The sequence below is a fragment of the Impatiens glandulifera genome, chromosome 2 (assembly GCF_907164915.1).
Source record: "Impatiens glandulifera chromosome 2, dImpGla2.1, whole genome shotgun sequence".
NCBI classification, from domain to species: Eukaryota; Viridiplantae; Streptophyta; class Magnoliopsida; order Ericales; family Balsaminaceae; genus Impatiens; species Impatiens glandulifera.
In genome coordinates, this window is record NC_061863.1 from 66,323,543 (window position 1) to 66,390,067 (window position 66,525).

General features: G+C 31.1%; 9 protein-coding genes, 1 non-coding gene and 1 pseudogene across 10 annotated transcripts; 3 read left to right on the forward strand and 8 right to left on the reverse strand.

Annotated features, from left to right (window-relative positions):
- Positions 1-372: 372 nt before the first annotated feature.
- Positions 373-3,054, reverse strand: LOC124923606 (protein NRT1/ PTR FAMILY 3.1-like). Its single transcript, XM_047463571.1, has 4 exons — positions 2,809-3,054; positions 2,140-2,357; positions 1,495-2,054; positions 373-1,411 (listed from the first exon to the last, which is right to left on the reverse strand). The coding sequence occupies exons 1-4, from the start codon at positions 2,936-2,938 to the stop codon at positions 493-495; spliced, it is 1,827 nt and encodes a 608-aa protein (XP_047319527.1). The 5' UTR covers positions 2,939-3,054; the 3' UTR covers positions 373-492.
- Positions 3,055-5,013: 1,959 nt separating this feature from the next.
- On the reverse strand, positions 5,014-8,023 carry LOC124926736 (exocyst complex component SEC15A-like). The gene is made up of 2 exons (XM_047467019.1): positions 7,725-8,023; positions 5,014-7,436 (listed from the first exon to the last, which is right to left on the reverse strand). The coding sequence occupies exon 2, from the start codon at positions 7,420-7,422 to the stop codon at positions 5,056-5,058; it is 2,367 nt and encodes a 788-aa protein (XP_047322975.1). The 5' UTR covers positions 7,423-7,436; positions 7,725-8,023; the 3' UTR covers positions 5,014-5,055.
- A 3,711-nt stretch (positions 8,024-11,734) lies between these two features.
- LOC124927459 (psbP domain-containing protein 6, chloroplastic) lies at positions 11,735-12,822 on the forward strand. Its single transcript, XM_047467869.1, has 2 exons — positions 11,735-12,423; positions 12,518-12,822. Exons 1-2 carry the CDS (start codon positions 11,785-11,787, stop codon positions 12,689-12,691), a joined length of 813 nt encoding a protein of 270 aa, XP_047323825.1. The 5' UTR covers positions 11,735-11,784; the 3' UTR covers positions 12,692-12,822.
- A 72-nt stretch (positions 12,823-12,894) lies between these two features.
- On the reverse strand, positions 12,895-14,753 carry LOC124925258 (annotated as a pseudogene).
- Positions 14,754-19,983: 5,230 nt separating this feature from the next.
- Positions 19,984-22,055, forward strand: LOC124924075 (R3H domain-containing protein 1). Its single transcript, XM_047464124.1, has 4 exons — positions 19,984-20,342; positions 20,625-21,216; positions 21,452-21,722; positions 21,809-22,055. Exons 1-4 carry the CDS (start codon positions 20,213-20,215, stop codon positions 21,863-21,865), a joined length of 1,050 nt encoding a protein of 349 aa, XP_047320080.1. The 5' UTR covers positions 19,984-20,212; the 3' UTR covers positions 21,866-22,055.
- Positions 22,056-22,227: 172 nt separating this feature from the next.
- On the reverse strand, positions 22,228-23,940 carry LOC124924076 (transcription factor MYBC1-like). The gene has a single exon (XM_047464125.1). The coding sequence runs from the start codon at positions 23,464-23,466 to the stop codon at positions 22,576-22,578; it is 891 nt and encodes a 296-aa protein (XP_047320081.1). The 5' UTR covers positions 23,467-23,940; the 3' UTR covers positions 22,228-22,575.
- A 5,278-nt stretch (positions 23,941-29,218) lies between these two features.
- Positions 29,219-30,033, forward strand: LOC124927873 (glutathione transferase GST 23-like). Its single transcript, XM_047468364.1, has 2 exons — positions 29,219-29,619; positions 29,687-30,033. The coding sequence occupies exons 1-2, from the start codon at positions 29,305-29,307 to the stop codon at positions 30,026-30,028; spliced, it is 657 nt and encodes a 218-aa protein (XP_047324320.1). The 5' UTR covers positions 29,219-29,304; the 3' UTR covers positions 30,029-30,033.
- A 3,352-nt stretch (positions 30,034-33,385) lies between these two features.
- Positions 33,386-35,454, reverse strand: LOC124926781 (G2/mitotic-specific cyclin S13-7-like). Its single transcript, XM_047467076.1, has 5 exons — positions 35,311-35,454; positions 35,068-35,206; positions 34,927-34,990; positions 34,435-34,845; positions 33,386-34,319 (listed from the first exon to the last, which is right to left on the reverse strand). The coding sequence occupies exons 1-5, from the start codon at positions 35,345-35,347 to the stop codon at positions 33,573-33,575; spliced, it is 1,398 nt and encodes a 465-aa protein (XP_047323032.1). The 5' UTR covers positions 35,348-35,454; the 3' UTR covers positions 33,386-33,572.
- A 3,146-nt stretch (positions 35,455-38,600) lies between these two features.
- LOC124924829 (stomatal closure-related actin-binding protein 3-like) lies at positions 38,601-41,698 on the reverse strand. Its single transcript, XM_047464819.1, has 10 exons — positions 41,421-41,698; positions 40,567-41,022; positions 40,249-40,482; positions 40,097-40,165; positions 39,947-40,030; positions 39,573-39,870; positions 39,434-39,492; positions 39,211-39,348; positions 38,978-39,133; positions 38,601-38,901 (listed from the first exon to the last, which is right to left on the reverse strand). Exons 2-10 carry the CDS (start codon positions 40,984-40,986, stop codon positions 38,863-38,865), a joined length of 1,497 nt encoding a protein of 498 aa, XP_047320775.1. The 5' UTR covers positions 40,987-41,022; positions 41,421-41,698; the 3' UTR covers positions 38,601-38,862.
- Positions 41,699-48,252: 6,554 nt separating this feature from the next.
- Positions 48,253-48,324, reverse strand: TRNAD-GUC. The gene has a single exon. It is a non-coding gene; the product is annotated as a tRNA-Asp (tRNA).
- A 5,525-nt stretch (positions 48,325-53,849) lies between these two features.
- Positions 53,850-56,952, reverse strand: LOC124928219 (NADH dehydrogenase [ubiquinone] 1 beta subcomplex subunit 2). Its single transcript, XM_047468752.1, has 4 exons — positions 56,736-56,952; positions 54,772-54,817; positions 54,647-54,694; positions 53,850-54,145 (listed from the first exon to the last, which is right to left on the reverse strand). The coding sequence occupies exons 1-4, from the start codon at positions 56,843-56,845 to the stop codon at positions 54,134-54,136; spliced, it is 216 nt and encodes a 71-aa protein (XP_047324708.1). The 5' UTR covers positions 56,846-56,952; the 3' UTR covers positions 53,850-54,133.
- Positions 56,953-66,525: the final 9,573 nt, after the last annotated feature.

The following is a 66,525-nucleotide window of genomic DNA, read 5'->3' on the forward strand; positions in this document are numbered from 1 at the left end:
TTTCTTATTTGTAAATTAACAAAGTAGACAATAAAATTCTAAAAAAAATATATTTCAATTTGGTCCATGATAGTAATGTATTAACAATTAATAAATTAGGTTCATAAATTATATCTTTTATTATAATTGGGGTTGGCAGACTTGCTAGGAGTGTTCCTAAAATCAATTATAAGATTTAACAATTAGAATATTAATTAAGATTTTTCAATATAACATATCACATAAATAAAAAATAATAAACATTTTTTCTGCAAACGTCCCAAACTTGTAGCGGGGCCTAATCATGACCGTCCAAATTGCAATTAATAATTTTTTTATATCTCATTAAAATAACATAGGCTTTTATTTTATGAGAAATAGATAGAAACATTATTATTGTAAATATTTAACATAAGGACCAAGATTTAATTATTTGGAGTTCTTGAAGAAAAATAAAAACAAAAAGAGATTAATTATTTAATCTCTTTCCCACATACATAGAAATGATTTTAATTAAGCACTTCTCTTTCCATGAATCTCTGGTAGCATTTGGAGTTCAAAATCTCCATGATCGCCATCGCCGTCGTCCTTGACCTCTTCCAACGGCTTATATCTATAAAACCATGCACATATTACATAATAAACAAAATTCACAGCCTGAATTCCCGTCATCAGCCAATAGAAATTATCCAATTTTCCCCTGTTCAGATTCCTGTCGGGCAACCAATTATCATTCCCATTTCTCCCCGTATATTTATGAACCATCGAAACCACAAAAGTACCCAAATAATTCCCCACCGAAGTCGCCATCCAATAAAGCGCCGCCGCCGTACTCCTTATACTCTCCGGCGACTGATCATACAAAAACTCCAAATGTCCAACCGACATAAACACCTCAGCCAACCCATGTAAACAGAATTGAGGAATCAACCAGAAAACGCTTATGGGTATAACCACTGTCGGTCTGTCGAGTAAACCATGTTTTTCAGCCACGTTCTTCCGTTTGATTTCCACCAAAGCCGAGACAATCGTGGCCAAGATGTTTATGATGAGACCGATTCCCATCCTTTGAAGACACGTGACCCCTGTCGGGTTTTTTGTTATGCGGCGGGCTAATGGGACGAATAGACGTTCATAGAGGACAAGACCGATTAAGACGGTGAGGGTGGCGAAGACTGAGAGGCTGGCTGGAGGGATCTCGAATGAGCTTGTTTTAGATAAGTGTCGGTTCATCGTTCGAGCTTGAACGATTGTGAAGCTACCTATGTGGGAATGAGATGTCACGAGCAAGATTCCGACTGCCCATATTGGAAGCATTCGGATAATCGATTTCAGCTCCTCCACTCGATGAACCGTGGTTAGCCTCCATAGATTGGGGTAGGATGGATCTCGGGTGTCATCTTCTGTCACTATGGCAGCCCGATCCAGCCACCTTAAAACCAAATAACAACACATGAAAGAAAGGTAAATTAAGAACTATACCATTAAAACTTAGATTAACTAATTAATACTTACTTAAATTGGTTAGTATGAACAAGCCTTCCATTGAGAGAAATGGGAGCATCAAGCTGCCTATTCTCATACAACAAACAAGGGTCCATTGGAAAGGCGACATTTCGCTTCTTCACGGAGGCGACCACAACTTGAGTCAATCTCACCAACGGGCTGCCTCCGGGCTTCACCTTAACGTAAAGAGGAGATCCCAACACAAACACAATAATCGAAATCGCCATGGCAATGGTGGGAATCCCGAAACCGAGTCCCCATCCCACGTAGTCTTGAATGTAGACAACCCCGGTTAAGGCAGCCAAAGAAGCACCGGCCATGGTGAAATAGTACCAATTGAAGAAGTTCCATTTTCGGGATTCCACTTTTGATTTCGACATGTCTAATTGGTCGGCTGCGAAAGTGACCACGCATGGCCGGATTCCTCCAGAGCCGATGGAGGAAAGGAGGAGGGAAAGGTAGAGGGGGAGGAGTTGGGTGGTAGTGGCTTCTTTGCAATTCTGTTGAGTTGGGCAAGGTGGTGGCCTAAGTTTGGGCAATAATGCTGATATTGTAATGCTCATTAATCCCTATTATCAATAATAATAAAACAATTTGAATATATGTAACAATATGTATTAATTAATAACAAATTATCAAGGTGAAAAACAAGACCAATTCGTAGATGAAGGTTCCAAGGATTAGTGTGGAGAAGCGGCCGGCGAAAGAATCTGCGATGAGAGCTCCGGCGAGAGGGGTGAAGCTGGAGGCGCCGCCAAAGTTGGCGAGGGTATTGGAAGCTTTTACCAACGGCAAGTTCAATTTTTCGGTCAAGTATGATATTAAATTCGCATGGGATCCCGTTGATGCAAATCTCTCGCATATTTCATTTCCTATACATTAAAAAATAATTAACAAAATTTGAATTATGTTATGATTAAAAAATGAAACAAGATCATTGAAATCACATATATATGTGATATCTCTAATAAAAGTACAAACATGGTTCTTATATTTTAATATGTTTAATAATTGTCCACGTGACAGACAGGAAAAGAATTGACGAATAATTAATTACATAAATGATGACAAAACATTATAAAGACATATATGATTAACTAATTATTATTTGTTTTATGTTGTACCCATTTAAAATTTTAAATAGATGCTTAGATAATAGCAAAGCAACTATAACAACAGAGAAAACAAGAACCCTTTCTATTTTTTTTTTAAAAGAAATTAAAACGTTGTGTTTTAGATGCGATGACATTGATATCATCTATGAAGGATCTTGATTTACAGAGAAAATGAATATTTGAATAGAGATGAAGATGAAGAACTGACCAAGGATAAATGGCAATGTTTTGATTCCTCCAAGCTTCCTGATCTTCATCTCTTCCTCCTTTGGCAGCTCGATTGTGCCATTTTCAGTACTAGTCTTCTTCTTCTTCTCCGACTGCATCTCGTTGGCCATGGCAGAAATTGAGATGAGAGCAGAGAACCAGGGACAATATTTATGGGCTAAAATCTAATGAATTATTAACATGATTTAGTGAGAGAAGAGAGAGGATGAATTATCATGATTTGGATACAGAAAAAGACCCTTTGTATATATAATAAAAAAGAGAAGAGGGCCATGTTAGACATGATGAGGTAATTTTGGAGTTTTATTTTAGTTTCAGGATAAGAAAGAAGACTGGCTGTATTGAAGAAAGAAGAAAACTATTAAACTTTTTATTATAAGATGTGTTAGCTAGTTAACTAGTCTTATCCCTATTTATATTGGATTTTTAAGTAAAACTAATTTTATGTTAATATAGTTTTATCAGAGATCTTTAATGATATGTGCTAATCTTTAGTTGGATTATATTTAATGTAGAGAGTATTATATGAAAATTAATTTCCACACGCTTTTGTGTGAGCATAATACATGGACATAGTGTTTAAGGATACAAATATTATGTTAATACTGTCACAACTTTGTTGTTTGAAAAAACACACTAGCTCAAGTGTCGGTACTTAAAAGATCACTCGTCACGAATTCGATTTTCACTTAAAATGTTTTAATTTGAATTAAAAATCATAATTGTTTGGGTTGTGCTATCTTCTTAAATTAAAAAAAAAAAATCCATTAGAATAAACGGTTATGTTGAGTTTCATTTTTCGATGAATGAAGAGATCAAGATTACAAATGTGACGAATATAATACATAATCATGTGCACAGAAAAATAGTATTTAAATGAGTAGTTTTGATATGTGTTTTGAAGTTCCTAGTTTAAATAATATCGTCAACAAGTATTAGAAAATATCTAGTGATTGTGGAAGAGATATATCTATCCATATTTCCAAATTTTCTTTTAGCAATAATTTGTGGACAAGACAACTAGTGTTAAGCCAATAAAGATAACAGTGAGTTTATTAAGATTTCAATATACATAAAACAGATGTTATCAAATTTTTATTAAAACAAATTACACTACTCTTTCATTATATCCAATTCTACCATGTTATCTATTAGTCTGGATATAGCAAATTCCATGATATGTTCTCTAGACCAAGTCTTTCAACATGTTGGCCATTTTCTTTTGTTGTCTTTCCGATTTGCTGCAATATCAGACACATGATAGTTAACTTCAAGATTATTTTCATGTTACATGTTATTGCATGTCAAAAGAAGTGATATCAAACAAGTCCTAACTACATTGGGGGAAGTAATGTGAATATCCTGATGGAGCTTGTTTTTACTTCCATAAATAATTAATTTGTCACTTTATGATATGGCATTGATTGCTTTTGGTGGAATAGGGAATTGAATTTATTTACACTAAATGCTGACCATGTAAATACAAAAAAAAAAATGGATCATAGCCCTCAGCCCCCCACTACGTGTTATCTTTTTTCCATATTATTTTTCTCTATTCAAAATATTTTTCATAACTATATGTCGAAAGAAACTGGATGCAAGTAAGCTTTTAGTTCTACCCTTAATTGAGCATACATACATTAATGCAGAGATTGAATAAAGAATAACAGGATCTTGAGAGATTTTGAATGAAGAACAAATGAAAAAGATAGTGTGAACACTTTGAATGGTATTTGAGAAAATATCAAATCTGGTAAGACAACTGGACCAAGAATTTTCTTCTTGAATTATAATTATATTAGTAAAAGACACTGAAATGGGGGAAAATGGATCAGTGGTGGGTTCATGTGACGCATAGGCTTACGAAATATTAAGAACTAACTTCCAAAAACTACTAGTTTTTTCTATGATTAAATCCATCTCTCATTGTGTACGTGGTGGATTTTGGACTCCCTAATGATTCATTCTATGGTTCAATCATGGATTCCAGATGGAAATATCATTTGAACAAATAAATAAAAGGTGTGCGTGTAATCTGTCTCTTACCTACATTGATCCGACGAACCACAATCCTCAACTGACATGAATGTGTGCACCGGTTTTCTGTCAACAAGGATTAAGAATTGTAATTACTGTCAAAACAATGTTTTCCAAAAACAGTTAGTCAGTATCAAAAGAAAAAAGGGTAAGTAAAAACTTACAATTGTAAAGAGTTATCAAAACATGATTAATTGAAGTCCCTCAATCGTCTCTTCAAGACCTCCATTGATTTAGTACGAGGATTTTGAGCTCCACGAGAAAGACTACCAAAATAACCATCAGGAGAATCCTTAAACTTCTCACAAATCAAAGCCACTTTCTTATGATCCAACGTACTATAATGTCTCTGTCTTATAACAGGATTCATGAAATTCTCAGGCTGACTACTAAGAAGAAGATTAACCAATTGCCTAACTTCAATCAAGTAAGCACGAAAACTCCCTTCAGTATAAATCTCACTCAAACCAGTACTCTGAAACCTCTCATCCGCAAAAGCTTCCAATGCCTTCACGTCGTTGTTAACCCCAATCACCGCATTAGCGTTAAACCTCTTCAAAGAATCACTCTGAAACGCAGCCACAATGGTATACGATATATGTTCAAATGCTCCAACTCCAACTTTATACAACGCCTCCAACGGCAGCAGCTGTTGAGCAGTTGATAAAACAGTGTCCAGATAAATAATCACCTCGTTCATGAATTCATGACTGCCTCCAGGCGTTTCGTCGGGAATCCAGTTCATATTATCCGCTAAAGCCAACGAATCTTCAAGCTTATTGTTAACTAAACTCAACAGAGCGAGGTAGGCTGCATCTCTTGATGTCTTCAGAACGACCTTAGCCGCTAGAGTAGCCTGATGCCTTTCAACTGATCGGATGGGTATCCCGCATTGCTGAGCCGCGTGTTGAAGAAAGAAATCGCAGGCTCTCTCGAGAACAGCTATGTTTCCTGCTATCTGCATTGCCTCAGATACCCCCGTCGAACCGCTTTGAATTGTGTTGAGAATCGATTCGTTTAGTATGTCGATTAAAAGCCTGTCTAAATATTTCTTAACGTAATCGAATACGTTTACGTTGCTACCGTAGGATAAGTAATTGGCAGAGTCCTTTATGAAGGACCGGATTATACGACAGCAATCGGGTACCATGGAGGAGAATGGAGCGACGTAAGGAAAAGCTGGCATTATATCGGAGGATTGTAAATGGAAAACCAGAACGCTCGCTTGATAATCCGCCTCCCTTTTCATCATCATTTGCTCGAACGAGTCACTTGACAGGACATCATTGATTTGTAGGCCGCACTCAGCTAAAAGGAGTTCATGATATTTCTCCCGGCTGCAGTTCAGCGTCTCCATAATCGCACCCGTTTCGTAGCCGTATTGTTTAATCGTCATACCCAGAAGAGTCACGTAATCCTTCACCAATAGAATGTGGCTGGCGGTGTCCATTCTCGAGAATTGAACTTTTAGAATCGCGGTCACTTTAGCAGCGGCGGTTTCCCACATCGTCTCGACTTTAGTTGTTGTCTGGAGATCACCGGCGGTTCTCAACACTCGGTCTTCAACTATGAAATAGCCCGCGATTTGAGCTAGATAGACTTGATGGGATTCGAGGAAAGGTTGGTTCATTGAGATTTGAAGGTCTGAGTTTAGCTGTAATGTTCTGTTTTTGTAGTAATAATCATGAAACTGTTCTCGGAGGCCTAAGCATGTATGGATGTGATAAGCGCGGTAAATTGGAGTAAGATCGAATTTGAGAATTGAATCCTCTTCAATTTCTTCAACGTCCAAAGTACATGTGAAATCTCCTAGGCCTGAACAGCTTTGTTCTTCGGCTTTCCTTTGACGATCCAACGTTTCTTCATCTCTCTGTCGAGTCAAAGCAGCATGAGCAATCGCGGTTTGTCCAATGTCCTTTGCAGTGCTTCTTACATGGACGAGCCATTCGTTTACTTGACTAGTGACCCTTTTCTCGATATGTAATTTGATTGCTGGAATTCTCTTATCAATCATCGTTTTCACTGTTCTAACAGGTGTGGTTTGTAAATATTTCTTTTCAATAAGATCAATGATCTTCAATGCAGGGTAGAATCTTCCTTCTGTAATGTCGATGTTACATTTGACGCAGAGGTCTAGTATTTGAACACAGTTTCTCGACATCTTGATTGCTTCTGTTACGTTTTTCTTGATTGAATACGATTCAAGCATTTCTTCAAGTTTAAGTAGAAGAGCACTACCAACCTCTTGTAATCTGAAATTATCACTTGCAAGTTCACCTTTCAATTCCTCAGCATCAACAAGAACACCACGGAGCTCATCAACAGCTAGAATGAAGTCTTCGTAATGCAACTTACAGAGTTCTTCAATTTCAACTTCTTTCTTCTTTACCACAAACTTAAGTTGCTGGAGTAGGGTTTCAGGTCTTCCCATTTCAAAAGCATGTCTAACCATTGGTCCCAAATCCTCACCATTTCCTATCAATGTAGCAAGTACCAGATCCTCACCAATATCACCGTTCTGATCAGTTACTGTTTTCCTCTTTGGCTTTGAGGCCATGATTAGGTTTAGAACTGAAACACGAGAAATCAAACTATTGCGCAATTCAATTACAGATCAACGATTTTACAACATGCAATGCAATGAAGTCAGAGATTTCGTACACAACAACGATGCAATCTACACAAATTTGGTAATGACATAAATATTGAATTCCCGTGGCTGACTAAGTCGATGTTTGGTGCTATCAACCTAGCTATATATAATAGAGGAATAGAGATGAATCGATCGCGTAGTCCGTCCGGTGGACGATTAGAACAAAATTATATGACGGAAGATAAAAGTGAGGATTCGTAATTGACCTTTGGAAGCAATCTAGGCAAAGAAAAGCGTTGGCAGTAGAGTTCTCCGACGATGGAGGATCTGGTCATGCATCAACGTCGGTCGCCGTAATTAGATCTGTTCGTGCAACAGTCGTGGCCATAAGAATGACGATATATGGAGATCTGTAGCGTGGTAGAAGATGAAGAAGCGGTTGGCAACGAACAATCTTACAGCAAGAAGAAGACGAGAGCTTCTGTGAATACAAAGTTATGGGTGTTCATAACAAGGAAGAAACCTGAAATAAAGGATCTTATTTTTTATATTATTTTTTACCTTTCGCTCATTCAAATTATAATATAAAAATCATTGGGACCCAAAAATCATTCTATACCAACATTATCTGGGCATCGAATTAATCCTGGTTTCCTCTTAAATTAATCCCCTATTAATATGCACAAAATTATGTGCATGTATTGACTAAATTTATACAATTTAAAAAAACGGGAAATTTTGATGAGATGATAAATGTCCTTAATTGCAAAAAATGTCAGCTATTTTTTTGAATGAAATTGTCAATGTCGCGAGAAGTCCATAATCATCCGCCCGGGACGATTTTTTTTAAAAAAGAAATAAAATAAAATTCGTCACGCAAATGCCGGTCTCGCAACGAACATTTTCGTAAAAAAAAAAATAAAAGTATCACTGGTGTTTTTTTAGCGCCGACACTTTTTACAATTAATGGCATTTCATCTCATCAAATTTTCCTCTAAAAATATATATATATATATATATTTTATATATTATATATATATTACATACAGAGAAATTTGACGAAATGGCCTCATTGATAAATTTATTTGAAATTTTGATCGCCACATAAAATTAAATGCGCTGGTGACACTTTTTTTTTGTGACGATTTTGTCCTTGTCGCTAAATGTCCACATTCGTGAGACGCAACCGGCATTCGTGAGACTCAACCGGCAATCGCGAAACGCAACCGGCAATCGCGAGCCGAAAAAAATAATTTTTTTTTTGAATTTTTTTTTCGTCTCGCGATTGCCAGTTGCGAGACGGGAACATTTTCGTCAAAATAAAATAAAGGTGTCACCAGCGCATTTTCAAAAGCTAAAATAGGACCATTTTAGTGCCATTCAGTCAAATTTCCCTAGAATGTATACCTCATTTTCAATCTTTTTAACTAAATAATAATTTTAGTTGTGAGAAAAATAGGAATTTTATTTCTTAAATTTCAAGAATAAAGTAGTTTTATTTCTATCTATATATACTAAAATTGTATAAATGGGGATGACAATGTATACTTAAATATATACTTATTGGGTAGTGAAAATTTTATCCCAAACTTAATTTTTATTTCAATACATGAACTCAATTTTGATGTGTATCTCTATTTTTATCTTCACCTCGAATTCGGTGGGTACCAATATCTGACGATACAACGTTAAATATTTATAAAATTATAAATTAAAAAAATATATTTTTACATATGTTAAAAAGAAATAATATAACATATTAATTATTTATTTAGATAATAAAGAATATATAACAACTATATTATTACTATAGTTGAAAAATATAGTTAAAATGAAGGTTGAAGGAAAAAAGTTAGTAAGAATTAAAGAAAAAGAGTCGAAAGAACTTACCAAGGTAGATCAGTGATAAAAATCGGCTTATGAGATGAAAGAGTCACGAGTGGTTCAGTTCCATCTATAACATCGATAAGCGGTGGAATGTCATACTAGTTCTTCTTTAATTCTAAAAAATAAAATAGAGTGGAAAGAAGAAATAAATACATTTTTTTTTTAATTAAAATAAATTAAGATTAAGAGAGAACAATTAATGAAAAAAAATTAAAGTTAAAAAAAATTAAAAGTTAAAAGTTGTCATATTAACCCTAATACAACAATATTTTTATTTTTAAAACTTTTTTTGTATCCCAATATTATATTATTAGTATTTTATTTGAATATTAATTTAAGTAAAATAATATTTTGAAACATAAATTAATTATAAATACATTTATAAATTTAAATTATTGATATTTAAAATTTATCCATTACTTTTTTTTTATTTTTTTACATTATTTTTTCATATATTTAAAGTTTCAAATATAAAATTTGATTTTTTTAAAAAATAATATTTTAAATTTGATTTGATTTTATAATAAAATAAAATCTTTAAAATTTATTTTTGATAAATAATTATTTTAATACAGAACTAAATATGAAATATTAATTTATAAATAATACAAAATAACGTCTAAAAATTAAAACATCTAAATACAAATATAAATATTAAATAATATGACAAATTTAAAAATATATATATATATATATATATTTAAAAGGAAGAAGATCCAACCATCTTAAAATTAGTTAAGGTGACTCCACATACGTATTTGAAGAAATAAGTACCAAAAATTCTGAGCACTAGTAAAATGGTAAAACTTCAAAAACCTTTTATTATTTGATAAATCGATCATTTATATATATTAAAAAAGATAGAAACCCATACAAATCAATGAATAATATATCTAAAAGAGCATCTAAATGAAATATCAGCTTTATTAAATATAAAATAAATAGTTTTAAATTTGACAAATTCATAAAAAAAAACATTATTAAGACAATTGTGAATATAAACAACAAATCACACATAAAACTTTATAATATAAGAATTCAGGATGAAAAATTCAATTCAACTAAATAAAATAAGAATATAAAAATTCAGGATGAAAAATCCGATCCAACTAAATAAAATAAACAACTTGCCTATTAAAAAAAAAATTCAAATTAAGTTATTTAATCCTTTAATTCACTCAACGTCGATTTTATCTCTCATCCACCATGAAATTTTATTCTAATAAAGAAATAAGAAATTAGCATTCTTTGTATGGATAATGTAAAATATATATAAAGAAATATAAAATATAGATGTGAAAAAACAAATGATGAGGAGGAGGAGGAGAGAGAAGAAACGGGAGGCAGAGCCACGGCCATCATCAACTTCAAGCAACAGTTTTCCAAACTAACCTTGTTTGGCGTTCACTTTCCCAAACTAACCTAGTTTGTTCATTTATTCCCAAACTAACCTAGTTTACTATTCAAACTCAATTTTTTATTTATTTTTTTTTTTTAATTTTTTTTTTACATTTCAAATTTATTATATATATATATATAGATATATATATTTAAATTATTATTTATATAAACTAAATTATTTATATTTTGATATATTTTAAATTATTATTTTTATAAATTTGATTATTTATATTTTGATATATAATTTAAATTATTTTTTTTTATAAATTTAATTATTTATATTTTAATATATATATATTTACATTTCAAATTTATTATATATATATATATTTACATATATTTCAAATTTATTATATATATATATACATATATATGTGGCTGTATGATTTTCATCCCCATAATTTTTTTTTACTATTCAAATTATTATTTATATTTATTGGGTTAACTTTTATTAAAATAATTTTGACAACTTTTCATTCAAATTATTATTTATATTTATTGGGTTAACTTTTATTAAAATAATATTGACAACTTTTCATTCAAATTATTATTTATATTTATTGGGTTGTCTTTTATTAAAATAATTTTTACAACTTTTTATTGTGATATAATTTTATAATAAATGTGTTGTCTTCCTAACTTAAGGGTTGTAAAAAAATATGTCTTAAATTAATGAACCATTAAATATTTATATTAAAATATAAATAATGAAATTTATAAAAAAATAATTTAAATTATATATCAAAATATAAATAATTAAATTTATAAAAATAATAATTTAAAATATATATCAAAATATAAATAATTTAGTTTATATAAATAATAATTTAAATATATATATATTTATATATATATAATAAATTTGAAAAAAATAAATAAATAAATGAGTTTGAATAGTAAACTAGGTTAGTTTGGGAATAAATGAACAAACTAGGTTAGTTTGGGAAAACGAACACCAAACAAGGTTAGTTTGGGAAACTGTTCCAACTTCAAGTCTTCAACCTCCACATATCTCTAACTCTCTCTCCTCTCTCTAAAATGGCAAATTTGACGATGACGACTCCGCCGCCGCTATCCTCGATTTGCTCCTCCACTACCACTACTTCATCAACCCCCAAAACTCAGATCTCTCATCTGTCACCACCAATCACCATTCAAACAAAACCCCAATCCTCCGCAAGAAGAGAAATCCTCAGAGGACTCGCTCTGTTAACCCTAACATCCACCACCCTATGTCGTCGGCCATTGCCATCCGAAGCTAGAGAGATCGATGTAGGATCATTCCTCCCGCCGGCACCTTCCGACCCATCATTCGTTTTCTTCAAAGCCTCTCCCAAGGACACTCCCGCCCTTCGAGCAGGAAACGTAGAGCCCTACCAGTTCATACTTCCTCCTACATGGAAACAAACACGTATAGCCAATATCCTCTCAGGGAATTACTGCCAACCCAAGTGTGCTGAGCCATGGGTCGAGGTTAAGTTTGAAGATGAAAAGCAGGGGAAACTCCAAGTTGTCGCTTCTCCCCTTATACGCTTAACAAACAAACCAGGTGCTACAATTGAAGACATTGGAACCCCAGAAAAGGTTATTGCTTCTCTTGGTCCTTTTGTCACAGGAAATTCATTTGACCCTGATGAACTTCTTGACTCTTCCGTCGAAAAGATTGGAGATCAAACGGTATATTATCCTTACAACAACCCCTAATCTCATCTTTATCAACAATGTGTGTTACTAATTACTACCTTAATTAATTTTCATCATCATGATGCAGTATTACAAATATACCCTGGAGACTCCATATGCTCTGACTGGCTCCCATAATCTGGCTAAAGCAACTGCCAAGGGTAACACTGTCATTCTGTTTGTGGTCAGTGCAAACGATAAGCAGTGGACGCCGGCCAACCAGAAAACACTCAGAACCGTGCTCGATTCTTTCCTAGTCTAGGGTCGGTCAAGGTGTAATATTGATCATCCATCCAAATACCAACTTAACTAATATATATATATAATGAGGATTTTATTTTTCTATTCACAAATAAGCAAAGATAACAAGAAAGCAAGTTTGCATTATTATTACTATTCTGTAAAAGTAGAAGAGAACTCTAGATTTTACTACTAGACTTTGTACTGCAGTAGGAGGAATTAGAGTTACAAATTAACCTTGAAATATGGAAGAATACAGAAATAGGTGATGTGCTTTAACACTGTCCTCCAGCACTACAACAAATATCCGAAATTGGGTCTTGAATCCTTCTGCATTGGCGGACTCCCAAAGGTCGACAAGCACAGACACCACCATTGTCGTGTTTGAATTGAAACCCATGTTTGGTTCTTTCATTATGTTAGTAATGTTGTTGTTAGTCGCTAAGAGGGGAATAGGAACAGTACTACTGAGGAGAATTCTCTTATTATGCAATGTCTCAAGCTGTTTGGAGTTGTTATGGCTGTAGCCTGTGGACGAAGAAGAAGTCTTTACAACAGAGCTAGCAGGATTAACCATGGCACCCGGGACTGGAGCTGCATCATACTGGAAAACTTCTTTGCACATTCCAGAACTCAACAAAGGCCCTGCTACAATTCAACCAGTCAAAAGTTTGCCTTAAGACTATTCATGTCAAGGGAGGGAGGAATCCAGCAAACAAAGCAAAATTAACCCAGAGCCAGTTTATTAAGTGGAACAAGGAAATTTTAGGAATTGAAGCACAAGGATGAATGATAGTACCTGAAAGGCCTTCTTTGAACCACTGTTGCAATTTACCATCGGCGGTTTTTGGCTTCAAATGGCTCTTCTCCCCAGGGCTATGAGCCATTGGTTTTTCACTCGCCATAAAAGAAGGAATTATCAAGTTTCCATCAATCTTTACTACAAGTTTATTCGTTTCTTGGGACATACAAGTAGTCAGAAAGGAGCTCCCGAGATTTGTTGCTTAGCAGCCCAGAATCAGGAGACTTGGATGAGGGCTGTGATTCTTCTTTCGGTTCATTGTTTGACTTTTCCATGTTCTTACAGTTCAAGTTTACTCTTCTAATAAAATCATGCCTACTAACCTTATCCGATGGGGAACCTGAATCATTTAAAGCCAAAAGCATCACAGAATGATCATAAAACTTACTTCCGGGGTAAAAAGTATCATCATTCAGGCCTACCATTGGGTTACCACAAAACAACAAGATGAAACTCAATAGACCTATGAAACTGACACTTGTCAAGCCTAGTTTGTCTTTGGTGCTAATGCAGGTTGTTGGGATTTCAATTGCTGAATAGGAACCAATGGAACTCCAGAACCTAGTGGGTTCACTGCAGCATATGGAGGAAAATAACCCATTGACTGATGATGCGGATACATACCATGAGAATGAGATGGGAAAATTCCCCCCCCTTCACTAATGTGTTGCCTCAATCTGGCATTTTCTGCCATTATATATGACATCTTAGTGTTCATATCTTGAATAGTTTTAAACATACTCTTCACCTTATCCTCGAGCTCTTTTATATACATTTTCTTACGTACCCGAGAAAGATGCGCACTTTCTCGATTCCTCATCAACCTAGCCATCTTCTTCTCTTCATCGTCAATTATTTCACTTGACGGAGCATTAGGTGATGCAATATCATTTAACCTCCTACTAATCCTCAACTCAGAATTCCAATCTTCAGTTTCTCCTTTTCTCTTCAGCAAGCGATTTTGACCATCTTCAAGTTCCACAATTGGTTCGTTGACACGACTAGATGTTGAAGAAGAAGCAGCAGCATAGTTACCTGAAACAGAAGATGGGTAATCCAAAACATGGCCGGTAGGTTGACATGAGGTAACGGGGAATGGATACAGCATTGGAGCATTGAAGCTTTGATCGCCATGAGAATGGGTACTGGCGATCGAAAAAGGTTTTGAATCGGTATCGGAGGTAGAGCGAAGTTCCTTAGAGATGTAGTTATCAAAATCAGATAAGAAATTATAAGGTGGATTAAACTCATTACTTGGAAAAGAGAGCTTTCGGTCTGCCATTGTGGAAAGATATGTACCATCAAACAAAACAAAACAAAAGTCACATGATGGAATATATATACACATATATGAGTAGTACTTCTTTCTTAATGATGAAATATTATAACCTATAATAACGTGAATTATTATTTTTTAAAGCAAAATTTACGTAAACCGTAAGACCAAAATATATTGACGTTTTAAACAAGAAAATAAATTTGAATTTTAAATTGTATTATATGATGTTTGAAATTATCAAAAGTTTAACAAATTTTTTTTTTCAAATGGACAAAACTTGTCTTATTATTTACTATTTCTAATTAATTTGGCAAGTTTATAAATTAAATAATATTTATAGACATTTTTGACGTATTATTTTTATATAAAATAATTTTTGTTGAGATCTATGTATTATAATTTGTTGAAAGTAGTTTGAGTGACTTAAAAAAGAATATATAATCAAATGAAAGATTTAATAAATCCGAACATAGACAAATTTTGTATTTGTTTTTTTATAACACTTATAAAAGACATAATTTCATGTTAGGTTTATTAATTTGAATATATTTGTGTTTTATAGTGATTAGTTTTTAAGATATATGTGTTTCAAACTATTGGTTTGAATGTTTATAAAAATAAAAAACTCACATTGTTAAAATTGTAATAGTTGAAACCTTAGTAAAAACACAATATATTCAAAGTAAGTTTGAACCTTAATTGATAAAAAATCACCAATATTGAAACCTTAAATAACAATTAAGTCATAATAATTATTTCTTTTAACATTAATTGAAAATTTGTTTTTTTAATATAAAACTAGATTTCATTAATTTATTTATTTAAACATATATATTTTTTTTAATTCTTGTTATTGTAATTATAATATATATTTATTTATTTTTGAAAAGTTCAATTACTTCAATAGTGATATTTAAAGTGATTTGATCAACTATAAAATTAATATTAGAAATTTATTTAGAGATTGAATTCAGTTAGATATTATAGTTTAATTTAAATAATATTCCAACGGCTCTCTATTTTTATTATTTAAAAAAAAATAACTTTTTTATTCTCGAATTTATTTTAAAATATATTTTTAAATATTATAAATAAATCAAAATTTAACTTTTGAATTATATATTAACCACGTAATTAAAGGTTTTTATCCCTTCGGTTCAACGAGAAGACGCCATACAACATTGATTATTTTATTTAGAACATTGAGTTAAGTTTCTAGTTTGGAGCGTCACTAATTCCGATAGGTTAAGCATATAATCCACTAATACACTTAACTATTAAACAGACGCAAAACTTTCTGCTGGACCGGAATCAAACTATTTAACCTAATGTTGCCGCTATGCTAGGATATGAGATTTATTGATCTTATCAGAAGAGATAATATCTGATATGGCTTTGCTTTGGGATGAGATGAAAAGATATGGTGGAGTCGTTCATCTTCATCGAGTGGGAGAGCTTAGGCTAGGGTTTTTAGACGAAATGGGCCTCTGTCCTTTTAACCAGGAGGTTAATTGTTTGACCTTTTTTTATAGATATTGGGCCTTCCTGGCGTTGGGTTTGGCCTGGCCCAGCTTATACCATGAGTTTAGCCAATGACTTATGGTTTAAACTTTTGACTTAAATCAAATTAATTTAAAAATCTTGTTTGACTTCTTCTTGTTTTCTTCTCAAAAGTAATCTAGAATTATAATTTAATTAATATTTATTTAGAAAAAAAAATCATATAGACAGATGTATTTTATGATTTAATAAAAATATATTTAAACTATATATTATTAAAAATGGAATCATTTAACCTCTTCTAATAAATAAAATTAAATTTTGTAAATTTATATATTTTTTAATTAAATATTAATTTTTTTCTCTCTTTTTTAATTAATTAATTAATTTCTTTTTTTTATTTATTAAATAATTTTTCTCCTTTTTTTAAATAATACTTTTGTGAAAAAAATTTATTTTATTTTCTTTTATATAAATAAAAATAAATTTAATAATCTTTCTATTTAATTTTTTATTTAGGTTTATAATAATAGTAAACAAAATCATTAAATTATTATTATTATTATTATTATTTTTGTATAATCTTAATTACTACTCTCTTATTGATGTTGAATGGATTAATATTTATTTTTATTCAAATTAAATAAGTTTTTGTTTTTGAAATGATGAGTCATTATAATATCAAAGTATTATTTCTTGAAAAGACCCAATAATTTTAAAATAATCAATATTGATATAAGAAGAATTTTAAATAGTAAAAATAAATAAAATTAAAATATCAAATATTAACATATGAATAGATACAAAGGAAGAAAAGTAGATAAATTGAGAGAAATTAATTAATTAATAAAAAAAATAGGAGAAAAATTGATTAATTAAAGAAAATTAAAAAAAAAACTTTCATAAAAATATTACATAAAAATAAATAAATAATTAATAAAAAATAAATAAAAGAGAAATTGATTAATTAATTAATAAAATAAAAGAGAAAAAAAATATTTTATTAAAAAATATATAAATTTAAAAAAAAAATAACTTGGTTTATTTTCAGAGGTTAAATGAGCTAATTTTTAATAGCACTTGACTTATATAATTATACGTAAGTTGTCTAAATGCGTTTTTTTTAATATTTTTTTTATAGGCATTAGACCTTCTTGGCGTTGGCTACATGTTGAATAGAGTTTGTTCAATTTGATAAGTGACTTAAAAATCCATTATTTTCCTAGTCTAATCCCACGTCTGTTTAAATTTTTGGCTTAAATCAAATTAGTTTAAAAGTCTTGTTTAACTTTTTTTTTTTCTCAAAAGTCTAGAATTATAATTAATTAATTTTTATTTATTTAAAATAGGTAATGTAAAATTTGGTTGTCTAAACAATTCTAACAAAAAGTTAGAATAATATACTTTTTTTTTTTCATGTTTTTTTCTTACTTAAATAAAATGTTCAAATGAGATCCTCAGTTACTTACGGATTCCACCGTTCCTTCCACAGGGAAGAAGGGCAAATCAATAATTAATATATATATATATATATAAATAATCCCTCTGCCCTCTCCACAGGGAAGGGCAAATCAATAATATATATATATATAAATAATACTAACTATGAGGGAATATGTGAGATTTGTAACGGAGGATCTTATGTGCAAAAGGTTAGGTTAACATGTATCATTTAAAAAAATGAATTATTTTATTTTTGAGAAAAATGATAAATAAAATAAATTATTTTAGATGATTGAATACATATAATCAACACAAACTAGATTCTAGATAGATTAAATGTTTATTTCTTAGTTATAGTTCTTTTCAAAAAAATACAAATGTTTACATATTTCAATATGTCAAAATTTTAACATCTCTATATGTCATTTTCAATGAAATGATCTTCGTCAACATCAACATAGCATGCTTCTAATACATCAACAATGATTTCAAACTTAATTGAGATAAAATTGACCCTTTGTACTCAAATCCTGAAACATTCATTATCTATTTCCTGTAAAAAAGTTAATCTCATAACCACTCCTCATGTTAAACCCATTGAACATATAAATACTCAGTTTGAGTCTATGGAAGATATTGTCAAAACCTCGTCATCACAAAAAGCGCTTCAATGTTTAACTAATCATATCATAACATAACTCGTGCTTGTACTCGATCTCGACTTAATGTTCTCAATATTAAGTGTGATACTATTATTTCCGCTTTAAAACCAACGTGTTATATTATTGCCCACAAAGATCCGAAATGACGTTCTACTATGACTTTTGAATTTAATGCACTTATCCATAATCAAACCTGATCTCTTGTTTTTCGTTTGTCACAACAAAATATGCAAATGAGTTTTCAAAATCAAACACAAAGCTAACGGTTCCATTGAACGACACAAAACATGACTTGTTACTAAAGGAATTCATCACTCGTTGGTGGTCGCCTTATCAGTTATTTGTGAGTAATGCATTTTTACATGGTACACATGATGAAGAGATTTACATGGCACAACCTTCGGGCTTTATCAATCAAAAATATTATGATAATGTATTTCGTCTTCACAAAACTATTTATGGAGTCAAACAAGCCCATCAGACTTTGTATGTTACATTTTGAGCTACATTGTTTTCTTGTTTTCTCAAGGATTTATTAAAGTCAAGTCATATATGTCTTAATTTCTATTTCACTCTAGTGATATTATTTATACATTCTCGTCTATGTCAATAATATTGTCTTCACATTTAACTTACGACACATATCTCTACAATAATTAAACGTCTATGTGAAGCATTTAATAAAAGATCTTGGTCAAATATAATACTTTTTAAGGATGGAAACAACACACTCCCTTGGGATTATTTCTATCTCAAACAAAGTAATTAATGATATTATTACACGTGATGATATGCTTAATTCCAAGCCACTCTACACCCCTATGGTTTCAGGTTCATCTCTTTCTATATACGATGGTGACCCACTTTCTGATCCTATAATTTGCATAAGTATTGTTGGAGCTCTTCAGTATTTGATGCTTACTCGTCCTGATGTAACTTTTGTTGTTTATATAGAATGTTAGTTTATGCAAACTTTCATCCTATCTCACTAGATAGTTGGTAAATGAATAATGCGATAATTAAAACATACTCCCAATAACGAATTATACATAACGATGCACATTAAATTTGAACTTGACACCTTATTCTGATTCATATTGGGTCGAATGTTTAGATGATAAAAGATCGACAACTAATTATTGCATTTTCTTAGAGATAATTTTTTTTCTTAGAATTCAAAGAAACGTTGCGGGCCTTGTGGCTCTATCTAGTACTAAGCTTGAGTATCGTGCACTTGTCCTTACAACGACGAAATTATGTTCGCTTCAATCATTATTTAGTGAATTTATCAATTTTCCTTCTCTATGATTTGAGAGTATCAGTGTTGTATTTTTATCTACTAATTAAGTGTTCATGCTAGAAAAAAACAATATTCTTATTAATTTATTTTTATATATAATAAATTATTTTTAGTAAATAAATAAATTTGAGAATCTTATTAATTATCAAAATTATAACATGTTATTTTAGGTATTCTAAATTTTAATTAAAAAATAATAATTAAATAAGTATATAATCAAATAATATTTTTTTACCTTTTTTATTTTTATTTTATTTTACATATTTATAAGAAAAGAAAAGGATAATAAAAAATCTTATATTATAGGGATTTGGGAATCCAAAAATCTTCTCTCTTTCTCTTTTTCTCTCCTAGTCGGGTTAACCGGGTAGGAAGATTAGAGGCGGAAGCTTGACGACAGCCTTTCTTCTTCCATTGAAGATGCAACCTTCTTCTTCTTCTTCTTAACCTTCCTTCCCCTACGGGGTGAGAGAGAAGAAGAAGAAGCAGATTCTTCATCCTCTCCAGGAAAAAGGAACCGATCGATACCCGTGTCTGATTACGGAGATAGGGTTCTCATGGATTCACTTCCATCAACTACCAAAGATGAAGGCTCCGCCCTTCTCCAAGACACGGATGCTTGTGCCGCTCCCTTAGTCGATCCTTTCCTGGTCGAGGCTCTCCAAAACCCTCGTCATCGTCTCACCAGTAAGTTCTCAATTGGCTTGATTTTTGATCTAATTCGCTTATTCATTAGTCCCGTTATCAAAATTGGCTTCATGGGTATCAATTATTCATGGATCTTTGATGGCGTTCCAGATTGGTTTGCTGTATTTTTGCAGTTATAGGGAGTTTTCATTGAATTGCAGTTAGGGTTAGGGTATTTTTTTCTAATAGATTTGATAGATCTGAATTGATAGTTAATAATGCAAGCTTGAAAGAACTGTTGGTATATATGTCAATTTCAGTCATTATATTTGTGTGTTTCAGTTCTGAGGATGGAACTCGATATCCAAAAGTTCCTGCAAAACTCAGATGTGGAACAGTTTGAGTTCCAGCAATTCCCTACTTCATACCTTCGACTTGCAGCTCATCGCGTTGCTCAACACTATGGCCTGCAAACAATGGTTCAGGATAGTGCATTAGATGGTCAAGGGACAAAAATTGTGGTGAGGAAAACGACGGAGAGTAGATGTTCCGCTATGCATTTATCCGATATACCTATTAGACAGTTAGGTACTGAGAAGCATGATAATGTTAAAATTTTCTTGAGGCCAAAACCTTTTAATGCATCGAATGAGGCTAGTGAACTGGGAATGAAACGTAGTACTGTGAGGACTGTTGAAGAAAGGAAGGAGGATTATGATAGGGCACGAGCTCGAATTTTTAGCAGTCCCACTAACTCAGAGTTGGAAGATACAATTTCTCAGGCGCCGATAGAAGGGAAGGTTTTGTGTATGACTACTGAGCCTGAAAGATCTATCAGTGTTAGAGATGTGGGCATGCCTTCTCTAGTGGCCACTTTCAAAGATAGGGACAAAGATCTTACTGATCCAGATTATGACCGAAGAAGTTACAAAAGGTATGCATGCCTATTTGAGTTGTATTCTTTCCTGTTTCCTGAAAGAGATCATTTTTGTTCGTTGCTATATGAACACTTTATGTTCATTTAGATCTAGATCCAGATGGAGAAACTGTTTTAAATTTTTGAATATTTTTTTTGGGAATTTTTTTTTGAATATTTGTATGCAGCATGTTGTCACCATTTTTAACTATGAATTGCTGGATATCTGATGTTGTTTATGAATAATCTGTAGGTATGTTCAAACAATGCCAACTGCTCAAAATATAAATTTGATGCCTTTGAGCATGCATAATTTCCGCGGTCCATTTGTGCCTTATGGTGTTTTTCCTCAGATGGCCCACCATCACCAGCCTTCTGTAACATTCGGTGCACCTATCATGAATCCGTTTTGTGCAAATGGATTAGATCATCAAAAACCCATAGACGTTGTTCATATGCAATGGCCGACATCTACAATGATGTATGCTCAGTCTTACGATCAATTTCGACACGCCTTCTTCCAGGTTAGCATCTTCAATTCATTCAATTGCTGTTTTTCTTGTATATAATACAAGATTCATTAACCAAGCCATATTTGATTCGGATGCAGGCACCCTGCAGCCAGCAGCAGCAGCCTCTGAGCTTCGGTTACTCCCAAAACTATTGATTGAATATGTCTATCTGTATTACATTTCAAACCGGGATAGCGAATTCATTATTTCAATATTTGGACAAATAGTTTAATTTTTTTTTTTATCTTTTTGAGCCCCTCTAGATGGCAAGACTTTGAACTCGGAAACTAGTAGTCTCTTTCTGGTTGTCATTTTTGTTCTCTATTATGACTTATTTCTTCTGCACATGGGTTTCTCAAAATACAAGCAATTAATATAAGGGTACTTCAGATTATTGCATTAAACTAATCCTATTATAAACAAACAGTAGTTAACGTCAACCCCATTTGTTTTTAATATTATTAAAGAAGGGAAGAGTGAAGTAGATGAGGGAAATAAGAAAACAAGACAGATAAGATGAGATCAGATCTGCTGGAATAATTTGAAACATAAATGTAGCGAGGAAATGGAGAGATTCTTCTGCTTTGCTGTCTTGTACGATTTAAAAATTGGGTTTTTGCTGTCTGGTTGGTTCATATGAATCTGTTCTTAGCCATATGTTTGTGGAGCAGCAAGTTCAATGACACTTAAGGACATGTTTGTTTACTTAGTTAATAATATGACAACAAGTTTCATCTAAATAGAAATCTGCATATAAATTAACAAAGAACTGGAAAACATAATAATCTTAAAATTAAAAGTCATTGGTGAAGAAGAAGAAATAAACAGAGTGATCACTGATTTCCTGTTGTTACCCAAATTTGTTCTAATCATCACCAGTTGGAAACAGGGTAAGTACTTTTCTTCCATTGTCATCTATATATGATGATGTTGATGATGATACAGAATTATGGATTGGACCCCCCACCATTCTAACTGCTTGTGATGATGGCCTATTAATGAATGAATGCTCAAATTGTCCGTTCGTAGTCGGCGGCGAACCAAATTGACTCATTTGCCTATAATGCGGCTGCAACTGATGATGGTGTCCTGCCACGGCCACCGCCGCCATTTGTTGTTGGTGATGATGTTGCTGTAACGTTGCCACAGGCATAAACGGCATGAAATTATCCGAATTTGGTCTACCCGTTGGATGTAGGAAATGAGCAGGCACAGGGGAGCTAGCAAATAGATGATCCGTGGCTGGATCTCCCGTCGCCGGAAACCCACCAGCGGCACCACCGGAGTTCGAAAGACCTTGCATCCTCTTCAAGTAGAGACGATATTTCTGTAGGTGACTCGCTACGTTCTCTCGAGTCAACCCGTCCACACTCATCAACTGCATTATAGTCTTGGGGACTGCGTTCTTGATACCCAAATGAGCCACGGCGTCGACGAATCTCTTGTGCAGCTGCGGTGTCCAAACTAGCCTCGGACGTTTCAGGGTCCTCGCTGGTTCGTCGCCGCCTGCGCCGGAACCCAATTCTGCGGAGTCAAATTCGGAGGAATTGGGGAGTGAAGAAGTTGTGGCCTGAAGCAGAGGCGGTGGAGGAGGAGGAGGAGGATGGTATTGGTGATGGGAAACGATGGGATTACGGATGTCGAATGCTATGGCTAAATCAGGAGTGATTAGGGTTTGAGACAGGGGCATGAGTTCATCCGGAGTAGGAAGTTGTTCCTCCCACTTAGCAAACCAATTGGAATCATCTTCTCTCATGATTTTGTGATTTGTGAAAGCAAACCCAAATCAGGGAATCGAATTTGAAGTGGTGGGTCTGGAATGATCCTCACTCAATCACTGTAGAAGAAGAAGGTGTTGTTGGATTTCTGGGTCCATTAGGAATGGAGAACAATCAAAGGGACAATCTTGACAGAGAGTATCAACCAACTTAAATATTATTATTAACCAAGTTCCACTGAAAGAGGAGACAGAGAGAGAGTAAGACTGCAGCAGCAGAAGCAGAAAAAAGAAAAAAGAAAATCCATTAACAGACTTTTCCTTCTCTCTCTCTCTTTCTATCTCAAAGAATATCAAATTCAGAGATGATGATGATGAAGAAGAAAGAAGAAGAAGAGGATGGGATGATAAGAGAGAGAGAGAAAGAGAGAGAGGAGGAGGGATGTTCGAGGTGGATCTTGTTTTTCTTGATTTTATTAAGGTTACTGTTGCCAATTATGTTTTTTTCTTTTCTTTTTTTTGAAAATTGGGTGCGATGTGTCTAAATTCTCGGGAATTTGGGACTCTTTTTACATCTTTAAAAGTAGGAGTGGTAGAAAATAACAATAACTTTATCAATTTTTACAAAAACAAATTATTGTGCGTGTCAAATACGCGCAATTTATTTACTACTAATTTTTACTTATTATTATAACAATGGCCAATTTAGAAACTAAAATTTATTAATATTAACCATATACAAAACTAAATAAAAATGACCGTTATTTAGTCTATTGAAGCTGAATTTAAAATTGAACCACAAAGAAAAAAAATATTATTATAAAATAATTACTCTCACAATTGTAATTATTTATTATAAAAATATGTATGTTCTTTGGTTAGTGGGTATGTCCTAGTAAGATGAAGACAATAGTGACAAATAAAAAGAATAGTTCCAGCTCATTAATTATTTATTTTTATTTCTATTTTATAACAATGTGACTGGATCGACCTGTATATTCTAATTCATTCTTGAAGAGGTTAATTGTAATTAATTCTTCTCATAATGACATGAATTAATATACAAACAATTATTTTTTATTAAATAATGCATTAAAATTTAGAATAATTGCAATTATAACTTCCATTAATTCAATACATTAATTCGAAAAGTTGACAGTGTAATACTAATTATGTCTTCATATTAAAAAAAACATATTTACCCAGTTTAATTTTAATTTTGTAAGACTTCTATTTATTTATAAAAAAATCCATAATTTGAAATAGGTTAATATTTAGCTACGTTGAAAATAATGGCAGTCTAAAAATCAATAGCTCGTTGACAAAGGGTCAAGAAGCGGCTAAAAAGTCTTCTAAATAAGTAATATATATGTTACACAATTAATATTATAAATTATGTTTTTTTTTTAAAAAAAAAAATTACAATTCTTATGAATAAATAATAAGTGGATACTAACCTTAGTTCTTGGTTAAATTGTTAAATGCGTTTGCGAGTTACCTATATAATCAGTTATCCGAGTTATATATATATATATATATATATATATATATATATATATATATATATTATTAATTATGTCTCTTAAAAACACAAATAAAATTTATTTCTTAACAAAATAATTAACATAATTTATTTATAATTAAGATGGATGTTTAATATAGAATATACACAATTTACAATCATTAAATTATTTATAATTTTTTTATTATATATATAGTTTTATGTATAATATATATATATATATATATATTATAAATAATGTTTTGATCATCATTTATATTCACATATAGATTAAAATCAATAAAAGTAGAGGACAATGGCCTCCTAATAAGTAATAACCATATAACAACTATTAATTTATATATCGTTTAACCTAAAATTTCAAATATCCTAATTAATTCTTTATATGGTTTTTGTTTGAATTGTAAATTATTAATATTCATAAAATTTATAACTTATTTTAACAATTAAATTTCAAATAATTTAAGTGTAATCATTTTAAAGTTAATTATTATATATTTAAATACTATAGTAATTAATATATCACAATTTGAGAGTTATTTGTACAAATTATAATTACATAGCGTGCATAAATATTTAGTTTATTATAATTAGATATACTAAACTTTTAAATTACTTTATATCTTTTTTTCTAATTTTTAATTAGTTATAAATTTTATAAGATACTGTATATTTAGTTATGTATTTAAAAAGAATATCAATTGATAAATTTAATAATTATTTTTCTTGGAAATCAAAGTAAAAGCTTTTTAGCATAATCTATTTAAAATTTCAATATGGTTTTCTTAATTTGTGCAATATTCTATTGATATTCCTTTGCACAGAAATCCAAAGACTTAATTCCAAACAAATATTGCAATTAAAAAAAGACAGGAAAGAAATAAGAAAATTCCATTTTAAAAAGTACTACTATAATTATGATTTTGTATTAAAATCGTGTGCATAAAGAGCAAAGATAAGATAGACTAAAACTTATGTGATTGGGATCAGAAAGTGACTTAAAAAATTAAGGATAATAATGAAAATTTCTTAAAATATTCAAAATTGTACTTTATCTATCATGTTTAAATATCGAAATTCATTTATAACATTAAAATAAGTAAATATTATACATATTTTAATAATAGAATACGAAGTCAACAATGTAAAAATTGTCGCGATTAGATACAAACAAATTGTAAAGTTTTAAAGTATTTTAAAATAAAAATAAAACACTATTAATTTAAATGTATAATGGTAATATAACAAATTTCAAAATTAATATTATAAATTACTATAATAATACACTTGCTTTAAAAAATTAAAATACGTCGATAAGAAGTTAACATACGAAAGTAGTCGCAGTTAGACATCAAATGTTTGTCGTTTACAATATTATAAAATAAAAGATATTGTAAATTTTCTTAAATAAGTCACTCAAACACATTTATTTATTATTTAATCATCAAATATAACTCCAATCTAAAATTTGCATTAATTGAGGTTCAAACTATAGTTTGTAATATGAAATATAAACAATAGACACCTTTGTAATTATTGAATTAGATTTATAATTGTATATATTAATAAAAAATTTAAGTAAAATTTGACCAACAACCAGCCAATTCTGGTGACTCGTCATTAACCTTAATATATCTAATAAATATAAATAAAATTAGAATAGTTTTAAATAAATAAATAAACACACCAGTACCAACATTTATTAAAAAATGTATATAAAAAATAAATATTCTCCTACTAAAATTTTATCTAATACAAAATAAATTTATAAAAATCTTTCTCATATAAATATTTATAATCTTTTAAATAATTCACTCTCAAAATTGGTAGCAGTTCATATATATATATATATTCGATCACTAATATTAAATGTGGAAAATTAAGGATGAATTAGTATATTAATCAATGAGTTATTTATTTAATAATTAAGTGATTTGATAATTATAATGATAATATATATAATAATATATATGATTTATAATTTTTTTATAATTTTTAAAAATAAAAATAAAACCGATTAAACCAAACATGCTCCAGTCAAAACTTCAAATTTATTAAAATCATGGCTTTTAAATAACATTTGTTTGGGAGGTTATTATGATTGAGTTTAATGTTTTCTTCCTTCAAATTACTTTAAAGAATGGAGCTTTTCTTTCTATTGTACTCAGATTAAAAAAAAGTTATAAAATAAGAAATTCTTAATCTTAATAACTAACAGTATTATTCAAATAAACTTGAAGATTATAAACATATAAGTTATTTATTTATATAAAAAAACTTAGATATATTAATATACATTTAATAATAATAATATTTTTAAAAATAAAAAGTATTTTAATAATTAAATTGATATAATTATAAGAAAATGATAAACTATTTAAATTATTCAATTAACCAGACTTTATTCAATTTGAGTTAAGAGACTTGTATCATTGAACTTATATTATCAAACTTTTAAAATTGATTGTTGTGTTATTTAAGCATATCATTAATAAGCTAATTCAAAAACCTTATCATTAAAAATATGTGTTGCAATTTTAATATGCCACAAAGCAAAATTAATTTAAACATATATTAGGTTATTTATAATATACAATATTTTAATTTAAATAAATTTTAATATAGCCACAAATATTATTTGTAATATTTTTGTTATGAAACGAAATATATGCAGGAATTGCACTAACAAATAAAAGAGTATATATATATTTTAATTTAAAATACAAAGTTTATTAGCTTAATTTGTTAAAGGAATGTATATATTGATAGATTAGAAGTATATTATTACAATATTTTTATGAACATTTTGCAGTGAAACTAAATACAATAACAGTACATGTAACAAAAAAAAAAAAACAATAATGGTACTAAGATAAAATAAACATATAAAATGGATGCAAACGGCTCCATTGTGACAATGAAATACAAACTAATTAGGGACTATCATCAGAATAAATGTCTTATCCAAGATCTAAAATCCTTTAACTAATTAAAATTGAAGATTAAATAATATATATAATATTTTTGTTAAATATATATACACCCACCACAATCCATAAGATTATTTTCTTTTTGAAATTAAGTAACCTCCACAAGACTATAAGCTAGTGCATAACTGTCCAGTATTTACCTAATTAATTATTCACCATTCTCTTCTCAAAATAAACCATCTCCAAAAGTTAACTTTTATCAATTAATAATGTTATTTTTTTAACCAGCATGTAGCTAATATCTCAATTTCACTGTTATAAGTTTTCAGTTCAATCTAATTCTTTATTTTGAAGAATCCAACTTATTATACATGAATGAGACTAAATACAATAATCAAAATTTATAGTTTATTTAAAATCTTTAATCACTTTAAAACTGTTAAATCAAGAGTTTACTTCTAATTTTAAAAAAATATTACATATATATATAAACAAATCTAAAATTAAATTAAAAAAATACACTAAAAAAAATTAATAGATACAAAATCAATTACATAAGTTCCTTTATTTGAACAAATAATAACTTATTTTTAAAATTGTATAATATTATATAAAATTATAAAACTAAATAATTTATGAACTCGTAAAATTTTAAAATAGTAAAAAGTTTAACTAGTTAGATTTTTTTTATAAATAATATAAGGTTTTAAAATATCAAAATTTTAACTATTTAAAGTTATATGTCTTAATTTAATAAATTTTAAGACTAAATTAGCCAAGTTAGTGAATGAGTAAAAAAGTACGTACGTACCCTAATTAAGACTTTTTTAAATCTAAACTATACCAAGTGAGTGATAAATAATGTTAATTTATTTTGTAGTTTATATTTACTTTTAAATCTCAAACATAAAAGTTTGAAAAATAAATAACCCAATACTGAGACAACCAAAGTACTCACAAAAAAGAAAATGCCAGTCTTAAATAATAGAGTAATATGACATTTTAAGAATAAAATTACCCATTCTTGTCAAGAAAACATGTGATGTGGTGTCATAAATAATGGAGTAATAAATGGCAATATTTAAGAGCAAATAAAATTACCCTTTCTTGTAAAAGAAAAATACATGTGATGTGATGGGACCCAAATTGTTTAGAGGTCCACAAATTTAGACTGGTTGGACAAAATTGATCAAATCAAATAATTGGCCAATTGTTGTTGGATCAAAGGTATAATAATATATTTAATTGTTTAGGTTTGATGTTGACAAAGGATGGTGATGATACACATTTGATCATTATTAATTGTCCCATATGTTGTTTGTATTACTTCATAGTTTATTTTGTTTGTATTCAACATCATCATCATCATTATAACATTAGTCTGTGACATTTGATGAAGACTACTCAACCTTCAACTTCAATCAAATGGCTGAAAGAGATTTGAAGCTTTTGGGGACAAAACTTAGCCCTTTCAGCCACAGGATAGAGTGGGCATTGAAGCTGAAAGGGATTGAGTATGACTTTGTGGCTGAGGATCTCAAGAACAAATCATCTCTACTTCTCCATCTCAATCCTGTCTACAAGAAAGTCCCGACTCTCCTTCATCGAGGAAAGCCCGTGTCTGAATCGCGAATCATTCTCGAGTACATCGAAGATATATGGCCTCATAATCCCATTTTCCCCCAAGATCCTCTTCAAAAGGCCTATATGAGGTTTTGGGCAAAATATGTTGATGACAAGGTATTTAATTTAATATTTAGAGTCTATTTGTAAACGGGTATTTTATCAAATGTTTTTATTTGGGCAGTTATTTGATGCATTGAGGATGGCATGTTACAAATCAGGAGATGATCAAACAAATGGAGTGTGTTTAGTTGTTGAGGTTTTGCAGATTTTAGAAAAGGAGAAGGAAAGAACAAAAGGGAATAAATTCTTTGGTGGGGAAGCTATAGGATATCTTGATATTGTCTTCGGTTGGATAGGTTATTGGTTAAGATATGCAACCGAAGCGGCTCAACTTGACCTATTGAACTCTGATCAATATCCGGAGCTCGTGTTATGGATCAACGAGTTTCTACAAGTTCCCATCGTACAAGAGGTTATTCCAACCCCTTCTGAGATGCGTCGCATTTGCAATAACAATAATTAAATAAAAACGACATTGTTATAATAATAATATTGTTTGAAAGGTTAATGTTTCTTGAAAATTGATATTAAAGTTATTATGCAAAAATTATTATAATAATATTATTATTGTTTGAAAGGTTAATGTTTTGTTGAAAATTGATATTAAATTTATTATGCAAAATTTATGGTGTTGTCATTTTGAAATGTTATTTTTTATTAATAGTGTTGTAATTTTTTTTTTATAAAATAAAATTAGCAATATTTGACTTATTCTAGACTTTCTAGTCTAAAATATTTTATAAATAATTACATGTAAAATAATTATCAAAATAAAAAATTTACTCGAAACTTGTAACTCTTAAATTAAAATAAGTTATAAACTTGTAATATTAGTTATATTATTATATATTTTTAAATATGTAAAAAATATTTGATAATTTATGTATGTAAACAAAATTTATACCTGAAATCAAAATCTGTTATAAAACCCGAATAATTTAACCTCCCTTTCTTCCTCCTTAAATCTTCAATTAACATCTTTTTCACCTCTATTTATCCCTTTCGTTCTCTATTTTTTTTTTACCTCTTTTAAATATAGAAGAAGGAGAGAATAATCTAAAAGGTAAATATTTATGTTATGTTCTTACTTCTTACCTAGTTTAACGAGTCTATTTAACTTATTTTTAATCTAAAATGTTATTATTGTTTAATAATATTATTGTTTGAAAGATTAATATTTTTTAAAATTGATATTAAATTTATTATGCAAAATTTATTATAATAATATTATTATTGTTTGAAATGTTAATATTTGTTGAAAATTGATATTAAAGTTATTATGCAAAATTTATGTTGGTGTCATTTTGAAATGTTAAGTTTATTAATAGTGTTTAATTTTTTATAAAATAAAATTAGCAATATTTGACTTAACTTAAATTAGTTATTCTAGTCTTTTTAATCAAAATATCTTATAAATAATTAAATTATCAAAATAATTTTTTTTATAACTCTTAAATTAAAATCAGTTATAAACTCCAAATATTAGTTATATATTATATTTTTTTAAAATATATAAAAAGTATTTAATATTTAATAATATATACATTACAAAAAATGTGGAGCAACAGGAGGAGAAAAATTGGGAGTAAATAATTGACAGGACGAGGAAATTAGATGAATGAATGACATCACATTATTGAAGTAAAAAGAAAAATGTAAGAGAGATAATTTATTTTATTTTTTCAACCAATTAGATTGAATCATTATTTTCATTATTTTTCAACAATAAAAAATTATATCTGAAATCTATTATAAAACCCTAATCTATAACACCCTCCTTTCTTTCTCCATAAATCTTCAATTAGTATCTTTTTCACCTCTTTTTGACAAGCCGTCTCAATCTTTTTTCTCTCATTATGAAGGAACGAAGAATGAGAAGAAGAGATATAAAAGGTAAATATTTATTCTATGTTCTTATCTATTTATCGATTTCACCTATTTAACTTACTTTTTAGATAATTGATTGATTTAATTGATAGCATTGAAGTTATATTATTCCATGTTAAGTCCCACTAACACTTAGAAAAAAATAATATATAATGGAGGTCAAATCTATCTTGTGATTGAAAAAGATGATTCAATCACAAAAACAAACAAGCAATTAAGAACAAATCCTTGAAAAGATAACTCTATTTAGCACAAAAACAAGCAATTAAGAAGATATGATTTCATTGATAATGAAAAGATTGAAACTTTCTTAGGTTTGTTTAACAAGCAATTAAGAACACATCCTTGAAAATATAACTCTATTTAGCACAAAAACAAGCAATTTAGAAGATATGATTTCATTGATAATGAAAAGATTGAAACTTTCTTAGGTTTGTTGTTCATATAATATGAATATCATCAGGAATCATCAAAAGACTATCTTGTGATTGAAAAAGATGATTCAATCACAAAAACAAACAAGCAATTCAGAACAAATCCTTGAAAAGATATCTATTTAGACAAAAACAAGCTATTAAGAGGATATGATTTAATTGATAATGAAAAGATTGAAACTTTCTTAGGTTTATTATTCAAATAATATGAATTGATCATCAGGAATCATCAAAAGAATCTTAGATATCTATCTTGTGATTGAAAAAGATGATTCAATCACAAAAACAAACAAGCAATTAAGAACAAATCTTTGAAAAGATAACTCTATTTAGCACAAAAACAAGCAATTAAGAAGATATTATTTCATTGATAATGAAAAGATTGAAACTTTCTTAGGTTTGTTGTTCATATAATATGAATTGATTGATCATAGGAATCATCAAAAGAATCTCTAAATCTATTTTGTGATTGAAAAAGATGATTCAATCACAAAAACAAAACAAGAAAATTAAGAACAAATCCTTGAAAAGATAACTCTTTTTTGAACAAAAACAAGCTTATTATTATATAGATATGATTTCATTGATAATGAAAAGATTGAAACTTGTGATTGAAAAAGATGATTCAATCACAAAAACATACAAGCAATTAAGAACAAATCCTTGAAAAGATAATTCTACTTAACACAAAAACAAACAATTAAGAAGATATGATTTCAATGATAATGAAAAGATTGAAACTTTCTTAGGTTTGTTGTTCATATAACAAGAATTGATCATCAGGAATCGTCAAAAGAAATCTCAATATCTATCTTGTGATTGAAAAAAAAATGATTCAATCACAAAAACAAACAAGCAATTAAGAACAAATCCTTGAAAAGATAATTCTGTTTAGCACAAAAACAAACAATTAAGAAGATATGATTTCATTGAATGAAACTTGTGATTGAAAAAGATGAACAAACAAGCAATTAAGAACAAATCCTTGAAAAGATAATTCTATTTAGCACAAAAACAAACAATTAAGAAGATATGATTTCATTGATAATGAAGATTGAAACTTTCTTAGGTTTGTTATTCATATAATATGTATGAATTGATCATCCATCAGGAATCATCAAAAGAATCTTTATATCTATCTTGTGATTGAAAAAGATGATTCAATCACAAAAACAAACAAGCAATTAAGAACAAATCTTTGAAAAGATAACTCTATTTAGCACAAAAACAAGCTATTTAAGAAGATATGATTTCATTGATAATGAAAAGATTGAAACTTTCATAGGTTTGTTGTTCATATAATCTGAATTGATGATCATTAGGAATCATCAAATGTTACTTAGTACTAGAAAAAAACCCACCACCATACCATCATCAAATCATCAAAAAAGTAATATATAATGGAGGTCGAATCAAAAGACTCTCTATATCTATCTTGTGATTGAAAACACAAAAAGATGATTCAATCACAAAAATAATCAAGCAATTAACTCTATTTGGCACAAAAACAAGCAAATATTAAGAAGATAATATTCATTTCATTGATAATGAAAAGATTGAAACTTTCTTAAGTTTGTTGTTGTTCAGATCATTTAGAATATAATATGAATTGATGATAATCAGGAATCATCAAATGTCACTCTTAAGTACTAGAAAAAACCCATCACCACCACCACTATCATCAAATCATCCAAGCAGAAACTTAGCCGGTGGAATGAGAGCCACGACACCCTTATTGGTGCTGGAATACTTTTTAAAACAAGACTTGAGCTTATTCTCAGCAGCCATGGAATGAAATTTCACAAGCAATTTAGCACAATCCATCAATTGAAGCTCTGAACTATACCCTGTATGCAACTTCAGCGTCTCATTCCAGTAAGGTTTCTTACCCAGAGTACAACGGGCAACAAAGACTGCCGAGGCGGCAATCATTGAAGGACAATGAATCACACCTGTGTAATTCACCATTCCCATCTCAGCAAGAAAGTAACTCATATTCTCCATATCCTTATCAGGCACCGGTCCAGAAGAAGAAGAGGACGAAGCCTTGATGAACCTTACCAGAAACATGAAAGGTGTGGGCACCGTTAGGTTCCATTCCAGCTGTTCGAGAATCCTCTTCTCCATTATCAGAATTTGCTGATGGCTGTATGCTCTATCTGAGATGCAGACCAAATCATTCACTTCTGGTGCCCATATTTCTTCATACTTGGACGCCATTAGCATTGCACCCACTCCAACCAGCTGCAATTCCTTCCTCTGTGTCAACTTTGAAGCTAGGTAACGATCGACTATGTTGATTGTCAGGTATAGAGTTTCCATTGTTAGTTCGAATTTATGGTGAACTTCAATAAGCCAGTCAATCAGAATGGCTCTCATCTTCTCATTGATCTCCGGCTGTGAATCGATGTAATCGTGTGCCCTGCTTTCGTTCTGTTTCAAGAATTAAGAAGAAAGAAATCAGATCAAGAATCGAACAAAATTATTGATTTTTTTCCGACATACCAGATCAAGAATCGAACAAAATTATTGATTTTTTACGACATACCTCAACCAACTTGTAGAACTTGTAAATGTCCTCGATGTATTCAACCACGGCCAACTCGTTTTGGATATCTCCGGCGTCCACGTCGATGATCTCCTTTTTCTTGTCATTCATACCACAAGCAGTTTTGCTTCTAGCGGAGAGAAGCGAGGTCAGAGTTTGGACGGTCTTGGTCTTCCTTCTTGATGACGACCCTTCTTTCTTCGCCGGCACCGGCGGTTTCACTTTCTTGGCCTTTTCTTCTACATTATCGGGGATGATCTCAACCACGGCTTGCACTTTCGGCTTTGCTATTGCTTTCTTCTGGGCAGGATTAGGAGGCACGGGTAAAGCCTTAGGCTTTAGCCCCGGTGCCTGTTTGGCCGCTGGCGCAGGTTTGGCCGCCACTCTCCCATCGGCGACTGCCGTTACTTTCTATATTTTGGAAACCCATAAAGAATCAAAAGACGGATCGATAATAGACATTAAAGAAAAGGGGATCTTGAAGGGAAATACCTTGTTTCCAGCGGCTGCGACTTGAGCAGCTTGAGCATTGGCAAGTAATTGGGCACCAAAACTCCTGGATTGATAAAGAAATCGAATCAACCCCCTTTTGATTTGAAGGTAAGATAAAGAAAATAAAAGAAAAGAACAGACCTTGTAACAGGGCGAGTGATTTTCTTTGGATCGATTCCTCGAACGGTCGCGACGTTTCCAATGTCACCCAAGGCACGGCGGTTCTTTGCATCGGCCGCCATGTTCTTGGTCTTTACCGGGACCGGAGCTGCTTCTCCTCCTACAGGGATTAAATGATAATACATTTCAGATCTGAAAAACATACACTTTCAAGAAAGAATGAAATGAAATCGATGAAGTATGAAAGAATAGATGGATTTATGCCTCTGGTTTGCTGTTGAACAACAACTCTTGAAGCCATTAATCTTACTTACTCTCTCTCTCTCTCTCACACACACACTCTCTCTAACAAAGCTCAAATGAAAACACGATGTATGAACAGAAGGAAGAGACCCTTTTTTAAACTTTGAAGAGACGTCTTTCAACGGTCATATTCTTGGAGATAATCTTACAGCCAGTCAGATTTAAGATATATGTAATTTAATGAAAGCCTGTCATATACTAGCCGTTGAGAAGACTATTCAAAAGTTACCGTTAACCTGTGGATATACAAAAGTTGCCATTAGCCTCGGGATATAAAAAGTTGCCGTTAATCTGACGGAATACAATGTTACCGTTAGCTTGTAACGATGACAGACAAGTCACCCGATATACGCGTCATTCGTTCATTGCTTAATAATATGATTTATCATAATAATTATTTTTGTTAAAAAATTAATTATCTTTATCGATTCCAAATTTTATCCCTTATATGTACATCTCACTTTTGAATATTATTTAATGGAGTATACTATGAAGAAAATAATATATTCATATAAACAATTACTTTCAAGTCAAAGATATAATAAAAATTATGGTTTTGGAAAATCAAATTAATTAATTTCCTTTTTCTATTGCAAGAATGAATTATTTACAACAAATATATTTGGTCAATTTATTATGGATCGTGATTCAAAATTATCTATATTTATTATGATTTGTAAATGAAATATATGTGGATGTCACTTTGTAAAATATTATTTTAATGGGTAGTGTGTTAATTATCCTTCCACCACTATTACTTTATTATAAAAGATTTGTTACTTTTTAAAACATTAGCTATGTGTATTGATTTTATTAAGTAAAATGAGCAAATAAAATGAAAGTGATTAGAGACAATTAATTTTAATTAATTAAAAAGTCATAAAATTATTTCATCCAAATACACATAATTTTGACAAGCTTTAGCTCTGAATCTTTCGGTAATGGATATAGAATTTCATACAAATACACACAATTTATTTCTTATTCACAATGGTGATATTTTCTATGCTTTCTTAAAAAAAATGGAATTTTTTTAATTTGGTGATAATCTTTTCAAAATTTTGATTCAATATACATACCTAGAATAATGTTAACAAAAATAAAAATAAAAATAAATATGTTAATCTTAAAGATTCAACTTACATTTATATCATTTTTATAAGGAATCATTAATTTTATAAAGAAGATAACCAACTAAGTTAAATTATTTTAATTGTTAAAACAATATATATTTTCATACATTTTAAAAAGTGTTAAAAGAAAATATTGTTAAAGGGATGGATCCCAACAAGAGGGTAATACTATGTACACATTGCATGATCACGTTAAGACTATCTCCAACCGAAAAAACCATTTTCAAACTCATAGTAATTCTACTCTAATCGAAAAACTCATTTTAAACCCAAAAGAATATTCTTATAATATTCTTCCTTACATTAACTTTTATAACTTTTAATATCACCTTATATATTTTACAATATTATAAATTACACCATAATATTTTAATATTACCTCATTATTTTAAATTTGAATATAAATTAATTATAAAAATTCATTAAAAATTACAATGCACAAACTAAATTAAAAGTTATTCTTACAAATAAAAAGGAGATAAATTTTTAAAGGTTATATTATAATTTTTGAACATTATTATAATTTTTTTAAAACATTATTATAAATTTATGTTATATAAAAATATTATATAAATGAATTAACTTATATAGATAAATTAAAATAATAAATTATATAATTAAGTTTAATGTATAAAATGAACATAGATTAAGTCTAGGGGCCAAATTTAAAAAATAAATAAAATTTTGAGTTTCATGAACAATGCAAACGCATATACAGAAAAGAGAAAATGGGGAAAATCCATTTTGAGTTTGAGTATTGGTATCGTTTGGATGGAAAAAAGGGTTTTGGGTTTATGGTTGGAGATGGTCTAAGTTTGTCAAAAAAAAAAAAATAATAAACCATTCTAACACCCAAATACTAATAATAAGTAAAAACAAAAACACAATCCCCTTTTAGTCTAGTGACAAAAATAGATGAATGATAACTCTAAGTTCTTGAGTTCGAGCATGTTAAACAAAGATCGGTTAACAACATGTCTTACAATTATTGATAACAAGTTTATTTTTATATAAGAACATGTCTTACAATTATTGATAATAAGTTTATTTTTATTTTTGTAAACTCTTAAATCAATCAAATTTTTACAATTCTAAATTTACAATAGAAGATTTTAAAAGTTTATATATAACTTTGATTTTAAGATTTTATACTATTTTGTGGAGACGCGTAGCTCAATTGTAGATCACATATAAGGGTGTTCATTGGTTCGTTTTTTGAGTTATTCGAGTTCTTTGGTTTGGATTCTTCAAATATTTTTTTAAGTCATTTCGAAAACATAACGAATTTCGAATTCAGTTTATTCAAATTCGATCGAATATTCGATTTAGACAAAATATTAAATACACCTACAAAAATTGTACTATTTATTACAATAATTGTACTCACACTTTTTTTTATCTTTGCTACCAACAAATTTTAGGGACTAAAAGTCTTAGAAATTAAGAAAAGTTAGCGATTGAGCCTAGTTTAATATATAATAAAATATATAATTATTTAATTATATATAATAAATTATATAATATGTAATTAAATATATAATAAAATAAATAATAAAAATTAATTCGGTTTTCGGTTTAGTTTTCGAGTTGAAACCTGAACTAAAAAACAATTTCGAAAATTATATTTAAATTCAAATTAGTTTAAAATTTTATTTGAAAACCAAAAAATGAAATTCAAATTCGGTTTATTCGAACTCACTCAAATATTCGGTTCAAACCAAATATTGAATTCGATTATTATTTTTGTGATTTAATACTTATTTAAATAAATAAATTAATGTAATTAATTTGATAAATATAACCTTTTTATAATATTATTTACTTATTGTTGATTTTAATTAATTTTATACTTAATTATATATACATATATTAAATAATTCATATATAAAATTTCTTAATTATATATATATATATATTTTAAAAAGGTCTATTATATAAAAATATAAAAATGAGGAAAAAAACATTACATGTCTTAATTATATATATATAATAATAATATATAACTAATGTTGTTTGAAATTAACTTTTAACAATTTTAATTTTAAGTAAACTAAACCATTTATTTGAGATAAATTGTGGGCTGATCATACATGGTTTATTTAAACAAAACAGACAGAATGGTGAGATGATAAAAAAATCAGTTTCCATAAATAACCATATTAGATGTAACAAGATCACATGAACAAACCTCTTACAAGTGAAAATTAGATCAACTGAAATAACTAAACAATAGTTCAAAAAAAAAAGAAAAAAAAAAAGAAGAAGCCAGGAATCTAAAAGGCAATGGCATTCTTCCAGAAATCAAACACATAAAACCAAAACTCACACACACAAAAATAGGTTAAGAAGAAGATTGAAATCACTTCTCCAGTTTGTTTATTTATATGAAGGCTTGATCCTCGGGTCCAACAAGCATAACCTGATTCAAACACCAATAATAATATTTACAACAAAAAATGGAAACAAACAGCCGATCAAAATTTAAATCTACTCACGTTGCTGCTGTCGAGAGCATATCTCCTGGCCAGAATAATGGCGGCATTTCTATCTCGTTCTGATTCAAACACTAATATGAACGATTGTCCCTTCCTCGGTTGCCAAAATATCGATTTCGCTGCTGAATTACCACCGCCCCTATACCCACATAATAGCTGCAACCAATATTCATACCATAAACATCAGTTCTAATTTCTAATGTTAATAATTCATGACTGGAATATTAATTAACCTGCATCATCGACGGCGAATATGATTCCCTCGCCTTTGTAATCCAGCCTCTAGAAAGCTTCATCCTAGTCTTCCCTACTTGAAACAAATGCACAGATTTTGAAGAATAGTTTCGTCCGTTCATCTGGGAAATACCAACCTGTAGTAGTAGTGCACAAATTATTATTATTAGAAACCATAAAAATAAATGAATAACACAATGACATACATTATATTATACATACATTGAATTCTGTATTAGATTTTCGTAAAAGAATCTCCACATGATTGTCCAGTTCTGGAGCTGCAGGAAACAAAATAAATAAGTAAACTCAGAGGGAATGACAATTGACAAGAGATTAAGGTTTCGTTTTTTGTTTGAACCTGGAGAAATGGCTCCAACAGTTGTTACATAAAACTTCTGTCCATTTGAGATTATATCAACTTCAAGAAATCTTCCCACATCAAAAGGCTCAGGAGCATAAACTGTTTTCGTCGCACCCGAAATAATTTCCCTTCTGCTACCTTCAGTCGGCAGGCGATACCACTGGATTGAACATCTTGACGGCTCTTCAGCTTCATCAGAGCACGGTTCAATTCGTAGCAATGAACCTACACTTTCTAAACCATTTAATTCGTATATACAGAACTGGTTTTCTTCAGCCCTTTTTCTAAACTCCAGCTGAAAAAATAAATCATTTAAAAGGTTTTAAAATACAAATTTAAGATATGCATTATTTGATTAGAAAACAACATACTTGATTCTGAAGTTTAATCGAAATCGTGGATTTCTCTTGGATCTGAAGTCGCAGCTCTCGAAGTTCGTGTTCCATATCCAACACCTGCAAAACATGTTCCATTAAGTTCATTGTTCTTAGAAATTAAGAGCAAATTAAATTAAAGTATACCTTGCTCGGCTGATGCAACAGTCTAATCCTTCTAGCTTGTTGAACCTCTTCTAGTAATCCCTCAACCTCCTGGTCACAATTAATGTAATCAAGTTAATAAGTTTGATAATTAATGAACATGTGATTATTAAGAAAGGGAAGGATTAAGGAACCTGTTTTCCTGAAGTCTTGGAATTTCTTTCTTCTTCGTCGAGAGCTTCTCCGATTCTTTGCACCACTGCTCTTGCGCTTTCGATTTCTGCACATGCAAATGATCTCTCTTGACTGACCAATTTCTTCGCATCTTCTGAAGTCTGTTTAAGAAAGTTGGCTAGCTTCTTCACTTCAAATTTCTCCTGAATTAATTCTCCTTCTTTCTGAGTCAACTTGACAGCTAAAGTCTCCACCTATTATAAAATGTTTCAGAGTAGCAGTTGATCAATTAGTCTCTCCAATCTATCTAAATGAGCAAAAGGGTATTGAAAACTAACCATTGAAATAGCAATCTCAACATCTTCTTTGTTTCGTCCAGCCAATCGTCCCTTGAGGAATTCCAATGCATCACGCAGTTTTTTCAGAAGGACGTGACCATCCAAAGAAGCAGACACTCTAATTCTAGCCTCGTCTGATAACTTGGCAGCAGATGCTAAGTTCTTATCGAATTTAGTGGCGAGATCGCGAACTGAGAGACGCTTGTGCTGTTCTACCAGTTGTGAAGTTTCTTTTTCGACAACTTCTTTAAGTGAAGGACCGTAATGATCCACCTTTTCTACATCTAGGATCTGGTTATCAGGTCCTATTTTGTAGTTTGGAAATTGATCAGAAACAAAACTGGCATCGGCAGAGACGGATGACACAATTGCTGTTGCTGGCATTGGATCTTCAAATGACGGACTCACCTTATTAGTCATTAGTCCGAATTCGAATCCGAATGCTAATGATATTTTCTGATAATTAGTAGAGGAATAAGGAAAACACAAGTCAAGAAGACGCAACAAAGGAATAATAATGACATTGGAAAGAACAAAAGCGCCTGAAATAAATTAATGGAAATTTACAACTGTAAAGGAGGATAAATGACGACAACGACGACTCAATTGAATTTCGTTATTTTCTCGATCAAAAAAGCACAACGCATGCAGAAAGATCAAACAAATGCAATTAAATCAAAAACATGATCCGAATTAGATTAGCTTGTGAAATTATCAAAACTATAGAATGAATGTTGCTACAATCCAGCAGCAGGATACGATTTAAGTTGAAAATACATACATACATTGATACACATACAACATAAATTAAAGTTGAAACGGATGATAATCAAACAGTATGAAATATAACTTACAGTTGCGGTAGAAAACGGATGAAGATGAAGTTGAAAGAGTGATACTGAAGCGAAGAATGCGTGAGAGCAGCAGTCGCATCTGAGGTAGAGGATCCAAAGAGAAGAATATCTAATTACGATTTCATCATCATCATCATCGTCGTCTTTGGATTCCAAGTGATGGATCGAAGAGAGAATCAATCCGCTTCCTGCTAATTTGTTTAATAAAAGTGGACTGAAATAACTGAAAAGGAAAAGAGAGATGATAACGACGCTCTCTCTCCTCTCTCTCTCTCTCTCTCTCCTCTCTCTCTCTCTAGACCAAAAAGCTGACAGCTTTGATGCTGATTGCTAAGGCATCTATCATCTAAATTACCCTCTTTCTTTAACCACTGTAACTAATTTTTACCGTAACTATTTTTTTATATGCTTGGGAATTTGATAATAAGAATTTTAATTTTCAAGTTCACCCCATTGTATTACCATATTAACGATACCAAATTTCTGTCTCTATTTATACACCTTAAGTTAATTCCTCTGATTTATTTATTTTTTAAATTATTTTATTTGTGAAAATAGATCATTTCTATTTGATAGCATATTTGTTTTAACTTATTGTACAAACTATCATAAGAGTTTATAAATTATGAATATATTTTAGAAAACTTATGATTGTAACCACAATCAATAATTTGAAAATTTATAAATTATCTTTTTTTTATTATAATTTAGTTATAATCTAAGCTATAATTTTAACGTATTTTTATTAGTAGGAGAATACTAAGTTCTTAGTTTAGTTTGAGTTATTTTAATAACTCAAATAAAATTAAATATTATTTGACTCATTTTTCATATATTAGATATTCAAATCATTAATTAAAATATTAAAATATTAATGATTTTAAATTATTATTTTTTATTTTATTTATTAATATTTTTAAGAATTTTATCAAAAATAATCATTACTTCCTTAAAATTATCCAAAATTATATTTTTTTATTATTATTTCATCTTGAATTTATTTATAATAAAATTGAATTATAAATTAAAAATATTATTTAATAAATATTAGAGATTAAATTAACAAATAAATTTTTATATTTAAAAAATAAATTGTATAAAAATTCTTAATAAATAAATTGACATTTAATTATTAAAAATATATATATCAAACAAGATCTAATTCATAAGAATATTTTGTAAATATTTTATGGATATTTTTAATGAAAATCAGGATTAATAGAATATTTAATTTTCTTAAATAATGTAATCTAAAGGGTAAAAAGTTATGGTCAAAACTGTAAATAAATGGTATGGTAAAAGTCAAGGGTAAGAGATGGAAAAAAGCTGCTAAAACTCACGCGAGGTGTTTTCAATCTTTGTCGCCACACAGCCAACTCAATTATCCTATTCTGGTCACAAGTGTGACCATGTTTCCCGGGAATAAGTTAATACCCTTTGCTATGGCAAATAATTACAGTTATTGCCATGAGCTTGTTGTTAATAATATTTTATTTCCTTTTTCCACACTTCCGGTTTTACATTTTACTTAATTTACAATGTTAGTTTAGTTTAGTTTTTTTTTTTAAGGTTGAAATAATAAAAATATAAGGTACTGTAAACTTAGACTAAATTAATTAAATCAAACAATAGTTTGCAATTATCACTAATTCAATTCACACTTAAATAACATTTTTATTATAATTTATGTAAGAAACTAAATATATAATACTTCATAATAATATTGTAAAGTTTAAATTATTGTTAAGATTATTCGCATTTGAATTAATAAATATAAAATAAGATTTTTTTAAAAATATTCAAGAATAATTTAAACACAACGAACCAAACATGATATGCGAGAAAATAAAATAAAAATTACAAAACATGAAAAATATATATATATATATATATATATATATATATATATATATATATATATATATATATATATATATATATATATATATATATATATATATATATATATATATATATAAACACATTACCCAAGAGTTTATCGAGCTCATATATTCTTAAGAATAACGAATAACTCCACCGACTTTTCAGAATAAATATTAATAAGTGTCATAATAACAATACACATCGGACGATTACGGTTATTGAAGATTCGACGATTTCTCTTCAAATAGATAGTCTACAAAAAATAATCACAGTGGTAACTCAAATATGTATTATTATCATATCAGCCGACTCCATTCAAATTTTACAGTAATTATCTAAAGACTCGGGCTTCACCTAATGAATCTTAGTCATACTGCACAAAAGACTTCAGATACTAGTCATCATTGACAATGTAAAAGTAAGTGAATTGTGAATATCATCTCATTATGACATATACGACAACGACTTACCATATGTAATTTTTTATTTAAATATAACATATACGACAATTACTTACCATAATACAACTTATTTTTATAAAGACACAAGAATTTCACGAGACATCCTCATAGAATCAAGAATTTATCAATCCTACCATCGTCAATTACCTAAATCACTTATTTATCTTTTTAATTTTAGTTCACTCAAACAATATATATGCTTTATTTAACTACTATATTAAATATTAATAAAATCGTATCCTATCCTATCATACCGGTATTCCAGAGGTATTCCAGAGGTAGATGGAGAAGCTTTGAATTTATTTATTTCTTAAATAAAATTTTATGTTCAAATTGAGCATTTTTGTGGGGTCAAATTGTTGATTAGTTGTGTTAAACGAAGGGTTTACTTCAAAGCAAATAAATTCTGGATTAAAAGAGTATTTATAATTTGCGTAAGCTAGGGAGAAGTAATTAATTAAGTATATGATGATGATAGATAGCTAATAGGCTAAGATACACAATATATATTAATGTCACACGAGTTCTCTAAATTGAGAAATAATTATGAGTCGGTTTGAGAATTGAAATCCCATCAGAAATTAGGGCTCAATTAAGCCCTCAATTACTATCTTTACAGGAGGTTTAATTCATACAATTAAAAAAATCAAATGCCTTAAACTGAAATGGGTATAAAAAAACAAAAATTAATAATTGAAAAAATATAAATCAGGTTATTTGAAAAGAAAGTGGTTAATTTAAATCAACTTAATTCTTACTTAAAACGTCTTTGAAAAAAAGTAACTTACTACAATAAAAATAAAGGTACAAATATTATTTCGATAAAAAAATATTATCCTGACCTCTCGGATAAATAACACACAAATCCAAAATTTTAATTTAAGGCATTTTTTTTAAAGTAAAACCCGAATATAAAATATTTAATTGGTTAAAGTTAATTTTTTTCAATTGAATAAAAAATAAAAAGTTAGCTAGTATCATTTGTTTAATATAAAAGATAGATAAATAACATGAATGGTAGATAAAGAAAAAAAAGACAAAGCATAAAAATGAGTATTTTGGAGTTAGTTGGTTAGCTAACTTAAACTTGAACAAACAAAATAAGAAAAAAGGAAATGAGTTGTCCTAGCTAGCTAATATCAACTTTTAGACTTTGTACCCTCTATTGAAATCATTATCCTTAACAATAACATTGATTATTGATTATTGAAGCAAAAATAAAATTGATTAATATATATTAGAAAGCAACTTATTAATTAATTAAGCATCATAAGTCCTAACGGCTCTTAAAACATCCAACCGCATCACGACACGTGTCGGAATCATACTTTTAAAATCCAAGAACAAGATGGTATATTAAAGAAGGTTGTGGGTGGGGGCAAAGATATATAAAACTTGAAAATGATGGTTGTAAGTTGTAACTAGCTAGCTAGCTAGAGAGAATTTGTTTAGTTTACTAACTTTGCCTTCAACTTTAGCAATTAATTTTGTCTTGTGGGGTCAAATGGTTGGTAACAATATATAAAAATAAAAATTAGTGGCTTTAATGATTGATTAACAGTTATATTGTTCTCATCATGTTTTTACCTTTTGCATAATTAAACCTACCTAAGTCTATGATGTAACAAATTACTTGATTATATAGTTTTTAAGTTGATTGATTGGTGTGCTAAGGTCATTTTACAAATTACTATTGATTTTAAAAAATAAATAAAACTTCTATTATCTTACAATTATATGATACATGTATATATAGAGTTCGATGAAACATTGTGATTTTTTTAAAAAAAAAAATTAGATCACAAGATGCATTTTGAGTTTTATCTCAGACTTAGACTCACTGAAAAATAAAATTTGAGTGGTATGAAATAAAAAAAATATTTTTATTCAAGACTTATTTTTACTGTAAAATCTAATCAATTAGATTTAACCAATATTAAAAATATATAAAACATCATTAATATTTTATAATTTATTTAGGGATGACAATTAGTCCGACCAATTATATTCTAAAATTTGAAGTAGTCTTTAATTTGGGCAGATACTTGGTTATAATATTAATAGCTTATTTTGAAAGAAAAGAATATTATACATTAAAACAAATAATTCATAGCATGCAGTCGTATTATTTACATTTTGAAGATTAGACATTTTTTTTAGTTACTAGAATAATATTTTTTTACATAAAAGACCGTCTTACTAACTTTTTTGTTAGTCGAATTAATAGTAAACAAGAGATTGGATAGTTAATAGGGAATAAAAATGACAATAAAAATATTTGTTATAACAAAAAAAAAGTAAAATATATTTTATAATGGGTTATCCACACAACTCATAATAATTCATTCTAATAAATAAAATCGGTTAAATATGAATTATAAATTTAATTTGAATTAAATATGTAATAAATAATATAAAGAGACTCTTTGTAAAAAAAAATGGAAGTTTCCTAACTGTTGACATTTATTGTGTTTTTCCTTTTCAAATCATTTATAGAAAATGACCTCTCATTTGACATTTATTTTAATTTATATATAATAAAAAAAAATTTCTCATTTTATTATCTGCTTGTTTTAATTAAACTATTTTAATTTGGAAGAGGGCTCAAGAACTATAAAGACTTAATGAACAACTTAATAAACTTTCATTTTATCTGAAAACAAAACCGACAACTATAAATAACTATTTTCCTGTAAAAATGATAAATAGAAATAAATATTTTATTCATAAATGAAAATATCTAGTTTCATTATTAGCTGGATCACCCAGGCTGGCCTTATCAAAGCTATAAACATATAGAAAATATTGAGTATATACATATTTTTATCTATAAGCAAATGCAAACAATGTTCATGTCAATGTCTATGAATATCCTCAACAAGCGAGTTCGGCCAGATCATCGAGCAATGACATTGCTTTCCGGGACAAATATGGTTCGAGTCACTTGTTTCGGATAGAAATAGTCGTCCATCATCCTCCATTTTGTCTTCAATATTTAGGAAAGTCACTTAAAAAAAAGTTACATCAGTCTTACAAATGTAGCTCACAAATGATATAAACAAACAAACTAGGAAGGAAGGAAGGAAGATGGGGCTGATGAGGGGACCATGTCACTTTTAACTCTTTGTAATGAACAAAACCAGTCCTTTCAATTCCAGAGAAGAGATCAAATTCTTTAATTTACTTATTTCAGTGGTCCCTTTGGATTGCCATTAAAGGACCTAAATTATTGTTTTCCCAGAATTTTCCATGATAAATAAAGAAAAGAAGGAAGCAATTAAAATGATGGTTAATTAATGATTTTTAAATTTTTTTTTTGTTGGTTATTGCTCTTTTTCTTATCTCTAGAAAGAGTAAGAATGTTTGGTCCCAAACTTAAGTAGAGACCATACTAAATAAACAAATGCTTTTAGAAACAAGAAAAGAAAAATTCCCAGAATTTGGGGACCTGGGGTAGTGGGCAAAAACAAGTCATGTGCACTAACTAGTCTATTGTAAAGCTAACATTCATCTTATTTGAAATCTCAACTATTCAAACTTATTTGAACTTGAAGCTAAATATGGATTCGATATTCGATAATAATGAAAGAAAGACCCATCAAAATTGTGAGGAACTCGGATTCATAACAGTTCAATTAGCTTAGACATGGCAGCTGGCTATAGTTGTGCAGGGTCATGAATTTGGTTTTATTTTTGGGTTGAGCTTTAAATTTCCTATACTTGTAGCTGTTTAATATATGTTTTTCCTTTGTTTGTATGTTTGTTAAAATTCCAAAAATGGGAATTGGATGGGTTGATTAGAATGGAATTCCATAATGAATGCCAAAACAAGGTGGTGTGCCCGAAGTGATGGAAACCACATGGGTAGGCCCAATCTCAAGATGAATGTGAAATATAATATTATATATATATGTGTGTGATTGATTGATACAAAACATGTCCTTTTCCCCCATGCATATCAACATCATTCTACCCCCCACCCCTATTTCTTCTTCCTATACAAGGAAGCCAGGCCTGTTTTCAACAATCACTCACACTTTTTTATAATCTAATCACTTTGTTACAAGAAAGAATATTACTCATAAACCCTAAGTAATTAGCATTTTACATAAGGAATCCAAGATAAATACCTCACTGGATGCATGGCTAGCCTAGCTCAAATGGCTAGTTGGATTGTGCTTGTGGGCTCTGTCATGCTTGCAGATACAACCCACCCATCGTTTTAATCACCTTCAAAAGTTCAAAACTACTGTAGCATGAGAAATTGACAAGTCATAACCTTAAAAATTGGATCTTCACTGACAACAACACATGATTTATATAATCTGCATAATAGAGATGTTTTTGAACAACCAATAAATTTCTTAATTTGTGTTTTCAAATCTAGCTAACAAGGTATAAACAAACAAATGAGAATGAAAATTTGAGTAAAGAGAACTGGCCGAAAGCCAGATCTTACCAATATTTTAGATGCACAAAAAAATAAACGCCGTTGCCAGGGATCGAACCCGGGTCACCCGCGTGACAGGCGGGAATACTTACCACTATACTACAACGACTTGCGTTTATTGGTTAATAATTATATCAATATATTTACAGATTTTAGTTTTCGAATTATTGGTACGTATAGATAGCAGTGAGATGAACTTTGAATTTTGAATATTATTCTTTCTTCTTTGGATTTGATTAACCCAATGATATAAACTTCAGTTATATATTAAGAATTTCATTTGTATAAATTTTTACACTACTTTTTAAAAGATTATTATATATTTTGTATTTTGTTACGTATAAGTTACGAACTAATCATTTTTCAATGAATAAAAACCTACTATATTTTGTAATATTGATTTTTATAGGAAGTTGACCATAGAAACTATTCATAATCTTATATTTTTGTTGAAATTTTTTTTTATTGATTAGAGTTCGAAACTAAAACGAATGTACCATTTCATTTATTAACTAGATGTGGTTCCAACTTATGTAACTAAAATAAATATAGTTATCTTTCATTGAAGAAAATATATTAATAATAAGGTATTATTTGAAAGTTTTAGAGCAAAATTTGATGAAGTAAAGAAATTATAAAAATTAAGAGAAGTACTAAATATAAATTTTTAGAATGACTCTTTACGACTCTTAATCAAATAAACAATATAATTGTTTGTAAGTTTTATAGAAGATTAAATGTGCCAAATGAAGATGGAATGAGTCTATAAGTAATTATTTATATTTGACATTTAATGTACAAATTAAATATTTTTAAAAATGTAACAAGACCCCGAGTCTCCTCACCTCACCCCCATATTTCTAAAAATGGAACCATTAAATTAAATAGCATTTTCTTGTTCACTATTGGGCCTTTTTTACATTGGATATGTGTTTGTAGAATAATGGCATTAAGCCCATTATCTCAATAGTTGTCAAGTGTCAACTTGTTTTTATTTTTCAAATGAATATATTGTACTTTAATTTTTTAGAATTGATCATTTCTTAATTAATTTGTGTTCAAAGAAAAAGAAATAAAAAAATAAGGCTGGATTGTAATGTAAGGTTGACAATTTAATAACGGCCTTGAGGTAACCAAACGAATGATCCGTTTATGACGTTTTTGACCGGGATGATATTTGTGTCGCCCGACTCGTCCTGATCTCATCATGATTCTTCCCCGAACACTATAACCACAATTAAATATATAAAATCGTAAATATATTTATTTATTCATTATATTTTATAAGTGTTTTAAACTTATTTCTTTTCAATATGTTAAATATATATTATATTAAAAAATTTATTTATATAATTTTATAATATAAAAATTTAATTACTTTTAGAAAATATAGTATAAACGATAATGCGCGAGAATTCTCCAAAATCGAATAGGAAGAGATGATAAATACGTTCTCCAATCCTAAGTCCATGTAACAACATTATTTCAGGTTTGTAGTCTTTGACATGGATCATGGATGATGCATGCCTTTGTTTAATATTGCTACAATTATATATCTCTTTTTTTTGCTTTATGTGTTTTTTCTTGTATATAATCACTTTTTAAGCTTATGTGTAGAGGGATTTATTAAAGATATCATCAATCACAAAATCTATTTTCACTAGGATGGTTCACTACAATGGTTAGCCAACTTCGAAAATAAATCTGGGTTAAAATTTAATTACTATTAACATTTTTTTTCTTCTGAAAAAATAACATATCATTATTAAAAAGCTTGGCTATTTTGGTTTATATTAAATTTGTTGTGTGAATATATATATGATACCAATCGGTAAAACATAATGAATGCCCTAGCTAGCTAGCTAATACCTTTTATCCAGCTCACCTTTCATCCTGTCATGAGCACAACAATTTTTTTTCTATATATATGTACGTTTCTTTCACACTAAAAAAAATGTATAATCTGTTGATCTCGATCATATATAATATGAACATTTCATAATTTTGTTACATTAATTAAAAGTTTTTACACAGAGAGTTTGAGTTCAAGAGACTCAACGATTTTGAGGTAGACAGTAGAGTAGGATTGCAAACCTCTATTTTTCGATAACTTAGTAGTGTAAGTAGTTAAAATATTTTATATATATATATATATATTTTATTATCTATAATAAAAAATAAGTCTAGTGATCCATTAAATTATAAAATTTAAGGGCTTAATTATATGTTTGTGTGAGGATCCTGGATTTTGGTGGGCTTTAAAAAAAAATTATAACAAGCTTAAAAAAAATTATAATAAGCTTAAGCAAAATATCGAGAAAATTTTGGATAAAACGAATAAATAAATGTAAGTTTTACTATTTTTTTAATAATTAAATAAATAAACAGTGAATTATATTGAAATTCTTTAAGAAATTAGGAGGTAATGTCACATTTTTATCATAAAAAATAAAAATTAATAAATTAATAATAAAAAAATACGGGTCCTGAGTTGATAAACACAATAATAAATGAATTTGAAAGCAAGGACGGACTTAGGATTTAGGGTTGGAATGAGCTTGAAAAAAATTAAGAGTGCGCTTAAAAAATAACGAAAAAATTATGAATAAAACGAGTTAATAAAGGTAATTTAAAAAAAAATTATAATTAGATAAAAACAGTAAACTATATTGATTTTCTTAAAGAAATTAGCTGGTATTGTCAAATCTATATATATATATTTTCAGAATAGACCACTACATAAATTCGTCCCTAAAAGTCTCAAACCATCTACATAAACATAATATGCCTATATATATATATAATTTAGTAAAAAAAATGTGTTCACTCTTAATAAAACACTCAAAACCTATAGAAACGTTTTCATTATGCCTTCTTCATATATATATATATATATATATATATATATATATATATATATATATATAATGAGAAATAAATAAAAAATAGTTATTATATGATATATTAACCAAATTACATGGAACTTATAATCATAGTATCAATGTTTGTATCGATCTTAACACTCTTTAGTCTTCTCACAATCTATGTGAATCTTTGTATATTAAATTCTATAGGAGCATTAAGTTAAAAAAAAAGAATAAGAAGATAACTTAATAAATTAGAAAAAGTAAATTGTAAATTAAAGTATAGCTAGGGATGATAAAATTACAAAGAAATAAGTTAAAAGGGATTTAATTATGTAATAATTGAAAAAATGCAGGTGATAAAGACAGGCACGAAGAAAACCCCAAAAAAAGACAGTCGTGCATTCATTTCATTACACTATACGGCAACAAACCTCATTAATTTTCTTCTCCAACATTACATTTTCACTTAATAATTCAGAATTTCTTTTTTGCCATTTCAAAATCTTACCCGTATCTATCAATAACACATTAATGTGTGATGTGATGTGATGGAATAAATAAATCATACCCATATTGACTATATATTTGATTAATTCAGAATTAACTAATGACAAATTAAGATTAATTATGTATCAAGCAAAGTGTACCATATTATATATCCCATCATGAAAGTCTCAAGACATATTGATTAAGGAAGAGGAATAATGGACAACCTTTTTGCCTTCTTCTTCTTCTTCTTGGTGATGATGATGATGGGTTTCACTTAATTTGATTGTTTGAGTTCATGAAACAACAGAGTACGTAAGACTTATCTGTTATGTAGAGGATTGGGTCCGGTGTAAACCTTTCTCTCCTCAGCCTGAAAAGTGGCGGCGCCAACGTTATTGTGACCGTTAATCCTATGAACTAGAGCATGATCATCAAATCCTTTGATGATGACCTTAGATTTGATTCTGTTGCCAACCGCCAAACAGGGTGTTGTTATTGAGTGAAGTTGCAGCAAGAGCAGTAGAAGGAGGGATAAGAAGGTGATTAATTCCTTAGCCATAATTCCCATCTTCTTCTTCTTCTTCTTGATGTTGGTGGAGCTTATGAAGCCATGGATCATGGGACAATTACTTAATTAATTAAGCATGCAGGCAGCTAGCTAGGTGAAGAGAAGGCACTTGGGCGCGGATTGAAGCTTAAATCTTGTGGGAAATAATAATAATGATGATGATAATATGCATGGGCTTTAAATGTTGTAAAAGAAAATCTGGTCTGGAATCTAGATATGCGTAAAATTAAGGTTTTAGGGTTTGTTGGGAACCTTTTTGGTGGCAGATTTCAGTGGCCCGGTTTTGTTTATGCTTCTTCTCTCTTCTCCATTTTCAAACACAAAAGGAAATAAAAGAGAGATCTAGAGAGAGAGAACTTGGAGACCACTTTGATTATTATGAATCAGATATATATTATTGTTTTGCTTTCAGTGGAAATTATCATCATATATTTACCCTCTCTCTCTATCACATGAAAGCAAAGAAAAAGATTTGACCTTTTACCCATATATGTGTTATTATTTTTCATCAAAAGATTATCCTAATTTAGAGAGAAAGGTAAATGTTTGTATATAACATTTTAATTTGCTGTAAAGTTATATTTTTTTAATTAAAAAAATTAGAACAGCATGATATATTATTTAGTTATATATTTTTTTAACAAAATATAAACCCTTCAACTTAGTCATTCTTAGTGAGATCAATTAATAATATTATGAGATATTGTTTAGTTTCATCTTGAATATAAATATATATATATATATATATATATTATTTTGCTAAAAGGGAAGGTATATAATATATAAAAGATATTTATAGTTTAATGTTACATCTCTCTCTTCAAAGTTTGAAACCTTTAAATGGCTCTGATAATGACTTTTTATAACAAAAATGGAGAAAATTAATTTCAATCATTAGAATTCATCTGCAATACCTAAACTAATATTAAAATAAATAGATTCAAAATGATAAAATCCATTGAATTTTTTTTAGATCATATACATTACATGTAATGTAGTAGAAGATACCAATTGGATGTTTTTAAATAATAATAAAAAAATCACCATTCTCAATTTTTGTCTTTACAAAACTCAGCCTAACAAGCTCAAATTTTAGCAAGTAAATTGAATCAATATTGAGCTATGTAACAAAATATAGGGGTATCTTCTCTCTAATATAGAAAAAAAGTAATTATTATCATTAGTGTGGATGTTTTTTAATCAAACAAGGCCTAAAAAGGTTGAACCAATCAAAAGATAATAGCCTAGTACTGTATTGAATCTTAATGGAAGAGCATTGAAGGTGACAATGAAAACAGAGAGCAAGCAATGTTAGAGTAGCAATTGAAAAGAAAGGTAATAAATGTTTGCAGTAATTTGTTGTCGTTGTCCATTGAGGATAAAATATCAAACAATTACCCACCTCCCAAAATTACCTTTTACAGTCATCAAACAATAGGTAAAAGTTAAAAAAACAACAACAAGGCTTGTATACCTCATTATTATGATCATTACACCTATAAGACCATACACTAATGGACCCCTTTCTTCAATGGGACATCAATTATTTCATTCAAAGTTTAATTACTGTTTAAACAATAAACATAGTATACTCCTCTTCACACAAATGTACTAGATTACTGACATTAATCAAAAGTACCTGACATCATTTGGTAACAAAGAGAAAGAGAGCTTATGCAGGAACAACAATGGAATCTGAGAGACAGTCAATGATAAGAGACAAGTAACTGCCCAACAGAAACAATAATATATTTTTACCATTTTAAGGGTTTCAGTGAATTACTAGCTTTTTTTTCACCATGGGAGAAGAATTTAGCCAAGTAATGGCACAAAGGTAATAATAAAACATTAAAACTTCCAAAACTCGTTTATGTCTAACAGCGGGTTTTATGTAATTATTCAAACGGAGGTCAAAGGAGACATGCCAGAAAGTGCAGCAGAGTAAACAAGAGGTGGTTGTGATTCTTCAAATCCTTCCTTCCTTCCTTACATCATCAATGAGATCCCTGAAAGTAACATGCTTCTTTGGTTAGTAAGACTGAACATGAGTTATTAGATACAGGAATGTGGAAAGAGAGTGAGAGCTAAACATGGTAAATGATATGGGTGTTAATTGTTATCCTCTCTTCTGTCGATGATGCAAAAGGGGTCATTTAAGTCACAGTTGAAGAAGAAGGGTAAAGTTGTGGTGATGCCTTCCTTATAAGAGAAGCAATAAATAATAAAGGAGACCTATCTATTCCCAATGATTCGTCATTTCCAATGTAAGAACTCTGAAAGTAGTTTCTGCTATTTTGATAGGCCTCACATGTTGTCCAATGACCTAAGCTGCTATAACTGTCTGAGGCCTATATAGCTTAATTAGCTGTCTGAAATGGCAAGGCATACTATATTCAATGCTTTCTCTCTTCATGCTAAGATGCATCATGTTTACAAGAAAGAAGAAACAAGTGGACCATTTCTCCTTATCAACCATGGCAAGTATAAACAGAATGTAGCTGAATTACCTCATGTTCACTGTGATCTCCGTGCCCGTCCCAAGGATGGCGCCAACCCTAAAATACAAAAAACATAGACTTAAGATAAAAGTAATAGTTGATGAAGTGTTGATTATCAATTATCACCCACTCACCAGTACAACAGGACCGTCTTTCTTTGCCCTGTACAGAACCCAAAACCTGGAAGTGATGCAACAAATTTTAGGACGTGAAGAAATTCATGGGGATTGATTGTCCCCTTCAAGACAGAACAAAAAAAATGCACAATTTTCAGTTAAATGGCTTAGTTCGTCTAAAAACCTACTTTTCCTGTGCAACAAATATATTAATATGTACAACTTACTGAATTATTAAAGAAATACAACATGTGGATCCTACAAAATGCTAGCAAACAATCAAATGCTTTGGAGCAGTCATCAACTGTAGTTCTTCCAAGGGAACCATATCTCATCATTCAAGATAAAAGAAATACAACAGGTGGATCCTAGAAATGCTAGCAAACAATCAAATGCTCTGGAGCAGTCATCATCTGTAGTTCTTCCCAGGGAACATATCTCATCATTCAAGATGCAGGTTGCTTCTTTTTCTTCTTGTGGCTACCTCAGTTAGATATTGTATCCAAATCTTAATGATAAAGATATTTCCAGAAGAAAAAGGAAGCCTCTCCTTCAACAATTTCTTGTAATTGAAAACAAACAAACAATTTTGTAGTCACTAGGACCATGTCTAGGAGGGTTCCTCGTGAACCAACTGTCGTGAGAATTTTTTAAGAGACCTCTACTCAGTCAACACCTGTTTTTGAGGAAACTCATCCATGTGCAAAGTTTTGTTTCTCTCTTTTGGTGGAAAAGAGGATTAAGAAATTGTCACAAGAGTTGAAAAGACTCTAAATGAGCATTACAATTGCATGACGAAAAATGGACTCAAGATCGCAAAATTGAAGCTCGATAAGGAAAAGCAAAGACTTTTTCCTGGTGTTAACTATGACACGGTAAAATGCCCAAACATGACTGAAGCAAAACATATATTGACGAGGGTCTCCAACTTCAAGAGGAATAGAGCTCGTGCTAGAACCTTGAGTTCAAATATTGAGATTCCAAGAGCAGCTTGAACATGAGAATTTCATTCTTTGAGTCTTTTTTTATGGTTTAATTTTCTGTCTTTATTGTGATTCTTTGACTAATTGATAGCAATTTTCACTATGAATCGTAATGTATTGTGATGTAATGAAAAGTTTTTTCTCCTTCAGACCATGAAACCTTTGCATTGGTTGTGATATAATGAAAAGTTTTTCCACCCTTTTAAAAACTCACATCTAGGATCTCTTGAAGCATAAATATAATTAGAAATAAAGAGGATATCTGCCCATAGAATTCTGAAATGGAGAGGATTTACCATTATATTATTTAAATGGGAAGATTGTCAACAAAGAGCCTATGATAGAAAAAAAAAAATGCCCATTGGTATCAAAGGGTAATGATGATGCATCTATACAACTAGTGTTAAACTGTTACTTCCACATCCTAAACCTATGATTTCCTATTTCTACAAATCATTTGAATAACAAAAGGGAAGAGATTGTAGTTGTAGGAGTCTTATAACATAGATGCACTTGTCAATTGACTTCCTCCACCACTGAAATAATTATTGAGTCTTTTATCAAATTAACTCCACAAAGCAGTCATTAGGAAATGAGCTTTGTTGTGTGAGTATGCATAATCTTGTGATCAATCAAAGCATCAGCCCATACTGATCAACATTTGAAGTTTGATAAATATTTTCCCAAATCCCTAATTTCAGTTTATGATCCCAATTCTTACCACAGTTTACACACGTCCAATATGATGAAACCCTAGACGACCTCAGTGTATTAATTCTAAATCAAAATCCAAATAAAAAAAACGATCTAATCAATCTTCTATTAAGAAGAGACACGCGAGATTGTACTATCAAAGTTCGTCGTTTCAAACCCTAACTAGCCAGAGGCATGTAGATTACAGGATGAGAATCAAAAGCACAATATATATATATGAGCAATCCAAATCAAAATCAAAATCAAAATCAGAAGAGGATGAGGCAATTGTGTTGAAAATGTTACCACATGAGGGCGCACATGCCCTTTCCTGTGACAGAATGCCAACGCTTTGGCTGATGCAAAGTCATTCCTTTGTAAGTCGTGCTGTGTCCGTCTCCATGGCCGCCGCCCATAGCTATCTCTCTCTCTCTCTTTCTTTCTCTTTCTCTCTCTGGGTTCGATCTTTTTAGCTAAATCCCTAGACGCCGACGGAAACCAGACCAGCAAGACCGGATGGATGGATGATCTAAGGCCTCGTTTGTTCTTAATGCTGCCAAATCTGACATCGTCATAACAAAGTAACAATTTTGCCCTTAATTTATTCTAATTACAGCATCTTAGCCCTTAATCATTGAATTATAATTCAATTTTACCTATAAATATTGGCCTACTTTCATTTTTGTTTTCTAAATAACAACAATAGAATTAGGGATAACATCTTTTTCTCAATATGAGATTACATACATAAGAAGTAAACAACACATTAATAAGTTAAATTCATAACTAGCTTTTCTAAACATTTTTTAACATAAAAGTATATATGAATATTTAAATTAATTAACCGAATTTATATCTAAATCAACAATTTTATTCGAATGTAATACTGTTTATGGATATTAAATTAAGTATAACCAATTATCTTTTTAAATGCATATTTTATTACAAAAATAAAAAATCAAACCAAACCAAATCTGCGAAACGCTCCAAAATTAATATAAAAAAAATAGAGTATTGATAAACCCAACGAATGAGTAGCGAAAGCAAGGCCACGAATCCTTTCTCTCTCTGAAACGCATCATTTATTTCTCTTCTCGGGCTCCGACTGCATTTATTTCTCTTCTCCGGCTCCGACTGCATTTATTTCTCTTCTCCGGCTGCATTTATTTATTTTTACGGCAGCATTTACTTCTCCATGGTATCCTTTTTAAGGATCTTTATTTTTTTTTGAATAGATCTAGGGTTTAGATTTTATAGATCTAGGGTTTTGATTTTACAGATCTAGGGTTTACATTTTACATAAGTATTTATGGATTTAAACTGTTTGAATTTTCAGGAAACCGAAGCACCGAACTTGAACAACCCAGTAGATGAAGAACTTAACCTGAACAGATCCACCCATGTTGAACCCGAAAGGTACCCTGAACAGATCTAGTGGTTTAGGGACAAGAAAGGGTCCTTTCTTGTCCCGAAATGGTTGGTTTCGGGACAAGAAAGGGTCCTTCCTTGTCCCGAAATGGTTGGTTTCGGGACAAGAAAGGGTCCTTCCTTGTCCCGAAATGGTTGGTTTCGGGACAAGAAAGGGTCCTTCCTTGTCCCGAAATGGTTGGTTTCGGGACAAGAAAGGGTCCTTTCTTGTCCCGAAATGGCTGGTTTCGGGACAAGAAAGGGTCCTTCCTTGTCCCGAAATGGTTGGTTTCGGGACAAGAAAGGGTCCTTCCTTGTCCCGAAACGGTTGGTTTCGGGACAAGAAAGGGTCCTTCCTTGTCCCGAAATGGTCCCGAAACGGTTGGTTTCGGGACCCAGAAGGTGGTTTCGGGACCCGAAAGATGGTTTCGGGACCCAAAATGGTTGGTTTCGGGACCCGAAAGGTGGTTTCGGGACCCGAAATGGTTGGTTTCGGGACCCGAAAGGTGGTTTCGGGACCCGAAATGGTTGGTTTCGGGACCCGAAAAGGGTGGTTTCGGGACCCGAAAGGGTTGTTTCGGGACCCGAAAAGGGTGGTTTCGGGACCCGAAATGATTGGTTTATGGACTTTTTTCTTACGGTTTCACTTAATTTTTGCAGTCACATTCCTAGTGTTGGAATGACATTTTCCTCCGAAGAACAACTTCTTGAATTCTACACATCATATGCCCACTTAACGGGATTCGGCATTACCAAATTAGGGAGCAAAAATGTAGGTGGTAAGAGGAAATACTTCAGCGTTGGTTGTGCAAAGAGTTTTCTGAAAGAATCGAAGTCAAAAAACAAGTTTCATCAGCCTAGACCAATAACGAAGACAGATTGTAAAGCAAAGATTAATGTTGTTGTTCGAAATGAAGGGGAATATGTGATAACAAGTATTTTTCTTGAGCACAACCATTCTTTAAGCCCTAAGAGAATACGTCATGTTAGATCCTACAAAGTAATTGACGGAAATGTAAAGAGAAGATTGGATACAAACGATGAAGCTGGAATAACTGTGGCCAAAACATTTCAATCACTTGTAGTTGAAGCTGGAGGGTATGAAAACATGTCTTTCGATGAGAGGACATGTAGAAATTACGTTACAGAAGCACGACGGTTGAGGTTAGGGATTGGGGATGCTGAAGCACTCACTAATTATTTCTTAAGAATGCAAACCAGGAACTCAAACTTCTTCTACCTTATTGATTTGGACGAGGAATCCCGAATTAAAAACGTGTTTTGGGCAGATGGTAGGTGCAGGGCTGCCTTTGAAGATTTTCATGATGTTATCTCTTTCGATACAACCTATTTGACAAATCGCTATGACATGCCTTTCGCTCCGTTTGTTGGTGTTAATCATCATGGTCAATCCATTTTGCTTGGATGTGGATTATTGTCTAGTGAGGATTCAAATTCTTTCACTTGGTTGTTTAGAACTTGGTTGGAATGTATGCATGATAGACCTCCAAATGCCATAATCACAGACCAATGTCGATCCATGGCGATTGCAATTGAGACGGTATTTCCTAAAACTCATCATCGATTTTGTTTGTGGCATATAATGAAGAAACTTCCTATAAAACTTGGAAGCCATACTGAATATCATCTAATAAAGAAGAGGCTGAAAAACATAGTATACAATTCCATAAATATTCAACAATGTGAAGAAGATTGGAATAGATTAATTGAAGATTATCAGTTGGAAGATAATGTTTGGTTGAAATCTTTGTATTTGGAAAGATCTAAATGGATACCTGTTTATGTCAAAGGACAATTTTGGGCCGGCATGTCAACATCTCAACGGAGTGAAAGTATGAACGCATTCTTTGATGACTACGTGCAGTCCAAAACATCTCTCAAACAATTCGTCGAGCAATATGATAGGGCTCTGTTGCGAAATATCGAGAGAGAAAAGAAATTGGATTTCAAATCGTTTAATTCTTTGATACCAACTGTAAGTGGATTTGCCTTTGAAAGACAATACCAAACCTTCTACACTCCAGATATATTTAGATTGGTTCAAGAAGAAGTTAGAGGTTTGATGTTGTGCGACATCTCAGTCATTGAAGAGGAAGGGTCAGTTAGTATATTTAGAGTTGAGGAAATCATTCTTGGGGTTAATGGAGAACATGTAAGAGATGTTTCTTACAAAGTACATTACACAGAAAATGATTGCAATGTGAAATGTCAATGTCGATTGTTTGAGTTCAGAGGTGTTTTGTGTAGGCATATCATGGCTGTATTGAAAAAAATGAGGGTGAATGAGGTACCAATGCATTATATAATGGACCGGTGGCGTAAAGATATTAAGCGTGGGTATCAAAATATCACCAACATTTATGATTCAGATATGTCTGTTGAAGAAAAAAAACGTCACAATAGTCTAACTCGATTGATGCAAGAGGTTCAACAAGTTGGAGTAAAATCTGAAGTCAGCTGTTCTTTTTGGATGAACGGAATAAAAGGCTTGATGGAACAGTTTCTGTCACTTAATCATGGAAGCCATACTGAAGCATCTAAAGACCAAAGCACAGAGGCATCTCCATCTCCATCTCCATTTCAATCTCCCGCTACATCCATTTTGATACACTCTCCTAAGAAAGTTAGAAGTCGAGGACGACCACCAACAAAGAGGAAACAATCTTTAATTGAAAAAATTCCCAAGACTTCGAGATCAAAAAAGAAGGGAAATACGGCCACAACATCTACAGTTTTGGATTCAACACAACAACAACAACAATGGAATGATCCACTTTCAACTCAATTATCCTTCACATCACTTTTGTCCTCTCAAGTATATGTCGAAGATCATGCGTGTGGTGATAACATTCAACGAAGATAGTACTTATTTTGATCATGTTATAACTTTGAATATTTCATTTTTATCATTATTGTCCTTTCATTTCTAACGAAGATAGTCCAACCAAGTTAAAGCAAGTTAAAAACCAAGAGAAAACAAGTTAAAAACCTAATTTCGGGTCCCGAAACCACTTATTTCGGGTCCCGAAAACAACCATTTCGGGTCCCGAAAACAACCATTTCGGGTCCCGAAACCACCTTTCGGGTCCCGAAACCAACCATTTCGGGTCCCGAAACCAACCATTTCGGGTCCCGAAACCACATATTTCGGGTCCCGGAACCACTTATTTCTGGTCCCGAAACCAACCATTTCGGGTCCCGAAACCACATTTCGGGTCCCGAAACCAACCATTTCGGGTCCCGAAACCACATTTCGGGTCCCGAAACCAACCATTTCGGGTCCCGAAACCACATTTCGGGTCCCGAAACCAACCATTTCGGGTCCTGAAACCACATTTCGGGTCCCGAAAATGTAACTTGTTTTAACTTAGTTTATACTTAGTTTTTAACATACTTTATACTTGGTTTTTAACTTGTTTTAACTTAGTTTATACATGATTATAATTGAAGACAAAAAATGTACTAAATTAATTAAGATGATTATAATTACTTGTTATCATACAACTTATATGTTTCAGGACATTCTACTTTTAAAATGTCTACAAACTTCTTTAAGATGTTCGGGATATTTTTGTTTAAGTTTGAACGGATGATCATTGCAGTGTATTTGACTCGCAATGCTTCAAGCATTCCCCTTGCCTGTAGGAAATTATAATTCAGCGGTTATTAAAGATTTGTAAAACAAATGAAATGTAAAAAATATGTAACTTACATTTTCTATGGTTATACCACAATTGAAATTTGTTGAATCGCCCTTGTACCAATGAATATGTCTCATACAGTATAATCCGCAATCGGTTTTATTTGAACTGTCTTGCCAAGGTAATTTCAAAACATTGAACGGGAATTGAGCAATTTTATCCGCGATCCCTTGGTCGATAGTTCGGAAGTAGTCCACAAAGTTCTGTACCTGTTTTACCAAAGAAGTTAATAAACACTTTCAAAGAAGTCAATACATTATGTGTAAAAAAGACTTCAACGTTACCAGTTGCCGAGTTGTGACATATTTAGCATCCCATTCAATATCTGGGTCCAGTGGGAGGTTGTCGAGGATTTCAATTGCTTGGTTTTGCATATTGATGACAACCACATAATAGTGATTTTCATATAAAATTGGGAAAAATATCTGCAAGAATATCACCAAGATTCACATATAATCAAAAATCAGATAATATAAAAAAGGACTTACCAGCTTAGCAGTTTTCATGTATTCGGGAGTTAATTCGAAAATTCTCATTTCTTCAACCAATCTTTCAATGAAAAGGTCTTTCATTCTCCAAAAGTCCTGCAAATGAAATCAACATCAGAATAAGAGATAATTGGTTTAAACAACAATGAAAGATATAGAGACTTACAGAAACGACTGTCGAAAAAGCTATTTTCGAGTCGGGAGTTGATTTGGAGTGAAGAGTGATCATGTTTGCCCACGCATCAATTATCCCACTTTCAACATGGCATTCATTTTTCATTGATTGAAATTGCTCTATGTTGATATTGGTAAGCTCGGATACATAGAATACTTCCTTGCTGAAACCAGATAAAGAAGAAAAGAAGTTAAAAACCAACCATTTCGGGTCCCGAAACCACATATTTTGGGTCCCGGAACCACTTATTTCGGGTCCCGGAACCACTTATTTCGGGTCCCGAAAACAACCATTTCGGGTCCCGAAACCAACCATTTCGGGTCCCGAAACCACCTTTCGGGTCCCGAAACCAACCATTTCGGGTCCCGAAACCAACCATTTCGGGTCCCGAAACCACCTTTCGGGTCCCGAAACCAACCATTTCGGGTCCCGAAACCAACCATTTCGGGTCCCGAAACCACCTTTCGGGTCCCGAAACCACTTATTTCGGGACCATTACTTCAGCCAAACAAACATGATTTAAAAAACTATGAAATATTGACTTACAAGGCATTCGAATCAGCTGCATAAATGAATCCCACAACGACTTCATCTCGGTATTCCATATTGACATAATGATAGAACTCTACATTTCTTTGCTTGTTCTGCTTCATATATTGAGATTGAAGGCTTTTTGGAAGTTCCATCATATGTATGGGATATTTCTTCTGTTTTTTGGAAGCAACCAATTCTTTTCCCGCATGAGTTTGAGGGGCAGGCTCGATGATCTTCGTCGGCTTGTTCTGCGTCATGTATGGAGATTTAAGGCGTGCTGGAATTTTCATATGTCGCACTGGATTTCTTCTTCTTTTTCTTGGAGATCCATCTTTTTCAGGTACTTCATCTTCATCTTCCTCTTCGAGATCACCCACCTGAGTGTGAGCTACCTCAGTTTGAGCCCCCTCACTGTGAGCTACCTCAGTTTGAGCCCCCTCACTGTGAGCACGCTCAGTTTGAGCCCCCTCAGTATGAGCCCCCTCAGTGTGAGCCCCCTCAGTGTGAGCCCCCTCAGTATGAGCCCCCTCAGTGTGAGCGTTTACCCCATCATCCTCTGTGGGTGTTCGATCTTTGAAGTATCTGTGCATGGCATCCCTAAAAGGTTTATTCCTATCCATTGCTCTATAAATTACGTGGATGGCGTTGTCATACATTGGCGAGGCATCCCAGCCTGAAGTTAAAGATTCCAGTCTTCTCGTGGCCTTTTCAATAAACAGCGTACATTTAGCAATCCACGCCAAATTCTCTATAAAAGTCAGTTTATCAACGTCCGGACCTGCCGTGTTAAGAGGTGTTATATGCATAGGTGGTAGGCCTTGATTCGTAGGTGTTGATTGCGTTGGTTCTGACCTCATCCTAGGTGGCTTAGTCCTAGGTGGTGACCTAGTCCTAGGTGGTGACCTATTCCTAGGTTCTGCTGCTGCTGCTGCTGCCGCCGCCGCCTTTGGGGTCTCAGACACCCCCTCATTCATATCCTCCTCATCATCATCCCCCACATCATTATCCTCCTCATCGTTCTCCCCCCACATCCCCGGTAGTGGAATTCGTCCCACAACGCTTCCTTGTCCGAATCCTCCATTTTCTAACTCCGTATCCAGTCTAAACTTCAAAGTCGTGTCATTCCAACATGACAGTATTGGAAATCGACGGTCATTAACTCCTCCCACTTGTGGGTTGCTCACCCTATACACATAGCACAACTGAAAACGTACATATGTTAATTAAAACCAATTATTTTTGCAAACAGAGAAATTAACTAACGGATAACTTACAATAAGGAACGTCTGTGGTCCTTGGAAATGTCGTTTTTCATTCTCCTTCACTTTTGCGCATGATTGAACTAATCCTTGAAGTACAAATTTGCACCAATTGAACTTCTTGATATTTTGAACATCTGAAATAGATTTCAGAATTCTATACCTGCAAGGGGAAAAAACATATTTGAGTCATATTAACATGTCATATAAGTTGTGATGCAAATGAAATAACAAAAATGATAGTACCTTGATAGTTGACCTAGGTGATCACACCAGAGAAAGCAGCTGACAACAAATAATACGAAGTCTATCTTAAAATTGTTGTCAGCAGCTTTGTTCTCAATCATTTTCGTCGGCATAGCAGTCACTAAAGGAGCGCCATTAATAGGGTTACCCCATCGAGTCCTAAATGCCTTCAGCTTGTCATCAGTCTCGTTATTCTGATATTCTACAATGTCCAACTCCCCTCTGGGGAGACCCAATACCATTTCAACATCTTCTTCTTCGATTTTCACTTCCTCGCCATTCTCTAGAGTGAAAGAACATTTATCACAGTCAAACTGCCTCACTAGATAACGGGATATCTCCCCGGGGCATTTTGAAAGTGATAATGAAAGTAGATGGCCAAAGCCTATTGACTTCACAGCCTCCTTTTGATCATTAGACAGAAGTTGGAGAAGATTGAAAAGGCCAAAAGAAGATGTCCTAGTTAAAAAAAGGTTGTGTGGGGCTGCTTTGGGAGCTGCTGCTCTGGGGGATTTCGGAACTAATTTGGGAGCTTTTGGGGATTTGTGAACTGCTTTGGGAGATGCTGCTTCTTGGGCATTCTTTTTACGTTTATTTGCCCTACAAAAACAAAAGATAAACATTTAAAAAACATGAAACAGATAATCTAAGAGAAACAAAGTTAAAGCAAGTTAAAAACCAAGAGAAAACAAGTTAAAAATCTAAATTTCAGGTCCCGAAACCACCCATTTCGGGTCCCGAAACCACCCATTTCGGGTCCCGAAACCACCATTTTCGGGTCCCGAAACCCCCATTTTCGGGTCCCGAAACCAGATTTCGGGTCCCGAAACCACACATTTCGGGTCCCGAAACCACCCATTTCGGGTCCCGAAACCACACTTTCGGGACCCATAACAGCCAAACATTACAAAATCCGATTTATGGGTCCCGAAACCACCCATTTCGGGTCCCGAAACCACACTTTCGGGACCCATAACAGCCAAACATTACAAAATAGGATTTATGGGTCCCGAAACCACCCATTTCGGGTCCCGAAACCACCCATTTCGGGTCCCGAAACCACACTTTCGGGACCCATAACAGCCAAACATTACAAAATACGATTTATGGGTCCCGAAACAACCCATTTCGGGTCCCGAAACTAACCATTTCGGGTCCCGAAACCAACCATTTCGGGTCCCGAAACAACACTTTCGGGACTCATAACAGCCACACATATCAAAATTCAATTTTGGGGTCCCGAAACAACACATTTCGGGTCCCGAAACAATACTTTCGGGTCCCAAAACCACACTTTCGGGACCGTTCATTCAAAACACATATCAAAATCAAATTTCTGGACTATGTAATCATACTTTCGGGTCCCCGAAACAACACTTTCGGGACCCATAACAGCCAAACATATAAAAAATCACATAAATCATCACATAGAAGCAAATAAACACAAAATAATCAACCATTTCTATCGTTAAAATCATTAGAATCAGCAGAATCATAAAAATCCATAACCCTAACCCTAAACCCTAACCCTAACCGCAAAAACCTAAACGGTCTTCAAATCATCAAAATGTTTTAGAATTCTAAAGGAGATGTTATTTACCTTGTCCTTGGAGATTTTGGAGTCTTGCTTGGAGATGTACCTGGACCACCAGCCTGAAAAAGAGAAAAGATATTCACGAATGCAGACAGTGAAGTGAACGGAAATACCCGAAGGAAAAGACCTACCATTTTCGATCGAAAGAAATAAGATGAATAAAGTTGAAGAAGTCGGGGATGCCGCCGCCGGAGAGAAAAATCGCCAGAGAAGAGAAAAATCGCCGCCGGAAAGAATAAATGAAAAGAAGAAAGAGAGAGGAAAGAAGAAGGGGAAACTGAAACGTTTTTCTTTTTTTTTTTAATTTTTTTTTTTTTTTTTTTCTCTCTCCTAGCTGGCAAGGCCACGTAGGATTCGTGGCCTTGCTTTCGCTACATACATAAGAAGTAAACAACACATTAATAAGTTAAATTCATAACTAGCTTTTCTAAACATTTTTTAACATAAAAGTATATATGAATATTTAAATTAATTAACCGAATTTATATCTAAATCAACAATTTTATTCGAATGTAATACTGTTTATGGATATTAAATTAAGTATAACCAATTATCTTTTTAAATGCATATTTTATTACAAAAATAAAAAATCAAACCAAACCAAATCTGCGAAACGCTCCAAAATTAATATAAAAAAAATATTTTTGAATGTCCAATAAGTATTTTTAAAT

Excerpts from the sequence above, each read along its gene's own strand:
- LOC124923606 (XM_047463571.1), bottom strand. The coding sequence starts at position 2,938 with ATGGCCAACGAGATGCAGTCGGAGAAGAAGAAGAAGACTAGTACTGAA. Across the intron at positions 2,358-2,808 it reads AACATTGCCATTTATCCTTG|GAAATGAAATATGCGAGAGA; the intron begins GTCAGTTCTTCA and ends TTTAATGTATAG. Across the intron at positions 1,412-1,494 it reads GTTCATACTAACCAATTTAA|GTGGCTGGATCGGGCTGCCA; the intron begins GTAAGTATTAAT and ends TTTGGTTTTAAG.
- LOC124926736 (XM_047467019.1), bottom strand. The coding sequence starts at position 7,422 with ATGGCCTCAAAGCCAAAGAGGAAAACAGTAACTGATCAGAACGGTGAT.
- LOC124927459 (XM_047467869.1), top strand. The coding sequence starts at position 11,785 with ATGGCAAATTTGACGATGACGACTCCGCCGCCGCTATCCTCGATTTGC. Across the intron at positions 12,424-12,517 it reads AAAAGATTGGAGATCAAACG|TATTACAAATATACCCTGGA; the intron begins GTATATTATCCT and ends ATCATGATGCAG.
- LOC124924075 (XM_047464124.1), top strand. The coding sequence starts at position 20,213 with ATGGATTCACTTCCATCAACTACCAAAGATGAAGGCTCCGCCCTTCTC. Across the intron at positions 21,217-21,451 it reads GACCGAAGAAGTTACAAAAG|GTATGTTCAAACAATGCCAA; the intron begins GTATGCATGCCT and ends AATAATCTGTAG. Across the intron at positions 21,723-21,808 it reads TTCGACACGCCTTCTTCCAG|GCACCCTGCAGCCAGCAGCA; the intron begins GTTAGCATCTTC and ends ATTCGGATGCAG.
- LOC124924076 (XM_047464125.1), bottom strand. The coding sequence starts at position 23,466 with ATGAGAGAAGATGATTCCAATTGGTTTGCTAAGTGGGAGGAACAACTT.
- LOC124927873 (XM_047468364.1), top strand. The coding sequence starts at position 29,305 with ATGGCTGAAAGAGATTTGAAGCTTTTGGGGACAAAACTTAGCCCTTTC. Across the intron at positions 29,620-29,686 it reads CAAAATATGTTGATGACAAG|TTATTTGATGCATTGAGGAT; the intron begins GTATTTAATTTA and ends TTATTTGGGCAG.
- LOC124926781 (XM_047467076.1), bottom strand. The coding sequence starts at position 35,347 with ATGGCTTCAAGAGTTGTTGTTCAACAGCAAACCAGAG. Across the intron at positions 34,991-35,067 it reads ATCACTCGCCCTGTTACAAG|GAGTTTTGGTGCCCAATTAC; the intron begins GTCTGTTCTTTT and ends TTATCAATCCAG. Across the intron at positions 34,320-34,434 it reads AGTTCTACAAGTTGGTTGAG|AACGAAAGCAGGGCACACGA; the intron begins GTATGTCGTAAA and ends TTCTTGAAACAG.
- LOC124924829 (XM_047464819.1), bottom strand. The coding sequence starts at position 40,986 with ATGACTAATAAGGTGAGTCCGTCATTTGAAGATCCAATGCCAGCAACA. Across the intron at positions 40,166-40,248 it reads CCAAGACTTCAGGAAAACAG|GAGGTTGAGGGATTACTAGA; the intron begins GTTCCTTAATCC and ends AATTGTGACCAG. Across the intron at positions 38,902-38,977 it reads ATGCTCTCGACAGCAGCAAC|GTTATGCTTGTTGGACCCGA; the intron begins GTGAGTAGATTT and ends TGTTTGAATCAG.
- LOC124928219 (XM_047468752.1), bottom strand. The coding sequence starts at position 56,845 with ATGGGCGGCGGCCATGGAGACGGACACAGCACGACTTACAAAGGAATG. Across the intron at positions 54,818-56,735 it reads GGCATGTGCGCCCTCATGTG|GTTTTGGGTTCTGTACAGGG; the intron begins GTAACATTTTCA and ends CATCACTTCCAG. Across the intron at positions 54,695-54,771 it reads AAGACGGTCCTGTTGTACTG|GGTTGGCGCCATCCTTGGGA; the intron begins GTGAGTGGGTGA and ends TTTGTATTTTAG.